General features: G+C 56.6%; 1 protein-coding gene across 3 annotated transcripts; it reads right to left on the reverse strand.

The window, feature by feature from the left end:
• Positions 1 to 16260: 16260 nt before the first annotated feature.
• Positions 16261 to 48692, reverse strand: KCNH2 (potassium voltage-gated channel subfamily H member 2). Of its 3 annotated transcripts, none has more exons than XM_057304459.1 (15): positions 48561 to 48692; positions 45562 to 45792; positions 30917 to 31081; positions 29393 to 29833; positions 28577 to 28788; positions 23539 to 23967; positions 22655 to 23042; positions 22164 to 22363; positions 21480 to 21732; positions 20088 to 20281; positions 19719 to 19818; positions 18864 to 19136; positions 18604 to 18790; positions 18112 to 18205; positions 16261 to 16814 (listed from the first exon to the last, which is right to left on the reverse strand). In XM_057304459.1, the coding sequence occupies exons 1-15, from the start codon at positions 48634 to 48636 to the stop codon at positions 16665 to 16667; spliced, it is 3393 nt and encodes a 1130-aa protein (XP_057160442.1). In that variant the 5' UTR covers positions 48637 to 48692; the 3' UTR covers positions 16261 to 16664. The 3 variants fall into 3 exon arrangements, with proteins under 3 accessions (XP_057160442.1, XP_026334867.1, XP_044248201.1); XM_026479082.4 differs by having other exon boundaries at positions 18112 to 18289; positions 48561 to 48691; XM_044392266.3 differs by lacking the exons at positions 28577 to 28788; positions 29393 to 29833; positions 30917 to 31081; positions 45562 to 45792; positions 48561 to 48692 and adding an exon at positions 26626 to 27003 and having other exon boundaries at positions 18112 to 18289.
• Between the last annotated feature and the right edge of the window lie 11360 nt (positions 48693 to 60052).

Consider the following 60052-nt stretch of genomic DNA (forward strand, 5'->3'; position numbering starts at 1 on the left):
GAGCAGGAGGCTGTGTCTTCTAAATTTTATGAAAAGAACAGAAACAAGAACTCTAGAGTCATGACATTCCAAAAAGTGATCTCGGCCCAACCTCCTCCTCTCCAAGTACAGAAAATTCATTTTACTTAAACATGAGCAGCCGAAAGGAATCTCATTCAAATACCATGCCGAGTCGGTCTGCAAGAAAAAGAGATGAAGAGCGCTGTAACTGGCCTCTCAGCCCAGGGAGGCACCCCAGGAGGACGTGGCCAAAACACAGAGGAAAACCAGTCACTTAAGATGTTGAGATGAGCAAAAATAAATAAAATGACAGCAGCTCTGAAAGATGCACAGACTGAAGGGGAGAATGAAAAGATGGGGGAGTGTGGGGGGGCAGGGACACAATAAAAACCATCTTAGAAATGAGTCCCCGCCAGGGGAATCACAGATGCAAACACACACGATGGATGCTGGCTCCCATGAGATGAAAAATGAAAAAGGCAAATGTTTCCTTCCAAAGGAATGAATGAGAAATGAAAAATAATTCCAGAGAAAGTAACAGGAGCCAGGCAAGGATCAAACACTTATAAAACAGGAATTACCAAGAAGAAAATCCTAGCTATAAAACAAAATACTACACCAAGGGGAAGTGTGGAACATCTTTTCCTAAATTAAAAGTACTTACAGGTGCACTGAACGGGCACTCTGCATGCTGAGACTGGGCTCGTGGAGCCGTCAGGGTTTGGGAAAGAAGCCCACCTTTGTACATTGGCTAGAGAGTCCAAGTTGCTTAGAAAGGAAAGAGTATCAGGTTGCATGTAGACTTCTCAACAGCCACACTCTATGCCAGAAGACAGTGGAGTGAAATATTTAAGATACTCAAGGAAAGAACATGTGAGCAAGCCACATTGAAGGACAAAGACCATAGACAGACAGACTACTATGGACACTCAAGAGCTCAGGGACTATTGCTCTCTTGAGCCCTTCCTAAAGAATCCTCTAGAGAACAAGATTTGAATAACAAAATGACTGGAAAAACAGCACTGTATGGGCGGGCAGCAAGCTAGGTGTCAAGACTAAGAGACACTTGTAAGGGAGGCCATAGAGAAGGCCACGCCTGGGTCCAGACTCTGCAGGTGTAATACAACTATCAGAAATGGGGGGAGGGAGAAGGTGGGGAAAGGACATCAAAGCATAATCAGCTTGCAGATGGCCTCACAGGTAGAAACGGAAGGAAAAGTGTGTTACTTCAGGTTACGTGCCAGGTGAGGGGGAGGGGAGGTAGAAGAAGTTACTAGCTCATTTTAATACTTCTCCTAGTAGGAAACTCATAGGAAAAAAGGCAAAACCAGGACACTAACAGTACCATGTAACAATGAGCACAATAATTCAAACCTCCCTAAATATCGAAAGAGAACACATAAAATAGACCCCATGGAGACCTATCTGTAATTAACCAGTGTGACTGGACAGAGGCCAAGCATATCAATCATATTGATAAATGCAGTGGGGCTTAACTCCGCTATTAAAAGAAAAAAACATTCAGATTGGCTTGAATGGCAAAATCTAATACCACGCTACATATCTGGGACCCTTCTAACACAAAGAGATTCAGAAATGTTAAAAAATACATGGGTAGAAAAAAAATTAAAAGTATTTAAAAGATAGAACAGGCAAATACAAATAAAAAAGAAATCCTGAGTTGCCATCTTGATATCTAAGCAAGGTAGAATTCAGGCCAAAGAGCATTAAGTGAGCCAAAGTAGGACACTGTATGCTTTGAAGCCCAAAGCTGGCAATTCATGATGAAGATTTAACAGTAATACTGTTGCGGCAGGCAATGACTTAGCAACAACGTTCATAAAGCAGAAATTGTAGGAGATGACAGGAGAAATATACAGAAACATAATTTTTAAATACCAACAATATCTTGTATCTCAAGTACAGATCAATGAGCACATAGATGATAAACAGATGTAGTTAGAAAACAAAATCACGAAGGCAGATCTTACGGGTGGATAAGAGACAAAGGCAGGTGCTGTGACATACCAACCAATTTCCTTCAGAAATGAAAAATTTATTCCCCTACCTACTGCGAGTGCCCTCAGAAGATGGCACTAAGCTGTCAGCCCTCATGTGGGTTTGCCCCAGCAGAAGAAACTGCTTCGTCCAAGGCCACGCCTTTTTCCAAGCAGCCCACATCCTATGGTGGGTTAACTCGAAGCAAGAGGGGCCCCGCCCGTCACCCCATCCCACCTCCAGAGCTCCCAGGGTAGGGTACTCTTGAAGTTGTTCAACTTGTCCCTCTGTCTGATCCTACTCCATTCCTGTCCCTTCCACAGGGGTTCATCCAAGAATCATTCCTTAAAAAACACCTTGCCTGCTAGTCTCTATCTCAGAGCCTGCTCCCCAGGAATTCGACTTGTGACAGAAACATACAAATTTAAAATGCACTGAGAAACAATTTCTCACCTACCAAATTGGGCACGAAGCCAAAAGTGTGACAACGTACTCTGCCAGCAAGGTGAGGGATAAAAGTACTTTTACACCACTGGTGAGAAATCTACTAATATCTTACAAAATTACATACCAGTAACCACTGACCCAGAAAATTTGGGAATCTATCCCATAGACAAACCAGCAGATACTTGAAAAGATGGGTGCATGAGGCTATTTATTGTAGCACAACTTTGTAATAAAAACAAAGGACTGGAAACATAACAATGAACAAAGGACTGGGTAAGTAAACAAAGTCTGGCCACACAGTGAAGTATTATATAGCTATGAAAAGGAACCAGGAATATCTCTTTCTACTAATGTGGAGTGCTCCGCAGATAGCAAGTGGAAAAGCAAGGAATAGAAAAATGTGCCTGGAATGCTTTTATTCATCTAAAAAATAGAGAGAGAGAGAGAGAGAGAGAGAGAGGCTCCTAGGTAGTTCAGTCAGTTAAGCATTGGACTCTTGATTTCAGCTTCAGTCCTGATCTAAGGGTCGTGGGATCGAGCCCTGCATCAGGCTCCATGCTCAGCGGGGAGTCTGCTTGAGATTCTCTCTCTTCCTCTCCCTCAGCCCCTCCCCTCTTCTTCTCCCTCCCCTTTAAAATAAATAAATAAATAATAAATTTTTTTTTAAGTAGGGGAACTAGATACATACACACATTTGCTAGCTTAAAAAAAATTGGAAGGACAAAAATAGCTGAATGGTTATCAGTGAGGGAGGAAAGGATGGAACAGCGGAGACAGGGATAGAAGCTAGACTTCTCTGAATACCTTGTTTGAAATGTTCAACTTTGGAATTAAGCTTAAAAAGCAAGCCCTAAAAATGAAAAGGGAAATTATACAAATAAACCATAATTATGTAACGTAACCACCAGTTTGTAATATAACCAACCAAGGAATTATTCCCAGTGACTTAAACACAGTAATTTGACTCTATATCCCTAGTGGGATATGCTGTAAGGACAAAAAAACTTCAAAAATATCACAAGCTGTTTCCTGTAATCATGTTGTTAGCTGTGGTGGTTCGTGGTGTTACTCTGAGACTGGTGTGTGTGTGCTGGTTTGGGGATAATGCAAACGAGTGATTATGGTGGTACCATTATGAGTCAGGATTTTCAGTGTGGGGAAAAGGAGATTAAGATGTGAGATCAGTGAGGTTCAGTTAAAACTCTGTAGTTCCGCGTGTGAATAAGTAATATCAGCATGAACATGCTATATATTTTATCTCTTAAAAGCAGTACATATGGGACGCCTGGGTGGCTCAGTCAATTAAGCATCTGCCTTCGGCTCAGGTCGGGATCCCAGGGTCCTGAGATCGAGCCTCATGTCGAGCCCCATGTTGGGCTCCCCACTCAGCAGGGAGTCTGCTTCTCCCTCTCCCTCTGTCCCTCCCCCGGCTCGCGCATGCAGGCTCTCTCGCGCGCGCTCTCTCTCTCTCATGCAAATAAATAAATAAAGTCTTTAAAAAAAAAAAAGCAGTACATATTTCCTAGCTATAGCTAGGTCTGGTAGGACCTAGAGACAATGAGCAGTCTAGCAGCAAAGAACATCCCCGTCTGTGAATACATTTCCCAACAGAAAAGACCATGACCCATCAGAGAAATGGTTATTCCCAAGACCAGGACAGGCACAGACAAAATCGTTTGCTTCAGAACATCTTGTCAAATCATAAAACAAGGAAGATGCTCCGGTCAAAATAACTCAGGAGCCAACCTGAGTAAGTTCCACCAGCCAAAGACGAAAACATGCAAGCATCGATAAGGAGAGTAACTACAAAGGACTGAACACTTTTTTCCAATCTGTGAGTTTATAATGCTAATAAAGAAAACCCATTCTTCACTTTTCGGCCATGCCAAGGAACTATATTTTAAAAAACTGGCAAATAAAGGGAAAGAGTCAAGCTCTGACAGTGACTTCATTGTATGAATTGCAGTTCTGAGTAACTGAAGAGTCTCAGAGACTAAGTTTCTTATTATAAAAGAAGTCCAGCCAATAAATGGAAAAGGGGAGGTAGAATTAGATTGTCGCCATTTTGCAACCCTAATGAATGAAGGGATTTACGCAATGTCGTTGATGCCTGCTAATATGCGGAGAGAGAAGCAACCAGGTATTTATCTGCCTCCTGACGGACTAACACACCACCAGCAGGGAATGGTTCTGCCAAAAATTTAAACATGAGTCTGATAAAGACTCTAGATTTAACTACCCACTCGTGAGAAATATAAGTAATGGGAAAAAGTTTAGGGTGACTGACCATCCTGATTTGCTCAGGATTTCCCCAGTTTTGGCCCCGGGCAAATTGGTTGGTTGTCACCCTAATGTTAAGCTACATCACACAGAGGAAATTACCAAAATCCAGGTGTGGAAAACTCTAAAAGATGAACAACCTAAATCCTTTGACCAAAACCCAAAACGCAAGGAAAAAATATGGAGAAAGATACTATAGATTAAAAGATATGTAAGAGGGGCGCCTGGGTGGTACAGTCGGTTGAGTGAGTTGGTTGAGGGACTGGCTGTTGGTTTCAGCTGGGGTCCTGGTTTCGGGGTCATGAGATCAAGCCCTGTGTAGGGCTCTGTGCTCAGCACGGAGTCTGCCTGGGATTCTTCCTCCCTCTGCCCTTCCTGCTCAAAGAAATAAGTCTCTAAAAAAAAGAAAAAAAAAAGAGTCCAAGTACCAATTGCAAGGTTTGGACTTTATTTGGTTTCTGGATTTGGGGCTTAGTTGGATCACTAGCTGGGTATTTGATTATATTGAGGAATTATTAAATTTTAGGTGTGGTTATGCGATTGTGGGCTTCGTAAAAAGTCTTCATCTTTTGGAAATACTGAAATACTTACAGACGAAACTACACGGTCTCTGGGATTTGCATCCCAGATTTGCAAAATCATCTGATGTCAGGGGAGTGGATGGTATGGGTGAAACAAGATTGGACACGAATTGATAATTGTTGAAGTTAGATGATAGATTCATGAAGACAGGCAGATTATCCGAGTGGGACCATCTCCTCAAAGACAGTAGCACCTCTGGAGCGGCCTCAGCACAGCCCCGCCCCAGTCCCAGAGAAAGGCTCCCAACACAGGCTGTCTGACGAGAGTCCAGTAAGTTACCTTCATGCCCCAAGAACAGCCTGGGTTGTATGAGGGTTTGTCCTAAAGGTGGGAAGCTCATGAACTGGGCATCTGGCAAGATAGAGGGACCAGAAGCCCTGTGTGCTAGACCTGGCATTGACACTGATATCTGTGGGACGTCCAGCAAGCCCCATGTTCTCTCTGGGGCCCAGTGGCTCGGTCTCTGAATGGATGGAGCCACGCTGTCCCCCAAGTCTTCCAGCTCTGACCTTGTGGCCCCATGAGCCTATTTCCATGCCTTTCCCGGCTCCTTCTCTATCACTCGTGGAGTTTTTCCACAGCCCACTTTTCCAGCCTTGACATTTTCAATCATCCAACCAGCCTGCGCTGAGCCCAGCCCTGTGCCAGGCTCAGTGACAAGTGACAAGGACAAAAATGGACAACATGAAAATGTGGAGCTTTTGTTTCCCACACTCAGGGACGGGGGATGCAGGAGTCAGGAAGCACAGCTTCTCTCTGGTGAGAGACTTGCCCTCCCGTCCTGTCAGCTTCAATCTCAGCCCCTCTTCAAGGAGTTTATAGTCGTGTCAGGAAGACAAGATTACACAGATTTCTATTTCATTTGCCAAAGGTGAAAAATGCCACCTTCTCCACAACAGCAACCAGTAAAATGTATCCCCAAAATAACCTTGTTTATATCAGGTCTGTTTCATAATTTTTAACCCTTAACATGGGCTTTTAAATCCTGCTCTAACTATGAAAAGAACAAATCCATTTATTTATAGCTCTTTCTTCTCTGGCCAAGGAGCGCATGGCTGTCTGGTGTCCTGCTACAGCGGGTCCGTTCTGCCACGAAGTGAATGCTTGTGTCCCCTCCAAAATTCATATGTTGAAACTTAATGCTGAAGGGTGATGGTGTTAGGAGGTGGGGCCTTGGGAGGTGAGCAGGTCCTGAGGATGGGGCCCTCAGGAAGGGGGTCTGTGCCCTGATAGAAGAGACTCCGCTGTCCCTTCCGCCATGTGAGGACAGCCGTCCACGAACCAGGAAGCGGGCCCCCACCAGACACAGAAACTTCTGTGCCTTGATCGTGGGCTTGTCAGTCCCCAGGACTGTGAGAAATGAATTTCTGTTGTTTGTAAGCCACCCGATCTGTGGTATTTTTGTTACGACAGCCCATAGGGACTAAGACTCCTCCAGCACCTCATACTCCTCTGGGTGCTGGAGCCTAAACTCCTGTTGGTAGCCCCTCTCTCTGGCAGAACGCCCCCCTCCCAGAGCCACAGCTCCTAGCGGCCCCTCACGACTGTGCGGGTCGCTATCATGTGTGAGTATGTGATTTACTTTGCGTTGTCATCAGACAAGCCCATCTGAGGAGCGGGGGCACAAATGGGACCTACCAAATTCAGATGCCATATTTGTGGACTCCTCCCCTAAGTGGGAAAGGTTTCAGAGAATGATGGGGCGTTGCTGTGACTACAGAAGCCCCTTCTCAAGCTCCCCTCTACAGGAAAGAGAATACCGTGTCAGCCCAGAAAACCCCTGCCCCAGCCATTTCTTTCTGAGCGAGAAATGCAAGTTCAGCCCTTGCTAGAGTCATCTGGGGCCCACCACCTGGGAGTGGGAGCGTGGCCACAGGTGAGATCAGATCTCAGGTAAGCAGGTGGCACACAGGTGGCTCTGAGCAGAAATGGCTTCTAACTCGAGTTTACCTGGGTCCCAAGCTGTCATTCGCGTGGACCCCTGGTCCGGCAGGGGGCAGCTTCCAGCTTTCTTGTAGGGAGAAAGGATGACAAGGACTGGAAGCAGACACATCACAGTCAGAGGGAGCCTCCGTTACTGGAGACTGAGCACTCCCCCCACATTACAAGCTGTCCTTGACCAACACAGAGATGGACAAGGGGCAAGGTGCTGACACGCCTCCCCAGGAGTCAGGAGACGTCCTGCACTCAGGGGAAAACCCAGAATTGAGAAAACTGGGAAGTGGTCACAGGGCAGATAGGCTAAATGAGGGGCGCCAGCTCTTTCTTGCCACATTCTAGACAGTTCAGCCCCGTCCCCTCCCTGGAAACCCCACAGGGAGCCCCTCTATGCAGTAGAGCTGAAAGGACGTGCCTGTCGTCAGCCAGGAAGTCTCAGAATGGACATGTCATTAGCGAGGAGAGCATCTCCATCCACACTAGAGAGCTGTTCCTCTAAATTCCAGCTCGGCTTGGCCAACACAGTTCTCACAACCAAGAGCTGGCCCAGGACAGAGGAGCATGGAGTGTCACAGAAATGTCACAGAGGGTCACTGGCAAGTCTTCGTGGGGAAGGCCACCGGCGAGGCCAATCTTGGAGGACAGGAGGACTCGACTCTCGGTAAAAGAAGTTCTGCGGCCCCTCACAGGAGTGGGGGCTTGCTTACCCCTCACGTTTCCCTCCCGTGTTTGCAGCTGGACCAGGAGAGGCTGAAGCGCATGGTTGGGGCTCACGCTACCATCCTTGCGTCCAACACGGCTCCTGGCCTGCGGGGGGGCTAGCCCTTAACACGCGGGTCTTTGGCAACTTCGGGCCCCATTCTCCTCCACTGAAACTTGAGGGGGATAAACTCTGTTCTCTGCGGGCCTATCCTGGCTCTCTGCCATTCCAGGTGGAGCTCGAGAAAAATGCTTGAATTGAAAACTATTGTGCTCTTGGTCGAGCTGTAAAGTCAAGACAGGGGAGCCTGGACTGGCGACTGCTGCAGACAGTCCAGTCTGCTCGGCCCAGAGTGAGACGGAAGGGCAGGCAGTCCAGTAGCACTGGCCCCGGCTGCCGGGGCTACACCAGGGTGTGGAGCCGGGGAGATGCTGTCCTGTGAGGTTGGTGTGCAGAGAGGGAAGTGCTGGTCCCACTGGCATCGGTTACTTCCAAGCCACCAAGCACTGAGTCAGACGAGCTGCCTCTCTACCAAAGCTACTTGCAACTTTTCCGCATTTTATTCATTTCCAAACCACTAATTTGACAGTGACCCAGACCATTCAACGTTTGCCAGTCAGCTGGCAAAAAGCTAGCAGGGAAACCATGAGTCCATCCCCGGCAAGCAAGGCTTTGCCCCCAGCCCTGCCTCAGGACCAGGTCTGATGCGACCTGGGTCTCTAATCAGCAGTGGCACTTACAGTCCCTCCCAGACCCAGTTCCCTCACCAAACACGGGAGGTCCCAGGAGAGTGACCTCGGCTGGAGCTGTACTTTGTGCCTTTGCAAGAGGGAAGCTAACTGGCTCATGAACAAACTTTCCTAAGACCTGGACTGAATAGCCTGGACTAAAATCAAGCACTATCTTCATGTCCTTCAGGACTGCCTGTGTGGGCGGAGCCGAGACAGCCTCAGATCCGGACCACGCTCTGTTCTCTTGGGCTCTTTGCCTCCCGTTCTGCCGTGCATGCTCTTCGCCATCTAAGTGCCCAACTCTAGAGCTCAGTGCCTCATTAGGAATCACTAAGTGTTGTGGGAAAACTACTCTCTAACCAGGAAGGAGGGAGGGCAGGGATGAAAGGAGGAAGGGGGAAGGAGAAAGGAGGAAGGAAGGAAAGGGGGGAGGGAGGAAGGAAAGAAGGAAGGCAGGCAGGCTTTACTGCAGCCACCTCTCCTTTCTAGGACCATGGTTAGTTCATCTCTGGGTCCCTCCGATGTATATCTGGATAGCGTCCCAGGAGCTTGGAAGGGTCTCTTGGAAGGAGAAGTTTAGAGCCTTGGGCAACGTCTGCTGAGAGGAGCCTGGAGAGACATGAATGTATCTGCCCAGACCGTTGAGGGGAAATCTGAGTGTCTGGGAGCAAGCCAGGGAAGTGGGAAAAATAAGAGGCAGAGAAGTGTCTTCAGAAAAATGGGAACCAACCAAGAGGGTCTTGGAAGAACTAGGAAGGAGGTCAGCCAGTGAGAAAGGCACTGGGAAGGAGGCAGCCAAGAATTTAGAACTGGAATGTCTGAGATCATCTTTTCGGTTGTTTTCCGGGCTGTGCAGTGAGATGACTCCCCCCAGCACCCACGGCAACCCCACCGCCTCAGTGATCATCTGCTACACACGACAGCCTTCGTAGTGGTGCTTGGGGACAATGAAGCGGGTCGGGGGATGTGTCCGGCTTGAGTCAGGGTGGCATGGGGGAGACTGGCAGCAGACATTGGGGTCCACAGCATGCTTACAAGTCAGGTGCCTACAGAGACACGCATCACAGGGGGATTAACCCAGAGCAGAAGCCTCGCCCCTCGGACCTCCACAGAAACATGGGGAGACACTGGGCTTACCCTTCTCTCCACGGGATGGGGCATGACCCATTTCTCATCATTTTAAGGGAAGCGCTCCCCGAGAGCTGGCCGACAGAGGACAGCTGAGTCAGGTCACTGATGGCTTCTCAACCAATCCTCATTTCCCCACGCTCTTCGCACCAGCCCTGAGAATAACTCTTCTTTATGGTCACTCGGTGCCCCACATAAAACCAACTTCCCTGCAGGACAGTCACAATTCCAAGACGCCCAGGGCAGTCTGACATTAAAATGAAGCACTCTGCGGTCATTTTCCCATCTGCTAAGAGTTTTATTCCACTCCGGCTGCTTAAGACCGCGAGAACAGCCTCATTTGACCTTCCTAGTGTCCCTAATCATCAAGTTCCCTCTGATTCTCTGGCTGTCAGCTTCTGGTAGAGCAGGAAGGGGAAGCAAAGCCGTTACACGCGGTGGCTTGCTGTGCGAGCCCTCTCCAGTCTGTTTCCCTAATGACTGATTTTCTTGCCAGTTAGCATCTAAGTCTTTTGCAGCCAGACCTTATGCTAGTGCTAATTTTAAAATAATGGTAAGACAGTTGTGCTAAATTCTTCTGCTCTGGTTTCTTAGCAATGGCTCTTCCAGACTTCCGACTCACTTACAAGGTGTGATTATAAAATAATGAAGCCGATTAGTTAAACAAATGTCTGAGAATATATCCTCCTTTAATTTGGAAGACAGAAGTTAACAAAAAAAAAATCAAACTGTACTTGGACTTTTAGAAAATAGGGTAATAGGAATCACTTTATTGAAAATGCTCCTGCATTGATACGTCAAGAAAAATTGAGCTTTTGTAGGGTTTAATATCGCGCACGCATGCAGCTTTAAGAGAACTGTTACTATACAATCTTTTACTAAATCATCTTTAACTTTCACACCAGCCACTCTTTTATGACATATAATTATCTAAAAGTGTCTCAAAATAATCACCTTAGAAGACTCTGTGCTTCAAATTTGTTTCAGTATTTTTGAGGACTTGAGATAGACTGACCCCCTGCGTGTCCTTCGTACGGTCCCCATGCGGTGAGGCCAGCAAGACGCCAGTGAGGAAGACGCCTCTTACCAGAAGCAGGTAAGGTCTCACCTGAGCAGCGTTTGAGTTCTTTACAGTTCCCACTGGACTGTCTGCCACCTGGGAGAAATATGTGTCCCACGGACCAGAAGTTGGAACTGAAAAGCCCTAGGAGGCATCTCCCTCAGCCTTGACCATCAGAGGACTAATGGGCAGCCACATGGAGAGCAGTAGTGGGAGCCTGGAAGTAGTGGGAGGTCAGCCGGAAACTGGACACACTGGGAGCAAGACATGCTGGCAAAGTCTCTCCAGGGCCACGACGAAGGCGTCTTGGAGGAGATGTAAAGATGACAATATTCAGCCCGTCCCCTTTTGGAAAATAGACAAAACAACAGGTGGGGTGTGGTGGGGGCTGTAACAAGGTCTGAGGCCAGAGCTATAAGGAAGCTTAGGTCCACAGAGAAGCCCAGAGAAATGTCCTGCAGGAGGCAACATCTGAGCGAGGACTTGAAGGATGGATGGATTTCCCTAGACCAGGAAAGACAGAGTCTGCATTCCAAGAAGAGGGAAGGATGGAGCAAACGCAGGGGGGACCCGAGCACAGTTAACAGGACATGATTTCATGTGGCTGGAGTGTCAGGCACAGGGCAGGGGAAGTATAAGGGCAGGCAAGTCTGGAAAGGACAAAGGGCCCTGTGTCATCTCTCCCTTCAGGGCCTGAGCACAGTCTGGTCCATGTGCTCACGCAGCGTGGGCAGGTGAGTGGCAGAAAGGGCCTGACATCAGACCTCCTTCCCTGACCCTGCAGAGAACAGACCCTAGAAAAATCAGCCAGGCTGTAGGGCTGCCTCTGAAGGTTTGGCCAGATTCGGGTCACGGCACCCGAGAGGGTAGTGCTGAGAAGCAGAGCAGGGGCTCCCCAAAGCTCAGGATAGCAGTGGCCATCACGGGATGTCCAGATGTGCCCTGAGATGCCCACCAGCAGGGATTCCAGCCCCAGAGGGCACCAGACAAGGTCCCTAATTGTAACGCAGAGCAGGGACCCAACCCCAAGTATTGAGCTGAGCCAAGCGAACAGGGTGGAAGACGCAAAGAACGTGGACGCTTAGGCGCCACCTCCTGGGTACCAGATCCATGTCTGCTCGTAGCTGGAGAGACTCAGGGAGTGCCAGAAACCCCGAGCTGCTTGCTCAGCCCTCGTGCCCCAAGCCTAGAAGACACAAACCCCTAAAGTCAAGCATGCAGGCCCTTTTGACGTTAAGGATGTTATTGCTAACCGCTACCCAAATCCAGAAATGTTCCTTTAGGAAATTGCTCAGTGTCTGTTCTGGGGAAGCCGCTGTGCTTGGTGCTGGGCGGAAACAGAGACACAGTGTAGCCAGAGACAATAAGCCCCCCCCCCATCTGGCAGTCCAGTGTAGGGAGGGGAGAATGGGGAGAGGGGAGGGTGCTGCAGTAGCACAGAGGGGCCCCCAGCCCCAGGGAGGAGGTGATCCAAGTGTTTCTTCCAAGAATCACCTAAGGACCATCAGGAATTCACCAAACAAAGGGCCCTCCAGACAAAGAAGCAGAAGGTACAAAAGTCTGCAAGGGAGAGAAGGTTCTCGAAATCCCAGACCCTTGCAAAGACACCGCCCTTAGAGCAAGGGCTGCAGTGCGCCCAAGAGTTAAACCAGCAGGTAGAGCCTTGGCCCCCCAGGTCCACACTCCACTCCACTCTAGAGCTGAGGATGTCTGGCAAGTGACTTCAGCCTCTTGGGCTTTGGTTGGAGGCAGTAGGAATAATTCTCACCACAAAGCATGCTCAAGGCTCATTGATCACTCTTATTTGTTCATGAAGTGTGAGGGCTGCCCCTGTCTGGGCTGAGCAGGGGCGAGAGTCCAGAGAAGGCCAGGTAGGGGGCAAGCTTGCATCTGGACCCTGAGCAGTGGCTGGATTCCCAGGCAAGGACACACCAGCAGGGCCTCACTCGGCTCCTGGACCGTCAGCTGCAGAGGCAGAGGTGGGGGGAGGCAGCCTGGTCCCATCCCGTCGTCAGGTCCTATCCCCAGCCCTGACCACATTCCAGCTCCAAGCTCTGCTACCTGCCTTCCTGCCCAGATCATTTTCCAGCCTCTTCCGCCCCAACCCCACCCTTCTGGCCCTCTTGGTTTGGAAGGACCCTCAGCTCTGGACCACAAATCCCCAACACCCGGGTGCCCAGCTCTGCAGGAGAGGAGGGGACTTTACTCTCACCTTTGCCTCTCCCTCCGCCAAAGTCCAGGTGACAGGGGAAGCCAGGGAGCGGGTCTGGGGCAGTGAGCAGTTGCCACAGAGCTGTGTCGAGCAGACGTGAGGACTGGCATGGGGGAGAACTTGGTGACGGGGTGGGGGGGATGGGGAGACACAAGGTGAGAGGAGAGCCCTGGGAAGATGCCTTCCTTCTGCTTCTGCCAGCCATGTGAGACCTCCCCCGGGCCTCTGCCTGTCCAACCCAAGGGTCTCTGTCCCAGAGAGGGCGGCAGTGTTTGCATCTGTCCGTCCGTCCATCCATCCATCCATCCATCCATTCAGGAAACACTGAGCACATCCCCATGCCAGGCATTGTTCTAGGCCCTGCAGAACGAACAGGCCCCACCTCCATGGAGCCGCTGCTCTCTATCTACTGTCTCAGGCTAGAGTGGAACAGCCTAGCGTGTAGAGGGCTGTGCAGCACTCCCAATGCCTCCTTCCTTTCTCTCTTTCTGGGCTCCAGGAGTGATATTCCTTAAGCACCCCTTCTACCAGGCTCCCAGGCTACTGGCTTCTGATGGCCCTTCATCTCCCTTCCAAAGCATTTATACTGAGGGTTTCTACAAAAAATAAAATAATAAAACAAAAGGAAAGGAAAGGAAATAAAAGAACAAATAAGATGAGGTGGGCATTGAAAGAGTGGGCGATGCACAGAGAGCAAGGGTGGCCCAGGAGGGATGCAGCCTGCCGTTAGGCTGTACTCCCAGCTGGAACACAGGAGCTAGAGCTCCACCCACCCCTCTCCAACACACCTGAGAACCCTCAGGTCTCAGGGACGCAACAAGGACCCCATAAGGTGCAGCCAGCTTGGCGCCAGGGCCCCACTCTGGGTGGCCATGGCCGCCTCTGCTTTGGGCGGACCCTGCCCCAAAACTCGACTTTCCTCAGCCCAGCAGAGAGCTCCAGGGCTGCAGGCACAGCAGTGGCTTATGGCACTACTCATGTGCGCTGGGCAGAACAGACCCGGGCTGGCAGGAGGAGACGGGACGGCCAGAGCAGGCCGGGAGCAGGAGCTGGGGGCATCTGCATGCAAGACTCCCAAACTGGGCTGCACTCCCAGTCACAGCACCCCCGCCTGCCTTTCAGGCCCCACTAGGCCCAGGTTTGAGCCTGCGCCCTGTGGGTAGCGAGTGTCAGCCCCGCGCTGTGGCCGGAGGGTTGCTGTCCCTCCTCCCACGCAGTCTGAAACTGTGCACTGTCACCCGTCAGCAGTGGGAGCACCTGCCAGGCACTGACCATGCTGAACCTTCATCTTCCCACTTGGTACCCGTACACCTAAGGGTTAAATGACACACACCCCAAGCACCTAGCTGCATCTGGATGGGTAGAATGATCCAGTAAATGTCCTCCACCCACCATCGAACCTCAGCAGTAGCTCCCAGCAGGGGCCTGGCACGGAGCATCCTAACCACACTGGCAGCTCCCCCATACAGACTGAACCAATTGACCCCTGGGACGTCCATGTGCTTTCATCGCAGACAAGCGCCAAAGCCTACACAGGGCCAGTGGCTGACTGCGGGGGCTGGCATCGTGCTCCCTCCCCACCAGGTGCTCACCAGCACCAGTCCTGACTCACTGGGACGGCCCCCAGCCCCTCCCCAGGCTCCCCCAGCCTCCACCCCTGCACGGGGGCAGAGTGGTATGAACCGTAGCTGAGTTCCAGGACAAGGATACTCTAAGGCCAAGGGCAGACGGTAACAAGGATGGAGCCAGCAGCAGAGTGCACTCTTGGCCCAGCTCGTAAGGACCCAGTGAGCCAGGTGCACTGAGCTGTCTGGACATTACTTCTCACCAGTAGCTGCACGGTCACCTCTGCCTGGCTCTGTCTCTGCCCCGTACTGAGGGGGTCTACTCACCACCCCCACCCCCACCCCCACCCCCAACATTGCATACATCAACCCACCAGGAAGCCCTGTGTGTGAACTCCCAAGGGATGAGCAGGTGCGGCAGATCCCGGGAGGGGAGCCAGGGCCCTGGGGCAGAGTCACCTGGACAGGGGGAGATTCTCTCCCTTCTCCCCTCCCTGCCCTGAGCACAGCAAGAACCCTCCAGGTTGCTCACAGACCAGGGTCTCTGCTCCCAACACCCACCCCACCCCAGGCACAGACAGAACAGCCACATTTGATTTTAAAGCAAGGTTAACAAACCCACTTCAAAGGGTCAGGGGTTGTGGGGATTAAGTGGGAAACTGCTCCGTGGGCTCCAGAGGCCTGAGGCAGCACTGTTGCCTACAAGCAGAGCTGGCCACTGCCCATCGGCTCCTCCTGCTGGCCAGCAGGTGCCTGCCACGGTCACGGCCAGCCACTGCTCCAGGAGGCTGTGTGTCTTCGCAAGACCAGCAGGGTGTGTGTGTGTGCGTGTGTGTGCACGCACAACCCTTCCCTGGCCCCAGGATGTATGTTCTGACTTGTTTCCCCAGTAAGGCAATGAGCCACCCAAAAAGTTCCACCCTCTCTAGGCAGCAACTCTGTGATCAAGGGTCACAGGCGCTCAGGAGATCATAGTGACCAAGTGAGGCCCATGTGTCAGACACCCGGAGCTCTGGCCGGGGCTGAGAAAAGCAGTGTGCCCACACTTGGAGTGCTGTGGGGGCCCAACTATACAGGGTCTGCGTGAGTCTGGGTTAAGGTCAAGATAAGGCCAAGTCAGGGGACAGGGGGATATGGACCAGAATGAAGCAATACAGCCCCAGGTTAGGGTCAGCGTGGGCTGGGATTGTGAAGTGTGTAAGGCGACAAGCCAGTGTGCGGCTGCGTTACCAGCCCGTGGGGCCAGCTTTGGGAGCCAGTATGCCACCCAGCAAAACACGACCCTGAGGGGCTGGACCCAGGACTGCATCCCATTAGGACGACCTCTCTATTCAAAGCAATCCAGGCGGTTCTTTGCTATCCTGAATCCAGGGCCGCAAGGAAGCAGGGCCCCACAGAGGCAGGAATCCCCGGAGGTGACCCTCGGCAGCTCCCAGGGAGCACCCCTGTATGCACACTCCACACCCAAGTATCCTGGCAGCCCCTGCAGGCCCCGTACACGCAGACGCACCCGATCCCCAGAGACCCCGGTGCACGTGTGCACACGTGTGTGAGTGTGAACACAGGATACAGCCTATGCCGACGGCCCCACCCTCCCAGCACCGCTGGAGTCTCCTCAGGATAATTATTTATTATTCATGGTCATCAGCATCTTCATTAATTATTCATATGATCCTTAATTATTATCCTTAACAGTAAGAGCAGTAAATAGCAGAAAAGTCCTTGAGGTGCCTAAGGCCCAGGGCCGGGTGCCTCCGGGCAGTTAGACCAGCTAATGCCCCCAGGGCAGTGGGGAGACCACAGACCCCCGTCCACTGCCCGGCCCTGTCCCTGCCCCTGCCGCTCCCATAGCGGCCCAGGGGACTGCAGGAGGAGATGGTCCCAAGGGCTGGGGGAGGGGCTGTGCCTTCATGTTCCTCTCCCCTTTCTCGGCCAGGGCCTCCTGGGCAGGGCCTCTGAGGGGAGGGGCCCAGGCAGTGCGCTGAACCCTGGGTGAGCCACGTGTCCACACCGGGCAGCCCCACTAACTGCCGGGGTCTGAGCCATGTCTGTGCAGGGGCTGGGAGGTGAGGGCCCCCAGCTGGCCCGGCAGGGAGAGGCGTCGAGGGGGGCCATCTTGGGGGAGCTCCGGGGCCCCCGGGGGGAGCTCCTCAAACGCCATGAACTGGGAAACCTGCAGAGAAGACAGTGTGAGCAGATGAGGAAGACTGTGGAAGGGGAGGGAGGGGAGAGAGGGGGCTGTCAGGGGAATAAAGAGGAGGGTCAGAGGACAGAGAAGGTCAGGAGAATTTTGTGACAGAGGACTGGAGGACAGTAGAGGGTCGGAGGTGACAAGAAGAGCCGAGGCACACAGAGCAGCACTTGGGGTACGAAGGGGAGGCGCTGAGGTTGCAAGCAGAGAAGTGCACTCTCCATGGGCAAGAGCCAAACCGGGCAGCCAGGAGCCCTGGGAGCTGCCCCTGACGTAGCGGAGAACTCCAGGCTACAGCCACTCCCTTCCCCGGGGAATATGGCAGATGAATCCAAACCCAACCCAGAAAAAGGGGCCCTGAGTTGGGGCAGAAAGAGAAACGAGGCTCCTTCCTCCAATCTAGAAAGAACTCGGGGACCTAGAAACAGAGGCAGGCTGGCGGCCAGGCCTCGGAAGGCCAGGGAGAGTGCCAGGGCAGGCGGGAGGGGTTTGTGGATGCTGACGAGTGTGCTGTGAGATCTCCGCGGGGGAGGCCGTGAAGGGAGACTGGCACATTTGCTGACGTGGGCCCTGGTGTCTGCAAACAGGAGCAGGCAGCATATGGGAGGGGGAGCAGATGCCAGAGGAAGGAGGGGAGCAGATCCCAGGCCACCTCTGGGAGCCAGAAGAGCCCCCTTCCTGGGGCCCAGGCACAGCTGTCTTGTCAGAAAGCTGGGAACACACATGTCCACTCAGGAGAGGACAGAGTGCAACGGCAGCCCACTCCAGCAGAAGAGCAGAGATGCAGGCCAGAAGTGCTACCCTGGGGCTTCGCCAAAGCCCTCCAGACAGCCCGGCAAGGCAGCCAGTGCGAGCGCCATCGGCTGGCAGTGGAGCAGGGGCTGAGCAGCGCCAGTCACGGCAGGGAGCCAGGACCCTGTCGCAAAGGTGTGCTGGCACGCAGGCCCCACCACCGGGCCCCAGGCTCACCCAGTCCCCTCCTCGAGAGACCCCTCATGGCCATGACACAGACACCTTGGTGGGTCTGGTCATTTAGGTGACACCTCTCAGCCTGCTGTCTTCCTTGGCCCAGCTTTTGGGGGGCTTTGGTTTGGGGGCCTGCAGCTCCTGAAGAAGTGTTCCTCCAGGAGTTCGGTCCAGGACGAGGGCAGAGACGGGGGTGGGAGGAAGCTGAGGCCCAGCGCCGAGCGAAAGGACAGCAAAGCAGGTTTGGGGTGGAACCGGGTCAGAGAAGGCAGGGCCAGGGTGCCTTGGGCAGGGAGGGGGCTTTGGAACTTACCTGAGAAAGCGAGTCCAGGGTGAGGGTGGGAATGGGGCCGACAGGCAGCAGAGAGGAGGCGGAGGTGGGACCAGGCCCTGGGGTGGTCACAGCACTGTAGGCGGGTGGGACCAGAGTCATCTGCCTCTGCAGCAGCTGCAGGACAGTGGCCATGTCCGCACTCAGCCGGGTCTCCAGCCTGGGGCAAGAAGGAGGAGGGTGCTCTGGCTCTCGGGGACGTGGGGACACCAGTCACTGGGACCTCGGGACCACCTTACGGACCAGCCAGCTGGTCAACCCCAGGCTCCCTCTTCACTCTAGGGGTGCGGCCCGGGTCTCGGCACTGAATGGAAGGAGGAGGTCAAGGTGCGGCGCACACAGACAGGCCCACACAGAATACACCCCCCCCTTCTCCAAAACACGGCCACAAACCCGCGGATCACATACCCCCTGCCACGCTCACCCCCTCGACCATGGCTGGGGGCACAGCACGATCCCAGGAGCCGCCCTCACCTGTTGAGCTGCCTCTGAAGGGCATCCAGCCTGCTCTCCACGTCACCCCGGGGCCTCCGGCACGGGCTGGACAGAGGGATGTTCAGGAGGCTGGGGGTGGGGGCAGGGCAGCGAGGCAGCTCCTGGTACTGGCGGCCCCGACTGTCCCCCCAGAAGCTGAAGATGTTGGACACTCCTGAGAAGGCCCCTGGAGCCAGAGAGCTGGGTTGAGGCCTCGTCAGATGCCACACCCCACCCACCTGCGATGGCCCTTACCCTACCTGACAGCGGGTTACAAGTGTCACTGCTCTTCTCACCATCCTCCGTCAGGGGCTCCCCACCCGGCGGCTCTCCGGGGGGCCTGGGGCTGGAGAAGGGCACCAGGCGGAGGGGGCTGGAGCTGCGGCCTGGGCCCTCATCCTCACTGCTCTCAGGGCTGGAGGGGCCACTGGATGGGCTCTCCCCCCACGGCCCCCCTGGCCGGACCCGGCTACTCGGCCCTGCCCCCGCCCGGCCCGGCCCCAAGGCCGACACCTCCCCTGGCTGTTCCGGGTCTGTGGGAAACAGAGAAGGGCCTCAGAGAAGGAAGGAGGCGCAGAAGGGGAGGGGAGGGGACTGAGCAGGCCTGGGACAGGGCTGTTTCTTCTGCTCTTTTCCCCATGCTCAAGAGGACTGAGAGCAACCAGGAGCGGGGCCAGGTCTTCTCCGGCTGCTGACTGAGAAGCACGGGCAGTGGCACTAATGGGCGGGGCTCTCTGGGACCCCCGTCGTCGCTGCTCCCCTCGCCCTCCTCTGTGCTGTCTCTTCGCCCCATATCAGTTCAAGACAGCGCCAGAAACACCAGCCGCTTGGGGCCCAAAGAGGCCGGCACTCTCCCGCCCAGGAGGGTGGAAGGGGGCCTCCCGGAGGAGGTGCCAGTTCAAGTGGGGATTGGAGAATGGACAGCATTTTACGCAGGTGGGGTGAGACAGTGGGGATCACTGAAGGTAGGGGCGCGAAAATCTGCAGAGCCCAGGCGCAGCTGACACCGCCACACCTGCGCTCTGGCCCCCACCCCACCTCACCTGGACCCCACCCACCTCGCCCCGCCCCACCCCACCCCGCCCCCGCCTCACCCCACCCCGCCCCCGCCTCACCCTTGTCGGTGCGCCGGCGGAAGGACAGCTTGCGCTTGCGCTGTCTGTTGAAGCCGCTCTCCAACTCCGCGCTGCCCGGAGACCCGGGGATCATGTTCGTCTAGAACCAAAAGCGGTGTCAGGGCCCTTCTGCGCCCACCTGCCCGGCCCGGGTCAGCCCACACCCCCTCATTAACATAGAGAGAAAGTGGGGCCCAGAGCATCCGCTGTGAGGAAGCGCTCCCGCACAGATGTCACCCCTGCCCAAGGGGGAGGGCTGAGTGCGGCTGGGACTTTGACACCATTTGACAGGCAGGGAAATAGGCCCAGAGAGGTCGCACAGCTGGGGGCAGCCACCAGGGCGAGGCCTGCTCAGGGCAGCGCACTCACGTCCCGCAGGTTGAAGGTGATCTCCAGGCTTGACCAGAAGTGGTCGGAGAACTCAGGGTACATGTCCAGCACCTCCAGCAGGTCATCCCGGTGGATCTTGTGCAGGTCGCAGTAGGTGAGGGCCCGCACGTCCCCGTTGGATTTGCCAGGCCGAGCGTACAGGTTTAAAGGCTCTCCAAAGATGTCATTCTTCCCTGGAGGCCACCAAGAGTGGAGGTTCAGCCCCTGGGCAGCAGCACAGGCAAAAGGCACCTGTCTTCTGGGCCTTCTCACCCTGGGCTGGGGGCCAGGGGCCTCCCCTCAGTGGGATCACCCACCCACCAGCCCCAGCCCCCAGAGCCAGGGAAGCCTCAGCCAGCCCCATCTCCCCCCTGCGCCCAAAGGCAGGACCTGTGAGGCCTGGTCTCAGTGCCCTGGGGTAGATGGGGGTAGAGGGCTTGGACCTCCCTGCCTTCTGACAACTGGAAACAGCCAGCAGGACCAGCCTGGATACCCCCTCTCTGCCCATGATCCTGGCTTCCTTGGGTTCTGAGTCCACTTTTACCCCCCTCCAAACCCCATGTCCCAAACACCCTCCTGGCCAATCACTGCGCCCTCGGTGTTCTTCGAGCTTAGATCATAACACAGTAGGGAAACGAGACCGGCGTTTTGTTTGCCAAAAAAAAATAGGCTAACATAACTGATCACAGCGCAGGACAGATAACACCAGAATGTATCACACATAGTAAAGTTAAGTGTTGTGTGGTGAACCTTTGGTTTTACTTGTGTTTGGGATGTCTGTGGAGTGAGTATAGGTATTTGTGCTGAACTGAGAAATAAAAATCGAAAGTGGCCCATTGTGACACATTTGCACTAAGGTGCAGCTGTGCAGGGGCAAGGGGAGGACAGGCAGAGGGCAGGAAGGCCCTTGCCAGGCACCCCTGCTCTGTGGACAGGTAGGATGGAAAGTTAGGATGGGAGGAGAAGAGGGGCAAGGCTCCCTTGCTTTGGAGATGGTGCAGGCTGGGCTGGGCTGTGTCCCGTGAGGCTGCAGGGGCTTAGTAAACTTCCTTAGCAAAATCATATGCATAACGTCCCTCCACTGCCCACCTTGGAATATCCGGTTTGGTCCTGCTTTAAAAGGAAGCAAGAGTGTCACTGCCTGAGGGGGAGCAGAATCCAAGAACCCCCCCCCCCCCGAGTTCAGCAGCCCCACCCCATCTAGGGCTCCTCTCCACTGTCCCCCCCCTTGGAGGGCCTAAGCTTAGGTGATTAAAGGAACTCAAGGTCCCCTGCAGGCACTCCTGGGTCCACAGCCCCAACGACTGTGTCCTCGGAGAGCTCAGACCTCTCTCCAGGCCTCGGCAGGCACTTCCAGCCCAGCACCCGGTCCCCCCTGACCCAGCCCCGTACCCAGGATGGCCACGACGACGTCCCCCCGCAGGATTTCAATGGAGCCCCGGGAGATGAAGTAGAGGGCGGTGAGCAGGTCCCCAGCATGCACCAGTGTGTCCCCTGGCGGTGCATGGGTCGTCTTGAACTTCATGGCCAGGGCCCTCAGGCAGCCCTTGGTGGCCCCTCGGAAAGGCTTGCAGTGCTGCAGCAGTGAGCGGTTCAGATGCAGACAGATGTCCGCCTGCAGGCACTCGGGGAAGCCTTTCAGCACCTGGGGGTGGTGGGCGGGCTCAGCACCCTGTCTTCAGGCCCCCGGCCCTGAGACCCTGGGAGGAGCATCAGAGGGTCCACCCCTTCTAGCCGTGCGCTCACGGGCATGATGACGCCTTGCTGCTCTCGGCTTCATTTTCTTGGGTACAGTGTAGAGACCGATCCCTGTCTGGGGCTGTTGGAAGGTTTCCATGCTTCGCCTACGTGAAAGGGCCTGCTTTGGCCTGCCTCGTGGTGTGAGTTCTCCCGGTAAATGAGCTCCATTATCAAAAGGAGGAGCACACCTCTCTCAGGGGCCTTCTGAGCACTAACTCGACCACCTGAACCACAGAGTGTGACACTGTCAAGGGTGCTCCCTGCATCCAGAGAAATCTCTGTGACCTTGCTCCCTCCAGCCCGCCACCAGCCCTCCTCGAAGTCCAGGGGCCTCACCGCGTTCATATCGATGCCGTTGGTGTAGGACCAGGCGTGCTGGAAATACTCCTCCAGGCGCTGGCGCAAGGGGTTGGGGATCTGGTGGAAGCGGATGAACTCGCGCACCCGAAGCATCTGCGTGTGGTAGCGGGCGGTGCCCGAGTACAGCCTCTGGATGATGGCGGACACGTTGCCGAAGATGCTGGCGTACATGAGAGCTGGGGGCGGGGGTGCGCAGCCCGTCAGCGCGCGAGGGACCCCGCCCGCCCCGGCGCCGGGTCAGTGACACACGCAGGCACACCTCCGCATAAGCACACGCGAGAGACGCACAGACACAGAAGCCCAGGTCCACGTGCCCTGGTGTCCCAGTTCCCAGACGTGTCCCGATGGTAGTCCCGGGAGCCTCCACGTCCCGGGGCCCCACTCTGGCCCATGTGGCATCCTCCCTCTCCTCCATCACGGGCTCCTCCCAGACTCTAGCCGCCGCCCGCCCCCAGGGACACACTCACAGCCGATGAGCATGACACAGATGGAGAAGATCTTCTCAGAGTTGGTGTTGGGGGAGACGTTGCCGAAGCCCACGCTGGTGAGGCTGCTGAAGGTGAAGTAGAGGGCCGTGACGTACTTGTCCTTGATGGAGGGGCCGCCCAGGCCGCTGCTGTTGTAGGGCTTGCCGATCTGGTCGCCCAGGTTGTGCAGCCAGCCGATGCGGGAGTCCATGTGCGGCTGCTCCATGTTGCCGATGGCGTACCAGATGCAGGCCAGCCAGTGCGCGATGAGTGCGAAGGTGCACATGAGCAGGAAGAGCACGGCCGCGCCGTACTCCGAGTAGCGGTCCAGCTTCCTGGCCACGCGCACCAGCCGCAGCAGCCGCGCCGTCTTCAGCAGCCCGATCAGCTGGGGGTGGGGGGGCGTTCAGTGTGGGGGCTAATGAAGAGTCGTGGGGCAGTGCAGCCCTCGGGGTCACTGAAGTAAAATCCCCAAAGACTTCCCCCAGAACCTCCCAGTGATCGAAGCCCCTCCCATTCCCTAAGCCCAGCACGGAGTCCCATTCATCTCTGTGCTAGCTCTGGGACAAAGGGCTCACGGGGTCCCCTGCTGAGACCGGGACTCAGAAGGGCACAAAACCCACCCTAAGGGACCTGGCCAGAACTCCCACTGGTTCCCAGGCCACTTCTACGTGCTTAGAACATGGCGGCCTCGTTCAATAGACAAACAGAAGAAGGCGGCCCCTCCGGACCCCTACCTGGCGAGCGGCTCATGTGGACAGGGCGGCGGCCATGGGCTAGCTGGGGCACCTGCCATGCCCCCTTTCTCTCCCTACCCCCTGGGCCCCACCACCTCCTCTCCTTTTCCAGGTGCCCTCCCAGCCTCTGCCTCCCTGCCGACTTACCTCCTCGGAGCCAGAGCCGAAGATGAGCAAGTCGAAGGGGATGGCGGCCACCATGTCGATGAGGAACCAGCCCTTGAAGTAGTGGACGGCGATGCGGCCGGGATGGCTGACCACCTCTTCGTTGGCGTTGACGTAAGTGGTGCGGAAGTTGATGAGGATGTCCACGATGAACATGATGTCCACGATGAAGTCCACCACGGCCAGGGGCTGGCAGGCGTAGCCACAGTCGGGGGCCGCGGGGCCCTCTTCTGTCTCCTTGAGCAGGAAGGCAGCCGAGTAGGGCGTGAAGACGGCCGTGTAGATGACGAGCAGCAGGATGAGCCAGTCCCACACGGCCTTGAACGGGCTGTAGTGCAGGATGGTCCAGCGGTGAATGCGCGGCGCCTGCAGCTTGTACTCCGGCAGCACGTCGGCGCCCAGGGACAGGACCTGGACGGGCGGGGGGGGCGGAGGCGATGGAATGATGGCGCCCTGGAGTCCGGGGCCGGGGAGGGCAGGCCACGGGCTCTCCAGGGTGGGAGCAGGCGTCATCTCTGGGGGGGGCCTCCGGAGAAGAGACCGAGCAAGTAAGGGAGAAGCTAACAAGAGTCCATCCGGATGCCCATCCCTCAGCCAGAGGCCACAGCCCCTGCCCGCCGGGGCAGCCAGGCACTCCTCTTCCCCAGGCAGCACGCGGACCTGCTGTCTGGCTACCTGAGCTCAGGGCACCAGGCAGTGACATCCAGAAGGACGGCTCCCCACCAGCCACGTGCACCCGTACCTCTGGTTATAACTCCACCACACGACCCTGCCCACAGCGCCCCCCAAACACCACACAGACACCACACACACACACTCACACACCATGATTCCAGTAGAGAAAATGCTCCAAGGGCTTAGACTCCAAGCCTGGGTGATAACCCCTGGAGCCATAGCTTCGACACATAAAACGGTGGTGGTCCCTGCCATTCCCATAGCAGTGCCATTCCTGGTGGCCCAGGGACTGAGAGCCTAAAGGTCCATTTGCCACTGGTGCAAGGGTACCAGCCACCCAGACTCAGGCCCCTTGGCCTCCCTTGGGAAGTGACCAAGACACACACCCCCGCCACTCCCCAGGCCCCCTGTCCCCAGACCTCAAACTTTGCCCTCCCACACTCCTACAAAGGCCCACAGAAAACCTAAGCCAGCCACAGATGTACCCACATGCACACAGACGGACGTGCACGCAGGCGAATGTGCAGAAGTGTCCTACCCAGCCCTGCACAGGCTCAACGGTCAGGCAGAGGCAGGCCTGCCATCCACAGCAAACAGCAGCAGCCGTGCCATTCTCCTCCCAAGCCAAACTAGGAAGAACTGAGGCCAGCTTCCCCGTGCTGGGCCAGGAGCCTGGCTGTTCTCCGTTGCCTCCCCCTGCCCCCTAGAATCCTCCCTCACAGACATCTGACTCAACCCCAGACTCTGTCCCTAGGCCCTCCAGGCCTGGCGCTGCCATCCCCAGGCAGCCAAACCCAAAGCCTCACCCACACCGAGAACCAAGGTTCCTGGCCTCACTCCAGAAGCACTGAGTGCCAGGGCCCCACATCCTCAGGTCTCTGGGCTGGGAGAGAGTCGGGGTGGGTGGAACCCCCAAAGATTCCCATTCATACTCAAGCCAGGGATCCCCTGGACCCACCATCCCCAGATGGACTGTTTGGAGAGCATCCCCTTAGAGGAAGTAACTGGAAGTTAACGCGGGCCATGGTTAGGGGTTTGGCCACCCTCAGGGAGTCATGGAAGCTCCAGACACATCTGATGGCTGGGGGAGCGGCTGGGGCCTGGGGGAGGGGAGGGAGCATGGGGGCTTCCAGGCCCCCACTTCTGCCCTGCCTTCAGCCCAAGCTGCTTGCTTCTTAAGGCAGACAGCATGAGGCAATGGACTTTCAGGGGTCAAGTGAGGACTCCAAAAAGAATGGACCAAGGCTCCCACAGACAACTGCCCCTGGATGGGGCTCCTCCCCGAGCCCTGGGGGCTGTGTGGGACCACACCCACAGCATGACCCTGCCCCTCCTCGAGTCTGCACCAGCAAGACCAGCACGGTGCCAGTGCACAAACACACACTCGTGGGACAAACCCGGGACTCAAGGCCTGGATCCACAGACCTCAGCTTACAGGAGCCAGGCCCTGCTCTGCGACCAGCTGCTTACCGTATGGCCTTGGCCCAGGTTTGTAACCCCCCCTTGACTTCCTGTGCCAGAGAATACTGAAGCTTATTTAAGCCAAATCCTGGGTCCTCACCTGTGGGTGGGATTCTCCCCCGCGCACACACACACACACACACACACACACACACACCTGTTCCCCAACTAGGAGGAGCGCAGGGAGTTCAGGGGGATTCTCAGACACACTCCCAAACCACCTCCAACTGCCCTGAGCTGCTCCCCACTACAGAAGCCCCTGGGGGCAGAGAGGTGACTCCCAGGAGGAGCCTGCAGAATAACCAGCGGGGGGGGGGGGGGGGGCTATGCAGCCACCAGCACCTCACACCCCAGGGAAGCGGTGATCCAGGTGGCTGAGCTCCACCTGCCCTCATCGCCATCCGGTGGCCCCTGAACTCACACTCTCCTCGGCCTCAGTCTCCAAATCTGGACCCCGGAAGCAGCCCAAGCCTCCCTCCCCCCACACGGTGTCCACGCCAGCCCACGGCAAGGAGCATTAGGGTCCCAGAGCTTTTCTGGCAGGCCTCTCACTTTCCCACCATGTTCCTCTCCTCCCCGTTCACTCACCGTCATCCTCTCTGGGCACCCATTTCATCCCTGTTCTCCCTCTCCTCCTTTTGTATTTAGAGCCAGGACTGTGGGCCACGGAAGCCTTGGGAGAGGGGAAGCCCTGGCAAGAAAAACACTGTCCACCCAGGCCCAGCAGGCCTGGAGGAGAGCGAGCAGGGGCCAGCAGTGGGATGAGCAGAGCTGCGGACCCCACGGCTCCCCAACCCGTCCTGCTTCTCAGAAGCCCTCTCCCGGCCCGGCCTAGGAGCCAGGGTCCTCCAAGCCGCACCCAACTTGCCAGCGCCTGTCTCAGTGCCCCAGCCCAGGAAGGGAAAGGGAGTGGCTGGGGGGGTGGTCACCTACCTCCTGGGCCACCAGGCTGGAGATGCGCACGGCCCGCCTCACCCGGCCTTTCTGGGCCCTGGGCTGCAGAGCCCCTGTCCTGCTCGCCTTCCCTGCTGGGGCCGCCATGGAGGACTTGGCTCCCCCCAGCCTGACTGCCCTGGAGCCCGAGGGCCCGGCCAGCGCCTCACCTGCACCCCAGCAGCAGTCCCAGCCCAGGCTGCGCCCCAGAGGCTGGCGGCCTGGCTTCCAGGGCAGCCCCTGGCATGAAGCCAGGGTTGCTGGGGCTGGGCCCTGGGGCCGGGGTCACCCTGGCAGTGAGTGTGGACAGCAGCCCACCTGGCTCGGGCTGCCCATGGCCCCCTGGTGCGGGCCCCGCTGCCAGGGTGCTGCGCTCTGCCCGCCGCCAGCCCAGCAGCAGCGCCGCGGTCGGAACCTCAGCTCCTCAGCCGGCCCCTCCTCCCAGGTCCCCACCCCCACCCTGCCACACTGGGCTCCCCCGCCCCGCCCGTGCTGGCCAGCGGCCCCCTCCCCCGCGGCCCGATCAGGGCTCCTGCTGCAGCCGCTCCTGCAGCCCGCGCCCCTCCCCCTCCCCCCGGCAGCCAGGCCTGTCACCGCAGATTAATGGTCTCCCCGACACCCCCGCCCCGCCGGTCCAGTGCCCAGCCAGCCAGAGTCAGACAGACACCCAGAGATGGAGAGACCGCCTGGTGACAGGCAAAGCCAGGAACACACACGCACGCCGCTACATACAGACCACGCACAGACCACACCACGACAGGCACACGCTGCGGGCCCCAGTAGCAGGGCAGACACCCGGGCTCCAGGTGGAAAGAGAGGCAGAGGCAGGAGGGGGAGAGGGGTAGGCAGGCAGATACGGGGCTTGGGGTGAGGGGGAACATTCTGGAGTCAAGGCCAAGGGGCTGGAGACCTGGCAGGAGCCCAGAGAGCCAGAGGCAGCGGGAGCAGGGCCAGGAGGAGGGCCGAGGAGGCTGGCAGCGACAACAGCGAGCGAAAGGGGGCAGCTCCCTCACCCGGGCCAACTCAGGGAGCTACTGTGCAAGGGGCAGGAGGGAGCCACGGAGACTGAGGCTCAGCAGGTGTGGGACAGTGGCCCCCACTGTCTCAAGCTCCTCACCTACTGCAGGGATCCCCACTCCTGACCCTCTCCCCTGACCCCACCCCGAAAGCCAGGACATGAAGAAGGAGTTGGACCGGGCCGCAGGGGTGGTGTCAGCAATCTTGCTGCCTGGAGGGGCCAGGAGACCAGGCCCCAGACAGCATTGGGCAATGCCCCCAAAGGCTGGCGGTCTTCTCTGGCCCTGGATTTGGGGACCTCAACCCTCTGTATCTGTGCGCCCACCATCATACGCTCCCCTCCTGACATGGGAAGACAACTCCCCTGTCCCATGGTTTGGGGACAGGGATGGGCACCTCCAAGCCATTCTGGCCCTAGCATAGGATCCCCACCCTCCACCTAGCTTATCACGTTGGCCTAGAAGAACTGGGGGCCCTGACCTTGACCTCCGTGGCCCCTTCTAATTTGAAGTCTCCCATAGGTCTGCCCCTACTCTGCCCCATACCTCCTTCACCACACCCTGTGAGCAGACCCCATCACACCCCTGTGACTGTCTTCTCCAGCCCACCCTGCCTCAACTGCCCTGTCCTCCCTGTGCCCCATCAACCTGTTCTCTGTATCTGTCCTGTCCCAAGTTCCCTTCCCTTCCTCTCTTTCCTTCCCCTCCCCTCCCCTCTTCTCCCCTGTAGTCTCCCTTTCTCAGGACCTCTCAGACTTGTTCTCTCTCACCCCAGTTCTGGAACTCCCACCCCCACCTCCAGCCAATGGGTCTGCCCACCCTCAAGAGGCCATTACTGACTGGAGCCCTCCACCACCCTCCTTTGACCACAGCCCACTCCCACCCCCTCTAAGCTCCTCCAAGGTGAGAGGAGAGGCAGGGAGCCAAGCACCTACCTGGGTGACCTTCTCAGTGACATTGTGGGTCCGCTCCTTTATCTTGGGTGCTATGATCTCCCGGTCACTGGTGGGCGAAGCCAGGAAAGGGTCCCCCTTGAGGTCCACAAAGTTGAGGGTGATTTGGGGAATCTTGCTAATGGTACGGTAGCGCACGAGGTCGGAATCTGACGTGGAGTTAAGCAGGCCGCCGCGCAGGGGGTGCATGGCCCCTGGAGTGGTGGGGAAAGTCGGGTCAGGGGGGCAGGCAGGGGGTGTATAGCCCAGGGGTGGAGGGGAGAGTCGGGTCAGGGGGGCAGGCTGAGACAGAGACCAGGCCCTGTGTGAACCAGACCACAGGATACCGTGAGTCAATGAGGTCAACTCAGGAGACAGGCCGTCACTGAGAAATAAGGCCAGAGTCCTGCCCACTGGAAGGAAGCATGCCATGGTGCAGCTAGGAGAGGACGGAGGGAGAAGACCCTCCACAGGATCTGTTCAGTGGGCACTGGGCGCCGGCCAGAGGGCCCGGTGGTACCCGGGGCCCCAGAGGCCTCTCCTGCCCTTCACACTCCCCATGGCCATCCCTGCTCCAGGCCATCCTGGGAGAGCAGCTCCACCAGCCAGCAAAGGCTCTGTGAGTGGAAGAATGTAATGGGATGAATGGACATTTAATGGAGTAAAAGGCCACTTAATGGGATTAAGTAAGTGCTTAATGGGATTTCCATCTCCCAGGCACACAGGCCGGGGCTGAGAGGGGGAAAGCTGAGGGCCCCGAACGGGGCAGGCCTGGCGGGTGGGGAAGCGTCGGGGCAGCTCCCGCAGGCTCAGGCTCACCGGTGCTGGCGTGGCGCGGTGGCGGGGGCAGCCCCGCGCGCATGGCTTCGATGTCGTCCGCGGACGAGGCGCGGCGCACGCTGGCGCAGCTTTCCCGGGAGCGCGTCCGGGCCAAGCTGCAGCTAGAGCCCGAGGCGTCGGGGTTGAGGCTGTGCGCCCGGGGTGACGGGTGCGTCTCGGGCGCGCTGGCAGGCGGGGAGCCGGAGCCCACCAGCGCGCGCCGCTCCTCCGCGGGCCCGAGCCCTGCCACGTGGTTGTCCATGGCCGGCACCTCATCCAGGGCCAGCGACTCACGGCTGGGCGCCGCAGGCGTCAGGTCCACGTCCACCACCACGGCCCCCGGGGCGCCCGCACTGCCCGCACCGCCTGGCCGCACCGAGGACTCCCGGGCGGTCAAGGCCAGCAGCGCAGGCAGCTTCAGGCGGAAGGTCTTGGCTCGGCCTGCGGGGAGAGGAGAGGCACGTGGCCACGGGACCGCCAGGAGAACAGCCTAGAGCAAGGAAGCCTGGGAGCTGGAGCCCCCGCCACGAGGGGAGGGAGGTGGGGAAGCGGGAGCCCTGGCAGCTGGCACCCCTTCACCCCAACTCCCACTGCACAGAACTCAAGCTTCAAAAAACCTCTGGAACACAATCTCATCTAAGGCCCGGACAGCAATAAACTACCATTTCTTGAGCCTCACAGGTCATGGTGGGCTCTCCATAAACCATGCGTGACTCACAACTGTGCTGGTGGGTATCATTCTCCCCAGTTTAGACTCAAGCTGTGTTGCGAGCTAGAGGCCACACAGTAAGTGGCAGGGCCTGCATCTGCATGGAGGAATAATGCTGTGGCCTTCCGGCCATAGCCTGCCATACCCCGCCGCCTTGTGACCGGTCCCTGGAGAGCAGGTAAGGCCGGTGTTGTTAACATGGCCTTCCTGGAGCTTGAGCAACCAAGAGGTGAAATCTTTCGTCAAGACTCTGACGGAAAAATCAAAATTAAACCCAAAAAGGATGTCATGGGGGAGGAGAGAGCCTTTGTATTATGGGAGAATGAGATGAGGCCTCCGTGTCTCCAGCCATGGTGAGCATTCCCCTCAAATCCTTTTCCCAATCAGCCAAGGCCAGAGCAGAACAAGGCCCAGGGGCCAGAAGCAACACAGGGAGGGAGCTGAGTCCCTGAGAGCCAGAACCTTCTGATGAGCAGGGGAGCCACTCCGAGGTGGCCGGGGCCATGTGGGAAGGCTAAATGCCCTGCTCCTGGGACTTGACACAGGACTGCTCCAGGAGATGCTGTGGTAAGAACCCAAGCAGGTAAGGCCGGGAAACCAGGGGCATTCCTGTCCCAAGGACCTGTGAATCTGGGCTCAGTCCGTCACTCCACTCCTGTCTGTCCATCCTGAGCCAGACAGGACTAGGCCATATCCTTGGTGTTCTCTTCCCAACCTCTGAAAGGAGCACCCCCCAACATCCTTTCCTGCAGAGCACTGGCCTTGGGGAGCCTCGAGGCCTCAGGAAAGGGACCTGAGAGCACGGCTGCACTTACCTGGGGCCAACCAGCTGCTGGTGGGGCCACGGTGATTGGTGTCATGGGCCGGGGACCCCACCATGTCCTTTTCCATCACCACCTCAAAGTTGAGGATAAACATGATGACAGCTCCATCTTCATTCTTCACGGGCACCACGTCCACCAGGCACAGGAAGCAGCTCCCTGCAGAGCAGAGGACGTGGCCACTGTGGCACCAGGGCCCCTCAGGTGGGCAGAGCAGAACCTGATGGCGCCGAGCCACGCCTGCCCCACGGCCCCCGTACCCATTTCCTGGCCCCTCCTCCGCAGTGTCTCCTGCCCGGACCCCTCCTCTGGCCATGTGCCTGCCACTCTGAGCTCCTTCCCTCCATCTGTCCACTCCAGCGTGCTGCTCCTTGTGAGGGCCTCTCCGCTTGTCCCTCCCTAGCCTCTCGATCTTTCCTTGCTGTCCCTTGTACCAGGCAGTCTAGCCCCACAGGGAAGCCCACAGACTTCAGGCCCAGAACCTTGAGGCTCCCATTCCAGCTCTGCTGCTTCATCACTTATGCTTTTTTTTCTCCCTTAATTATTTATCCTCCCTGTGCCTCATCTTCCCTCTGAAATGAGAATGATAATCGCTCGTTTTTCACGCGTTGTAAAGATGAAACAAGTCAGTACAGACCAAGTGCCTAGGGCAATGCCTGGTGTGGCCTGGACACGGTAGAGGGGTTAGCAGTCCCTCTGTCTCCGACTCTGCTCTCCCCACGTTAGCACCGCGTGCTACGCCCGTCCACGGTAAGGTGAGTTCAGAAGTTGAGGGCAAGAGTCTCAAAACCATGACCGCAGTTTGGTATTGGCGCACTATCCAAGCGTGGGACTTTGTGTTTCACAAAAGGACTGGTCTGTGACATAGAGAAATAAAGTGATCTTTCAACAAAGAGTTGAGGAGCACTACTTCTAGAACTTTCATTTCGGTTTCTCATTTTTCTCTCTTGTTCCTTGACTTTTTTCTTCCCCTCCCATTCTCTCTCTCTCTCTCTCTCTCTCTCTGGCCACCAGAGCCCCTATTCCAGGTGAGGTCCGTCTCCCAGGCAACTGCACCCAGTCCACCTCTGCTCCTTGTCTAGAACACCACCCCCTCACCCCTCTCTCTGTCGCTTTCTGAAAGTGACCCTGGCAGTCTCAGCCTCTGCCTAAGGCCCAGTCCAGAACCTCCACAGGAAGCCCTCCTAAATGAAACATCCTGTCCCTTCTTTATGGACCCTACTGGGACCACACATGTTCCTCATGTCCCTCTCTCTCTGGGGCAGAGACTTCTTTCCTTGCCTTGGCTCACCCGTGCTCATCTGTCTTCTCTGAACTGTAGGGGCCTAACTCCCCAGTGTCTGCATACCCTCTGAAGGGCCTAGCACCTAGAACAATGCACCAGGAGCAGGCCCTGGCAGCAGGTGTAAGGGATGGGGTACTGCTGACAGTGGGGGAGGGGTCAAGAAGGAGAAGCGTGGAGAGCAAGTGTGGGTGGTGAACTGAGTCAAGGAAGAGGCCAACAAACTTGGAGCTGGCAGCCTCGGACTCAGGCTAGTGCTTGATGCCTGCCAACGAGGCGCTGGGGGCTGAGCCTCAGCTGAGCAGGCCAGGTGCAAAGGGCCTGAGTCCTGAGAGATGCTCCCTGGCTTGGGGAGGACTAGCTGGGGACAAGGCCAGGAGAGGCAGGCAGATCGGCACGTCTAAGGGCTGTGGGATCAAGCTAGCAGAAGGAGATCCTCTGACACCAACTGGAAAAGGACAGTACTAGGTTGAGGGGGGCTGGGCCAGGGGAGGGGCTGGCCAGGAATTCTCCGCCCCACCCCGAAGCCCTTCCACTCACCGCATCCTGGACCTCGCGGCTTGGCCTGTGGGACCTGAACTGGGGGCTCTGTCTGGGTCTCCCTGCAGCAGCTGTCCCCTGACCTCCGGCCTCTGACATGGCCTGGCTGAAGCCAGGCTGTGGTGTTGGGCGCCGCAGGGGGCCGGGCCCAGCTGGAGACCGTTTGGCACCCAGACAGCCCGCCTAGAGTTTATGCCCTAATATGGTGATGGCCGGCAGCGGCCTGAACAGGGACTGGCCCTCATCAGGACTAAGGAGAGGCCAGAGACCAGGAAACCTGAACCCTGGAGACCCCCAACACCCACCCCTGGCCCCCCAGTGATCCAGGCTCCTGATTCTCATTCCTCGCGAGGAAACTCATCTCAGAGAAGTCCACGAGTCTGGAACCCAGATGAGCCCAACCCTTCAGGATGGCCTGGGGATTCTGCCCCCAACACAGAGCCCCAGGAGTCTGAACCCCGGCCTTAATTGCCCAAGCCCGCTCCACTTAGGCTTCTCTGCATTCTGCATCTCAGGCAGCCCGGGACCCTGGCATCCCAAACTGCCACCCCACCGCCTGCCGGGGCTGCAGAAACTCCAGCCGTGAGCCCCCTCGCGGTACAGACCAGCTCCCACTCCAGACATACACTCACACAAAAAGCCCCCTTGGCCCTCTCCCTTTGTCGACATTCAAGGAATTTTTCCTTTCAAATAACCCTGTCAAAGCCCTGGTTATTCCAAAAATGTGAACTGGAGCCCTGCCTGAGGGCTGAGGGGATGAGAGTGGGGAGGTAGGCTCCAGCTGCTGTTTTCAAGGGGACATGGACGGAAGGAGAGCCGGTGGCTCCAAGTCAGCCAGGGCTCTCTGGGGCCCCACCTCCCACCACCCTGCCGGGTGGGCTGGGTCCTCCACGGACTGCCCCATCACCCATCCCCAGCTCTTCGGCCATCCCGTCACTGGCTGGCATTGGGGGGGGGGGGCATCGCTGAGGACAGCTGAAGGGCAGACAGGACCGGAGTGAGGCACAGAGACGGCCAGAGCTGGGTATCAGCACAGAGCAGACTGCAGCTATGGGTCGTGGGGCTCTGACCTTCACACAACTTCACGGCAGAGAAGAAACGTCCAGAGTCCGCGGCTCAGCTGCCTCCAGGGGAGCCCGGGGCTGGCACTGCGCACACACAGGATGGTACCTCACCCTCCCCTAGCCCCGCGCCTACCTACCCCTGGGCCCTGCCCATCGCTCTGCTCCTCTTCCGACCTTGGTCTGCCCCCAGGGCAGGCAGCTCCCCCTGGAGCTGAGGCGGACAGGGCCCAGAGCTGGGCCGGCTGCAGTTCCGCCTAGAGCCACTCTGTGGCAGGCACGGCCCACTCTCCCGAGGCCGCCGGCACCAGAAGCACGCCAGGAAGGGACAGACTGGAGGGGAGCAGCAGGAACCCCACACCGCCCACAGAAGGGCCAGGAGGCTCCCCGACACAAAGGGAGAGCGCAGGCTGTGCAGTCAGGTGGCCTCGGCTCATTGCTTCAGAATGACCTTGGGCAAGTCACCTGCCCTCCGGGAGCCTCTGGTGCTCCTCGGTGACACGGGAAGATCACGCCCACCCCACAGGGCTGGAGGGATGAATGGCATAATATATGTGAAGCAGGAGCTGGGCCCAAGGGAGGACTTGATAAACGGGAGAAGGAGGAAAGGGAGAGGCCCCTGGGCCAGCCTGGGTTCACGTGGTTGATGCCGAAGAATACCCCTCTCACATCCTCCCCAACCCCCAGCCCCAGCTGAAGGCTCCTGAAGGCTGGACATCCAGCCTTCGCCCGCCTCCTGGAGCTCGGGGCACCCTGGGCCCTGTGAGGATGGACACGAGGAACAGGGAGGTCATCAGTGATTGATTGCCATCCTCTGGCAGGCTCCTCTGTGCCTCGGATCCTAATGGCCCATGGAGGTCACGCAGCACCCCACGAATACTAAGGAGGGGAGAAGGGATGGGGGGGCACATTCCAAGCACAGCAGGGACAGCTCCTCCTGACCCCCCCCCCCCCCAGTCATCCACCAGCACACAGCACTGGCCGGCTTCGCTGGCGCCGCCCCACACCCAGGAGGGCGCCCAGGGAGGACTTAATAAATGTCCTCCATGCTCCCTGCCATGCTCCCAACCCATCCAGGGGTCTGGGACCCCACCCACAGTCCCAAACCCCATTTCCCACTTCTGGGCACCCCCAGCCTTGGCGCAGCTCCAGGCTTGGCTTCAACAGGGGCAGGCCTTTTCTTCTAGGGCAGCACAGGGAAAGGGAGGACTGCAGGTGACCCTGAGTGTCCTTGGACAGACTCCTCAGGTCAGAGGCTCTGCTTGTTTATCTATAAACTAGATGTCGGGGTGCCTGGGTGGCTCAGTCGTTAAGTGTCTGCCTTCAGCTCAGGGTGTGATCCCAGGGTGCTGGGATCGAGCCCCACATCGGGCTCCCAGCAGGGAGCCTGCTTCTTCCTCTCCCACTCCCCCTTCTTGTGTTCCCTCTCTCGCTGGCTGTCTCTCTCTCTGTCAAATAAATAAATAAATAAATCTTTTTAAAAATAAATAAATAAAAAATAAACTAGATGTCATCCCTGCTCCTTGGAGCGTGACTCTTCGTTCCCCACACACGTTCCCCGAACATATGCATGTGAGCATTTAGGGCGTCATGAACAAGACAGGCCTGGCACCTGCCCTCACTGAGTCAAGGAGTCAGAAGGACCCCAATTCAGAGCCCAGCATGAGATGGGGGAAGAGAGAGTCACTCAAAGGGAGGAGCCCACAGAGCCGAGCTGATCTGCCCCAGCCAGCAGCTGGGGAGACCCGGGCAACTGCTGTGTGACTGTGGGCAGGTCATCCACCTCTCTGAGCTTCAGTCTCCCTGTGTGTGCTGCAGGGACAAGTGATTCCTGCCCTGGGTGCCAGACAAAATGACAGATGGCCTTGTGGAAGCATCTAGAGCTGTAACGAGGCAGGGTGCTGGGTCCCTGCAGGGAAGGTGACCTCGGGGAGGCGGTCATCCTCACCCTGGTCGCCTCCCTGCCTGGCTCCCGGCAGGAGGAGCTGGGCCCAAAGTCACACTGAGGGCAGGAGGCTGGGGCTCCAGTCCTCCCTGTCCGCCCCCAGGCAGAGAGGCTGTCTCCGGCGGCCCAGGGCTGTGCAGTGTCAGGTTATATTTAGCCTGGTGGCGGCGACAGGAAGATGCAGCAGGAGCTGCTCCTGGCCAGGGGCCACCGTGTCGCTCACGCCGCTCTCAGGGGCAGCTGGGGGCCTAGGGAAGGCCAGGGACAGTGCAGGCCCAGGGGACAGAGTAGGGAAGCCTGAGAGGCCAACCAGTGAGTGTATGTGTGTGTGTGACAGAGACAGAGACAGAGAGTCCTCTGCCCCTGAGCCCAGGAGCTGAGCAATGCAGAATGCCCACTGCAGGGCAAGAACTGGGGAGCCATGACATAGACCCCTCCACTGGCCCTTCCAGCTTGACATCTTCCCAGGGATTTATAGGGTCATAGAAAGGGCCTCAGGGGCCTCTGCGCAGTGGTCCAGACCACCCCCCCCCCACAAACCCACTGTATGTGGTCTGCCTGGGCCGCTTTCCCCAGGGACACTGGAGCAGCCTCAAGAAAGGAAGAGTCCTTTCTAGACAAGCTCTGGGTCCCAGCCCCGTCGACCTCCTGGGACACAGCCACATGTCTATAAACTGGGAGCCATGACCTTGCCCTGCCCCCAGAAGCCTTAGGAAGGTGAAACAAGGCCATGTTCACGTGGGGAAGGCTGCTCTCCAATTCCATTCTCTTTCCCCTCCTCCAAGCTTTCCCTTCCCCCCCCTTACTTCCTGGGGTCTGCCCCTCCACCTCCACCCCCACCGGAACCCTTCAGAATCCCCCTGATCCCAACCATGTCAGACCTTTCAGCCCGCCCTCCCGTCCCTGCTGGGGCCCCCGTGCTCCCTCGGAGCCCCTTCAGTGCACCCCATCTGGCACTCCCACTCCCCAGAGTCCCCAGTCTGCTCCCCTCCAGCTCCTGCCATCCTGCCAGGACCCGCAGGACTCCCCTCTACAAAGATGTTACTGACTGCTCCATCTGGCCCCCATGATGTTTCTCTTTGAGAATTTCTAAACTATATCCCTAATTTAGGAGATAACTGTATACTGGCATCTGGGGTGAGCTTCCTTCTTCCCAGCACCCCCACCCAAGATGGAGCCCTGAGGCCAGGGCTGGGCTGGCTTCACAGGAGGTACCGGGTAAGCAGGTGTTCAAGGACTGGTCGTCGGGGTGGTGACCTGCACTTAGGTGGGTGTGCACAGGGCAATCTCCCCACCCTCCAAGCTCCGTTTCAGACCCAGGGAGACTAACTGGCTTTTCACAACAGAATCTGCCCATTTCAAACCCATCCTGAGTCTTGACTATAGTTGGAACCACTGTGATAATCACGTCTTTTGTGGATATGCTATTAAATCTTATCAACACAATGGAGGGGCGCCTGGGTGGCTCAGTCGGTTAAGTGTCTGCCTTTGGATCAGGCCATGATCTCAGGGTTCCAAGATCGAGCCCCATGTTGGGCTCCCTGTTCAGCCAGGAGTCTGTTTCTCTCTGTCCCTCTGCCCCTACCCCTGGTTGTGCTCTCTTTCTAGCCCAATCTCTCTCTCTCTCAAATAAATAAATAAAATCTTAAAAAAAAAAAAAAAAGACCAGAATAGAACAGGAAGGCTGGTGGCCCAGGAGCCAGGACAGGGGACCAGAGCAGAAGCCTCAAAGGCATGGTGTTTCTGAACCTCAGACCCTACTGGCACTCTTCACTGTGACTCCCACAGAGCCTGCCACTGGGCAGTAAGGGCACACAGCCGAGGTCCAACACGAACAACCTGGGGTTCCTGCCCGCCTCCAGGGCTCTGCAATGCAAGCTTCTAGAACTCTGCACCTACCTGGGCTCCCAGCGTACCCCAGAGAGCCAGGGGATGCCTTGAGAACACCCATCCCAATTCCAGCTCTCCTGTCAGTCACCCAGGCAGCCACCACTTCTCAGTCATCGCTGGGAGAGCTGTAATCCCTCCAGGACTCCCCCAGCTCCCAGGATGCTGGGACACTCCAAAGAACAAATGCAAGTGCGTGTGGAATGTTCTGAGAAGTCATATGCAACGTTCCACCAGCAAGCCACACAGCAACGACCCACACATAGAGAAAACCGGCATCATCTGCAAATGATAGGACCATCTCCCCAGAGAATCAACAAAATCAACAGATAAACAATTAGAACAAATAAGAGAACTCAGTGAGGCTGCCAGATGCAAGGTCAGCCACAAAACACACAGCATTTCTCTCCACAGGCACAAAGCTATTAGAATAGGTGGTCAAAAATAAGGTCTCTTTCGTAATAGCATCAGAAACTGTAAAGTAACTAGAATTGACCAAGAATGCACTAAGCCTCAGGGCGGGGTGAGGGGGTGCTTTAAACTAATAAAGCATACTGAAATGATCTGATAAATGGAGAGACAGTCCAGGCTCTTGGTCGGGACAAATATTATATAGATGTCAATTCTCCCCAAATTAATCTATACAAATAACCTAATTCCAATCAAGATTCTAGTGGGGGTTTTCTTTCCAGGAACTCCAGAAACTTTCTCTAAACTTCATAAAGAAGAAGAGAAGTCCGCAAATACCTAAGTCAATCTTTTTTTTTTTTTTAAGATTTTATTTATTTATGTGACAGAGAGCCCGCGAGAGAGGGAACACAGCAGGGGAGTGGGAGAGGAAGAAGCAGACTCCCAGCGGAGGAGCCTGATGTGGGGCTCGATCCCAGAACGCCGGGATCAGACCCTGAGCCAGAGGCAGACGCTTAACGACTGTGCTCCCTAGGCGCCCCCCCAAGTCAATCTTTAAAAAGCAGAAGAAAGAGGGAAGATTTGCCTTTCAGATTAAGATATACTAAATGCCATAGTTGTTGTTCTAGTGTGGTTTTGATGCAAGAGCAGACAAATAAATGTTTGGAACAGAACAGAGAGCTCAAAGACAGACCCATGGATAGATGGGCAATTAGCTTACGATAAAGGTGGCCCCACAAATCGCTGGAAAAGAACAGGCTATTTACTAGGTGTGTTGGGAAAATTGGCTCACTACGTGGAAAAAAATACAACTTGATCCCCACTTGACACCACAGACAGAGGGAGGCTCAGGATGGATGAAAGCCGACCGAGAAAGGTAAAACAATTAAATTACTAGAAGAAAATGGACCCCTCTGCAACCTCGGGATAGTGAAGTATTTCTTAAACAAAACTTCCAAAGCCCAAACAAAGCTAAAAATCAATTAATTTGTATCACTATGAAGTGTCTTTGTTGGATAAGTTTAACAGATGACAGAATGGGAGAAGATATTTGCAATATCTCGTTTCAACAGGAATTAATATCTAGAATCCATATATTGAATATTTAACTGTAAGCATTTCTTTTTCTGGAATACAAAAGCAACTCCTGCAAATCACCGAGAACAAGAGACAGCAGCTTCACTAGAAAAGTGAGCAAGCATACAAGCAGGCAACTCACAGGGAAGTCAACCAGAAAGGCGATCAAGCTGTAGATGCCGGGACTCACACAATATCAAAGAAATGCAAATTAAAGCAGCAAATTATCCCTCTCACCTCTTAGATTGGCAAAAATTAGAAAAGTGGATAACGCCATGTGTGGCAGGGCTACGGCGGAGGGGGTGGGGGGCCGGGAAGGACTAGGAACCTGGTGCTCCATTTAGGAAAGTGGTGATGGGGGGCGCCATGCTGGTGCCCCATCTGACAGTGCTTAGTTGAATCAAGTGTCCACGTACTCCGCGATCCAGCAGTTTCACCCCTGGGGGTGCATCCCAAAGACCTCCTCACATGAGTCCAAAAGGAGCCACGGCTGAGGATGTTCACTGTAACATTTTTATGGAGGAAATCTGGAGATGGCTGCCCAGGAGAGCGGGCAGGTAAACTGAGGTGGGTACACATCATAGAGTACGAAGCTACGGGGAAGCCTGGGTGGCTCAGTCGGTTGAGCGTCTGACTTCGGCTCAGGCCACAATCTCAGGGTCCTGGGATCAAACCCCACGTGGGCTCCCTGCTCAGCGGGGAGTCCACTTCTCCCACCCCGGCTGCCCCTCCCCCCACTCGTCCTCTCTCTCAAATAAATAAATAAAATCTTAAAAAAAAAAAAAAAAGACTATGAAGCCACAGACTAGGTGCCAAGTAACAACCTGGATAGACTCAAAGGCTTACTCCCGTGTAAGAACAGGGAACAGCAGAATATAATATATAGCACATATCATTTACATAAGTTACACCTATATGTATCCAGACGAAATACACATTTTGTGAGAACATAGGCAAACAACACATTCACAGTAAGTTCATCTGAATGGTTGCCGAAGGGAAGGGTAAATGGACCGGGGAGCAAGATAAAAAGAAAAGTGAAATGAAAGAGAAAGAACAAGAACAGGAACACAAACACGGCTTCGGTGATGTGAGGCAGAGGCAGGAGCTGGGGCCAGCAGTAGCCTGGGGAAGGGTGGGGAAAGGCAAGCACGGGTCTCAAGCAGGGGGCAGGGCACGGAGGGGAGCACTGCAGGGAACACAGATGCTGGCCAGGACCTGGGGACACACGGCTGATGGCCAAGCAGGTGCAAGTCTGGAACCAAGCCAGACACTGTTCCAAGTCACTGACTCCTAGTACAGGGCTTCTGCAATACAGCACACTGCTCACCTCGTCCATTCCATTCGTTTGTTCGTTCGTTTGTTCATTCGTTCATTCATTCAGCTAGTATGGTACGGAGCTCCGGGGAGCACTAGACCCGGATACAACAGAGAACAAAACACGACTGCTCTCTGCCCTCATGGAGCTTATACTGTAGTGGGGGGAAGTCAGACATGCCCCCTCATCCAGAACTTGAGTGAGGGACAATATGGGCCAAGGAGGAGACACTTCCTGGCCCTCAGGGTGCTTCTTGTCCAGCAGACATGTGACCCAAATGGAGAGGGGTCTGTTCGAGGCAAACCACAGTTCACAGCATGGATATTTTCATGGGCCCCTAGACTAAGGACAGGAAGGGACTTGGGGTGACAGCAGCTCATCCAGAGCCTCTCCCATTCTTGTCACCTGTCCCAGGTGAGCCACCAAGCCCCCTCTTCAGGCCCTCCTCCCCAGGTCAGGGAGGGAAGTTTCTCTGAAAGTCCCTCACACTAAACAGCTGATTTCCACATTCCTCCCTGCATACAAGGGAGGGTGATGAGAGAGAACATGTTTTTCAAGAACAAGGCTCATTCTCCACCCAAGCCAAAGGTTCGTTCCCCTAATGGAGGCATTTTGGGCACCAAGGGAGATGTTTAAGTGCAAAAGGGCTTTCTTGGAAACCTTCAAGTCACACTGTCCTGGAAGGCACTTCTGGGCAGCAAAGAGGCTGAGTCTCACCCCATCTCACACCCCCACGCTGGCCCTCCCGATGCCCACAGCCCCCCTCCCCAGAGCCCAAGGCCACCGTCAAACTCTGCTCTCACTGCAGATGACGACGCTTTGCACAAATATTTACATAGCTCCTCTCCGGGGGCTACAGCAGACACAACACGGAGGAGCCGCCCTCCCAACACTCTCCAGACCCCAGAGCGGGCCAGAAGTGGTGGACACCCTCCGTCCTGGCAGACTATCTCACCCCTGGGCTGGGGCTGGGACAGGAAGCTCCCAAGCAGGCCAGGACACCCTAGTCCAGCTCAGGAACCCTTCCCTGGAGCCCTTGGAGAGAAAGTACTATCTGGGGACAGCAGGGCCCCTCAGGCCCCTGTGCCCGGCTCCTGGCGGCCATGCAGGGGCAGGGGCTCTCGCTGGTCCCATATCCAAGCCACCCAGGCCCTGAATGGAAGGCCCAAGGCAGAGGGAGCCCCCCTGAGAAGGATGCTACCTGTGTCCACCCTCATTCGCCAGGTATCACTCTGCTCTGCTCCCATCGCAAGGATGCAGGACACACCTAGGCCCCCACCTCTGTCTAACCTGCCTAGGCACCCAATCTATCCAGGGGCTCCTTCACCAGCAACCCAGCTGATGGGGGTCTAGGGCCTGAGGATCATGACCCGGCAGGGCAGAGGGGATGGGTGTCTGAGCCTGGGAAGGGGTCAGCCATGATGGAGTAGGGAGGAGTGGGGGAGTATCACAGCGAGGAGTCTGATTTCAGAGGACAGGGAGGAAACAGAGAAATGGCCTGGGGTATGTGGAGGGTGGCTGGTGCCAGAAGTGTCTGCCCATGCCCCTGGGAAGCTGAGGTCTGAGTCTGGGGACCACAGACCAGTGGGTGGGGTGCCACCATTGGGGCTCTGGCTCCCCACGGGCACTAGGGACACTGGGGAGCAGGCTGGCCCCATGGTCTCCACCCCTCCCCCAGCCCACAGCTCAGCTGTTGCAGTGGGGGCCCTCTGACCCTGTTACCACGGCAACTGGCCTGCAGCTGGAGTGGAGAAGCCGACAGACTCTTCTCTAGAGACACCCCCATCCCCACCCACGCACAGGCTCCTGGGGACACAGGGACATGGAGACCAGGCCAGAACACACAGAGGTACGGGGAGCCAGAGAGAGATTTCCAGCTACAGCCCAGAGGGGCAAAGGAAGATCGGCAAGAGGAAGGCTCAGGGGTGCTGAAGGGAGGGAAGAAGAGAGACAGGTGCAAGGAGAAGGAGGTAAAGACCAAGGGGGCAGGAGTCCACAGGGAGGCCAACACTGGGAGAGGAAGAAGGGCAGAGACCAGGAGCGCAGGCAGACCGGCTGAGCGCAGTCAGAGGCTGAACTCGGTGGGAGGCGGGGCACAGAGAGATGAAAACAAAGAGCAGAGAGAACAAAAGAGACCAAGAGCAGGGCACCTCCCCGATGCCCGGCAGAGGAGGGGAGCAAGGGAAGAGGAGCCATGCTCCAAGGGACCCCCAGCTCCCCACTCCAGCCATGTAGGAACACAGGTATGCAGCCGTAGCACCGCTACCTGGACCTGGCCCCGGGGCCCCGCAGGGGTGCAACCGCCTGCCAGCCCCATGCTGCTGGCCCTAGTCCCAGATGCACCTTACTCCTGGGCCTGATGCTAAGGGGCACAGATACAGGGCCAGTGAGTCTTTCCCTCTGGCTCATATCCCCCCCCCCCCAGTCCGGCCTCCCCACCTCCCAGCAGTCCCAGCACCTAAATAATGGGGCTGTCTGGCTCCAGGCCCTGATACTGCACAGAGCTCGGCTAGAGGCACCGACACAGCACAGCTGTCTGCAGTGGCGCCTGCCAGCAAGAGGCCTCGCCTCCTTCCCAGCCACCCACCTCCTTGGGGCGGAAGCCCAGGGACCCACTCTCCTGTGGTTGGCCCAGGAAGAGACCCAGAAAAAGGCCTGGACAGAAACAAGGGTGGCACAGGCATTGCTCACCTCTGCCTCCCTGTCCGGCCCATGCACGCAGGTGTGAGCTCCCGTGCACACGCATACATAGCGCAGGCCACAGGGATGCACCCAGGGGACGAAGCATTTCAAGGCAGAGGGAAGGGAGGCAGAGGAAACTTGTCTGCATCCTAGACCTCAAGTGCCAGGACAAACGGGGACCCACGTGACCTGAGGGTCAAGGCCAGCCTGTGGGCCAACAGGAGAAGCTAGGGGAGAGCAGACAAGAGGGCAGGCAGAGATGACTGGCATCTGACTTTCTGGGCGGCAGCCCCATTTGGAGGAGTAACTGGAGGGAGGAAACAATCTGAACTTGGGCAGGGGGCCTGGGTTCTAGTCCTACTTCATCCACTGATTAACTGGTAACCGGACCTCTGCTTCTCAGTTTCTCCATCTGTAACTCAAGTGGGCTGGATTAAGTGACCCACAAGGTCACCAAGATCCCATGACAGCACTCTGCAGCAGGGGTCTCACGGCTATCTTCTCCCAAAGGAGCCAGCCTCGGGCAAGAGGGAGGGCCTGCTCCCCAGACACTATGTGGAAGACAGAAGCACCCAGGCCCCTGCGGCCGAGGAGTAGAAACAGGCTCACAGCAGTAACCAAGCTCCCAGATGACACACTTTCTGCTGTTGGACCTGCACCCTGGACCTATGTCTCTGCATTCTTTCCATTATACCAATAGCTTGCAAACTTTCAAAATAAAATTGCACATAAAGTATGTGCAGTATATAGATGCCCCTGTAACTACTTGGGGTCACTTCTGATAGGTGACTGCAGAGCGAGAACGTGTACGGCTCTGCTCAGACAGACATGGTGCCTCCCCCAGCTCTGCCACTTTCTAGCGATGTGACTTTGGGGAAGTTTCTTAATTTCCCTGAAGTTCAGTTTCCTCATCCATAAAATGGAGATAAAAATAGTATCTACTTCCCAGGGTTGTTGTGAAGATTCCACGAGATAACGTAAGTGAAATATTTAGCCCGGCGTCCAGTACACAGGAGCCGCCCAGCCATGTTAGCGAGCACTCGATGGCCCAGCAGATATCGGCAGATATAAAGACAGATCTGCTCTGATTACGGCTCTGGGGAGACTGTACTGAAAAAACGGACAGAAGGCCCTGCCCTCAGAGTTTGCATCTAGTCTCCCGGGCCCCTGCCTCCCAGCCAGAACCCCAATTTTCTATAAGGACACTCTCCTCCACAGGGCCCCAGTGATAGTGCCCCCTCTAATGCTGTCCAGGGATGTCACAGGCCGTGTATGCCTGCGAAAACAGGGCCAGGGAGAGAAGCAAGCCTTTTACAGGGCAGCGCGAGCCAACTCTGAGTGTACAGGGGCTATTCCAGGGACAGGGACAGGTGCATACAAGGACGGCCGGCTCACTTTGCCTGCCCCCAGGTGAAGGCAGAGAGTGACCTGTACGGCAAGTAAGCTCCCTTCGGGCAATAACCACATCTGGCTAGTTCACTGCTCTATCTACAAGACCCTAGCACTGCCCCTGGCTCACAGGGGTTCAGTAAACGCTTGTCAGACACACACCAGTGAGTAGCAGAGTTTGGGCATCCGTGGACCTCCGATGGCACTTCTGGAGCCCACCTCCCCAGCCCTCTGATACCTGCAAGGCTCCCAAAGCCTTTTCACTACCCTCTTTGAGCAGAGCCCACCCCACCCAGGGCAGGCATAGTGCGGGGAGCAGCCCCGCCCAGGGCTCTGTTTATCCACTGTCCGGAAGCCCAGAGCAGCTGGGCTGGGAGGTGGTGGCTGAGCAGAGACACCTGGTGCAGGAGTGGGTGGTGGGCGGGCACTCATTAGATGAGACAAAGGCAACTGAGGTTGTGGGGAGAGCCACACACCTCCCACCAGGTGCAGTTTAAGTAAAGAAGAGAGAGGGGCCTGAGAAGGGCAGCCGAGAGCCAGCAGAGTCCTGCATGTCCCCCTTGGCTCGCCCTCAGTGACATCTCTCAGGCCAATCACCTGGCAGGGGCTGCCCTAGAGTAGCTAGAGGCCCTTAGCCAGTCGGAGGTGAGTGCCCAGCCACCAACCTGGCCTTCTAGCCTGACTCCGTCCGCGCACCTGCCATCCCGACCCCGTCAAACTCCAGCCCACCTACCTCAACCTGCCCACGTTTGTCCAGGGAGGGAGAAACCAAAGGCGCCAGACCCACAGCCAAATAGACCCTTGGCCACCCCGAAAATCATCCCGCCAGAGTGCGTGAGGCGAAGAGACCCACGCCAGTGCCCAGCCCGCGCCTGCCACCTGACCCACAGCGCTCGCCCGAGTTGGGGTCACGCCCCCAGGGGACTCGCCGGGACTCCCCCCACCCTTCTACCTCCCGGATCCCGGTGTCTCTTCCCCCATGCTGGTCCCTCGCAGCCCCGCCCCCTCTCCGCGGCCCCGCCCCCTCGTCGCGGCCCCGCCCCTGCCTACCATCCTTCCGGTAGAAGGCGATCTCCACTTTGCGCTCCTCCGCGCCCAGCAGGGCCTGCGCGATCTGCGCGGCCGCACGGCGCTGCGTGCGCGGCCCGTGCAGGAAGTCGCAGGTGCAGGGCCGCTGCATCACCTCAGCCCGCGAGTAGCCGCACAGCTCGCAGAAGCCGTCGTTGCAGTAGATGACGGCGCAGTTCTCCACCCGAGCGTTGGCGATGATGAACTTGCGGCCTGGGGGGCGGGGATGAGCAGGCACGTGAGCAGGGACCCCTACTTCGGGGGCTCCCAGCCCTTTCCCTGCATTTTCTTGTCACACACAGCCACCCGCCTGGGGACTCCCCGCCCCAGGGAGCATAGCGGGGACTGGGGTCCCCAGCAGGGGGCGGACGCAGCTGTGCCCCTGACACAGGTGCCTTGGCCGACCCGGCGACGCGCCCCCTCCCCCGCCCGGCCTGCGGGCTGGCTGCGTGGCTTCCCCCGGGCAGCCTGCCAGCGGCCCCCCGCCCCCTCCGCGCCCGGGCCGAGGCCAGCCTGGGCGGGTGTCAGCAACGCGTGTCAGCAGCCGCGGCGGAGGGATAAACACTGGGCCTGGAGAGGCAGCCTGGGAAGGGCCAGAGATGGCGACTAGCTTCCTTTTGCATCAGGTCCTCCGGCTTCTCTTCCTGACCTCTGCTCTCTAGACATGGGGGGGGGGGGGGGCGCTCACTGGGCACTCCTCACCCCCGGGATCCTTAGGAAATCACTCCCCCAAGTCTCTGCGGACCCAGCAGGTCAGTAGTTCCCGGGACTTACGCGCCCCTCCAAGGGCAGTCAGGGGCTGGAGAGTGGGCTCTCTAAAGGGGACAAGGGAAGTACCACGCGAGCAACTGCGATGCTTTTTCTCATTTACTACTCCGACAACCCCATAAGGTAATCATTATCTTTTTTCTTAGATGAAGAAACTGAGGCTCAAAGTAAGTTCAGAGCCATGCCCACATCTTGCAGCTTGTAAAAGAGCCAGCTTTTGAAGCTAGGTCTGGCAGGAGAAGAAATACACTGAGGGTCATAGGCAAAAGCCCAAGGTCATAGGGAGCAAGGAAAGGGACCTGCTACTCCAATCCCTGGAAATACGGGAGCCTGGGATGGACCTGAGACAGTGGCCGACTTGTAAGAAGACAGATCCAGGAAAGGGACCTGTGCCAGGGAAGTGAGGCCCCATCAAGGAGAGGTGCCCCATTAGACCCATTTCAGCTAGACTAGACGTGGCTCACCCCCTCCACACCTGCCCCAAGATCCAGGCTGGCAGGTGAGCCACAGACAGGCAGCAGACCCAGCTGGTGCCAGGGAAGATGCTCTGGGATAAGAGCTTTTTATAAACACAGAAGTTTCCGGCCACATTAATGCTGGGGCTTTGGGTGGCAGTTGGAACTCTGCCCTCTCCCTTTCCAGTGGACACAGCCCTTGGCTGCAGCCCTGGGCAATCCCATGGGCAAGGGTTGCAGCTGCAGCAACCCCCCCACCCCACCCCAGGGAAGGCTGCTTTCCTAAGCCCTCCCTTACCCTGGCTCCAGAAAGTTACTTTTTGAAGTTGGGTCATCTTTAGGTCAGTTTGCCAGGCCCCCAAAATTCCCAGGCAGCTAACAACCTCAGGAGTCAGGGTTCTCTGTCACATGAAAAGACCCCTGACTTGGCCTCCATCTCCACCCGAGCCCAAGGCAGTCCAGACTACCAGCCACACACACCAGCTTTGGAGAAGAGAAACCAGCTCCCAGGCCCGGAGAGAGAAGAGCGAGTTTCTTCGAAGGCAGGCCCTACCCCCACCCCTTCCCTGAGCTCCTGGAATACCCCCACAGAAGGGATCTGAAAAGCTCCTTGGGCCACCCCCGCCTTTCCAGATGTGGAAACTGAGATTCCGACAAGGAAGAGAGTCACTCAAGGTCACATGGCAGTCAGTGGCAGAGGTGGGGCCAGAAGCCGAGCCCCCAGATCCTAGCCCAGATTCTTTCCATGCCTAGCTCCTTGGCCTTCTGGAGCTGGCGAGAAGGAAAGACCCCACCTTGTGGCCCTCCACCGTGTCCGTCTCCTCCCCCTCAGGATCATCGTGTTCCTCTGCTTCAGACAATGCTGCCCATCCAACTGATCCCCCCTCCCCCCACCACAGTTACAAGCACACGTTGTCCTGTGCTCACAGGGTCATGGGCAAGGAATGTCACCCGCTCCCTGCTCCCAGGGCCCTTGGCAGTCACACCCACCATGGCACATGCAGCCTTGGAGACAGACACACGCATGCTGGGAGGATCAAACACCCACGCCAGAACATTCACCTAGCCTGGGACACTTCTGGAAGCCTCCCCTACTGGGTCAGCCTAAGGGGTGTTGTATTCCCCCTAAAGGGACTCAGGACAGGAAAATCGGCACTATGGGGGCACTACATCAGGCCTGTTAGACCCTTAAAGCCCAGCGTCAGGCCGTGACACCCTCTCACCTGGGAGTCCACACTTTGTAGCTCTGTCAAAGATTCCTCCCCACTGCCCATGCAGGACCGAACTCATGGGTAACACGTACACAGCCGAACAGCATGTTCGGCACTCACTCTAAGCTCCTGGCTCTCAGTCTCTCAAAAACACAATCAAGACGGCTCAGACACAGTACTTAAGGTCTCACAGTTCGGACCATATATACCTTCTCCTGTCCCTGCCCCCACACGGCCCCATCCACATCCAGGCACCCAGAGTTAGGGATACCTGCACACTTGAGATGTCACACACACTCCCGGATCCCGTAAGCCTGAGCTGAACCTCCCGCCCTGCGCCCCAGTACAGTCCCCTCGGCCCCAAACCCACGGTCCCAGGCACGAAGCCTTGCCCTCACGACCCCTGGCCCGCGGCTTGAGGCCAACAGCCCCCACTGACTCGCACTAGCCCGATGCACAGGGCCTCGGGCACGCCCCTCCATTCACACTCGGGAGAGCTCGGCCCGCCCCCAGCGCCCCCTCCCCGTCGGCCCCCTCCCCCACTCACTCTGGCCCTCAAACTTGCGGATGATGGTGTCCAGGAAGGTGTTCTGCGGCGCGACATGGCCCCTCCGCACCGGCATCCTGAGCCCATGGGCGGGCCGGGCGGGCCCCCACCCACCCCGGCCCGGCCCGGCCCAACACAGGCTTCGGGTGGCCCGGCCCGGCCGTGATCCCCGCACCCCGCGGCCAAGCAGAGCACGGGCGGGGCCGGGGCTAGGTTGCGGGCGCGGGGTCCCCGCTCGGCTCCCGGCTCCTGACCGCGGGCCGGGCCTGGAGCCGCCTGAGCTCGGGCCGCCCGGCCGCCCGCACACCTGTCTGCCGGCCCCCGCCGAGCCACGGGCCCCGCTCCGCCGCGTCCCCGCGCTGCGCTCCGCCCGCCCGAGCGCCGGGCTCCCGGCTCCCGCCCGCCGCGCCGACAGCCGCTCCGGCGCCCGCGGCTCCGGCTGCGCCTGCGGCTCGGCCCGGCGGCGGAAGGGTTAACGCGGCGCGCGCCCCTCGGGCTCCGGCCCCCGCCTCCCGGCCCCCTCCCGCCCGCCGCGCGCCCGCAGCACCGCCCTCTCCCCCCCCCCCCCACACCCCGCGCGCCCGCCCTTCCCATTGGCTGAGCGGCGCCAAGGGCTCCCCCACCCCAGCCCCTCGCTCAGCCCTGGAGCCCCCGGGACTGGCGCGCTCCTAAGAGGGGGAAGGGCCCCTAGGTAGGGGAACAGTGAGGACAGGTGCCACGACTGGCCTTGAGACGGCCAGGGAGGGGACTGGGGGTTCCACCCCCACCCCCAACTGGAAGGGCTGAGGAACCTGACTTGGAGTGGTCTGGTCCCTTAATGCCCTGGTCTCCCACCACGCTAAGCACCGGCTGGGTACACACAACATGCGCTCAAAGCCTGCTGTAGGTGAACCGGGCGAGACCTGGGTCCTAGGAGGATGAGCCCAGGGTCTGGGGAGAACCGTGAAATGTGAAGGGCAAGATCATCTGGAGGCCCCGGGTGGGGTGCGATTTGAAATAAGGATGGGTGAGACTTAGGAGGGGCATGCACCCTGAGCCGGGGCGACCTCCCAACACACACACACACACACACACACACACACACACACACACACCCCTCTCCGGGGTTATTCGGGGGCCCTCCTGCATAGAGAGGTAACATCCTGACACGAGCTGCGGCCTCCTAGCTGCGGGATCAAAGATAGGCCCCTGAGCGCGAGGTTCCAGCCTGGGGATCCCCTTGTGCGAGTGGCCCTCCCTCCCTCCCTCTGCAGCGCGGGCCAGCCTTACAGGCCCAATCCGCGGCGGGCTCGGGGCCCTGCGGCGCTGCGGCGCCCAGCCCCTCGGAAAACCCTGGCCTAGCCGCAGGCCCCTCCCCCCCGGCCAGCTGGCTCGCTCCAGCTGCAGCTCCCTTATTTAGGCAAGGAGGCCTGAGGATGCTCAAGGGCAGGCAGGGTGTCTGCCCGCCGCCTGCCCACCGCCTGCCTGGGTCTGAGTGAGGGTCTCTGGGGCGCGGTGTCCCCGGCCTGAGCAGCCAGGCCGGGCCCTGCGAAGGCCAGGGCAGGGAGGCGGAGTGTTGACAGCTGAGCTGACCGGTGGGGAGGCGTTGGCAGCTGATCGGCCAGCCGTAGGTCCCCTCCCCTGCAGCCCAGATCTGAGACCCTTCTAGATGGATGGGGCCATGTGGGGGCCCCTGAGGGCTTGCAGCTGCCTCTGTCCTTGGAGCAAGGGGGTGGGTCTTGTCACCGGGGAGAACCATCATGGGAAGTAGGGGGAGGGGAGGAACAAAGGGCAAAGAAGGAAGCAGAGTCTGGAAGGAGAAAGGCCCAGAGGAAGAGGTCTTGGTGAGACCACCCTACCCAGACTCTCACCTTCCACCCAGGAACAAAAAGATGCAAACATTGGGGCCAGATGGGGCCATTGGCCAGCAGATGACACCTCTTTTTTATTTGCTGGTGGGTGGGCAGTGACTCAGGGAGGCAGCCAGTGGGAGAGAAGGAGGTGGCTCTAGCAGCTGATGCTAAAAAAGACCAGAGGCTCTTGCCTGTACAGTCATCCCCTCGGCCCTCTCCACCTCCCTCCGGCAGCTTCCTCACTCCCAGATGCCCCGGGCCTTCCGTAGCAGGACTCCCCTTCTTTAGTGACCTGGTATCAGGCACATCAACCCATCTGGGTCCTGCCCAGCCCCTCCCCACCCCATGACCACTCCTGCATGCTGGTTGCCTGCCCTAAGTCCAGGCTGATTTCAGTTTGAGTTGGGTGTCTTCCCCTTCAGGCTGGGGGTTAGAGAGAGCGGGGCAGGGCCTGCAGCACAGACAGGCACAAGGAGACAGGACATGGAGGGGGGACATCTGCAGCATTCCCTTCTCTCCAGAATAAGGCCAAAGGGAAGGGAGCTGGTCATCTGGCCTGGCCAGCTGTCCACGCTGTGGTACCATGTTCCCAGGACAGGCCTCTGCTCTTATCCCATGGTAGGATGAAGAAATCAGAGGGACCCTAGATCCTCCCAAAAGAGAAGAGACCAGACACAGAGTAGCCCTCCTCCTGTGTATAGAGGCAGGTGAGAAGAGAGCTGTTCCCTCAGGCTAAGGAGAGGCAAATCTCTCTCTCTCTCTCTTTCTCTCTCTCTCTCTCTCTCTCTCTCACACACACACACACATACACACACACACTCACTCAGAAGTCAAGCCGAATGCAGGTTTCTGACTTCCTGGAGGTTGAGAGGAGGGTCTGAAGGCAGTCCCACTGAGCCACCCCACAGCCAAGGATGGGGATGAGGAAGAGAGGCTGTGACATGGGGGTGAGGTATCTCCAAAGACATCCTTCTTGGGGCCACAGGTACCAGGGACCAAGAGGAAAAGGGCAACAGAGAAGCTGATGGAGAGCAGCTCCCCCACCCCGTTAACCATCTTCCCACCTCCATTACCCCCAGATCAAAGAGCAAGAGGAAAGTGCCCAACCTTAAAACCTAAAGCAACCAGAATCCACCCACCCCACTTCAAGCTCACAGAGCCATTTGCAAGGACATTTCAGGGAAGAGCTCTCTCCCCCAGCCTGTCTGTGACTGAGGGAAGGGAGAGGCTGTATTGACAGCAAGACAAGTAGGCTCCTCCCAGCTCCCAGAAAGAGACAGTTTAGGGAGAAAAGTCTGCGGGGAAAACATCCTGCCCACCCCACTCTCTGCTCCTGCTCAGTTTGAGGGAGTCAAGCCAGAACATCCTGGAAGGAAATGAGAAATTGAAGCCTGTGCTTGCTTGGTGGACCCCCAAGGAGCAGGCCAGGCAAGACACAGCCAAAATAGGGCCCAGGAGAGCAAGTGACAATCACAGGGGACTGGGAAACTGTTCCAGTCAGATGGGTGCAGAAAAGACATCTTATGGCAGAATGGTTCCTCAGAACCCCCGGGGAGGTAGAACACGGTACAGCCCTTGCCATGTAAGGGGAAGCTTAGGCTGCACGGGGTGGGGCTTACTTTTCTGTGCAACTGAGTCCTGAGAAGGGGGATGTTTTCAGATATGAACTGGGGTTGGAGGAAAGTAAGATCAAAACAGCAGCATGTTGTGCCCCCAGAAGCAGGGACTCAGGGCTTGCTGAAAGCAAGGAAGGCAGGGAAGGGAGGGACAGAGCAGGGAGGGCAACCCCCTCAGACCTCTAGCCCAGAGCCAGAGCTCCCTGCAGTCACTGCCATCTGCAGGCCCCCCAGCAGCAAAATCCTGTCAACCCCCAGCCCATAATCAAGGTCTCTGGCAACTTGCTACCCACTGTTGGTGGGACTTCTTCCCTGCCGTGTTGATAGCAAAAGAAGGAAGTAAGATGCTGGACACCAGAATTCAAGAGCCCTGACTTCTAATTCCGGTTCTTCTACCAGTCATATCAACACACATTTACTGGGGGCTTCCTGTGCGCCGGTCTCTGTGTGCCAGACCCCATGGGGGGTGAGGACAGAAAGGATAAGCCAGGATCCCTCCTCCAGGGATCCACAGTCTAATGAGGCTTGAGAAAGGTGGAGGACAGGAAGAAATGGTGTAGTCTGCATTAAGTGCTGTGAGATTATTACCAGGAGGTGTCATTTACTTTCAACTGGAAGAGTCTGGGAGGGACCTGCAAGGGGAGATTCCAGAGCAGGTCTCTGAAGGTCGAAATGGGACGGGGCAGAAGCACGGCAGGCAGAAGGGGGACAACAATGAGCAAAGGCATCGAGATTGCAGAATGAAGATCAGGTCTGGGGACCCAACAGTTTAGTGCCACTGGAGCGATAAGCTAGAGCCCTTAGTAGACGACAGTGGAGTATGGATTTTATTGTGTGTGCAGAGAAACAGTGGTGGCAGCTGAAACATACTGTCCACAAATACAGAAATCATATTTGTTTTTGCATAGATCCTAGCAGAGAGTCAGTATCTAGTAAAGGTCTGTTGAATGAATGAAATGTGCATAATAGTTTGGAGAAACTGAGGCAAAAATTAGGTGTTTTGATTACTTATGGCTTCATGAGAGCCATCCCAACCCCCAGTGACTTAAGTCAATGATAGTATTTATTTTGGCCATGTCCCTGTCATTTGGGCAAGTTCAGCCAGGACCATTTGTGTCTATGCCACTCATCTCAGTACTGAAAAGTTCATTCACTCCCGTCTGGTGGTTGATGCTGGCTGTCAGCTTGGACTGGGGCCAGAACACCAACAAGCCTTTTCTTGCAGCTGCCCTAGCTTCCTCCTAGCATGGTGGCTGGGTTGAAGGGCAAATGTCCCAAGAGAGGTCCAGGCAACAGCTGTGCCACCTTTAATAGCATAGCCTCAAAAGTCACAGAAAATAATGTCTGCCATAATCATGGCCCATCAGATTCAAAGAGAGGAACAAAGACCTTCACTTCTCAATGGAGGAGTGTCACTGACTTAAGATTAAGACAAGTGTGATGGTATCTACTGGCACAATAGATATCTATTGGCATCTTGGAAAAATATAATCTGCCCCAGCAAGATGTGCAGTAGTCCAGGAGAGGGATGTCAAAGACTTGAACCAGGTCAAAAAAAAAAAAAAAAAAAAAAAGACTCGAACGAGGTCAGAGGTGATGGAAAGGGGCCTGTTTGTTGTGTAACTTTAGGAGGATCACTAAATCTCACTTTCCTTACCTGTAAAATGAGGAGACCAAACAAGCGGATCTCTGAGATCCCTTTCAGCCCCAATAGTGAATGATTCCCTTAATTCTACACAACCACATTCCCCACCCATTCATTTTCCCTCAGTACCCATCTCCACCTCCTTCTCCAGCTCCTGCCTCTGCCCTCTGGTCCAGGTGACCTTGAGGATGATGATGACTCCACAGATAGCACCCTGGTCCATCCTACATATTTATTTCAGACCAAAAATAAGTGGAGTGGGCGACCCAGAAGTGTAGGTGAGAACACCCTCAGACCCATCAGTCTCCCACTGCAGCCTGCTGTGTGCTCATCACCGTAGGGTCTCCTGAAAGCAAACAGACATATGGCACAGACTCCACCTGCAAGGGGTTCATAATTTAACTGGGGAGAACTAATGAGCATGAATGTCATGAAAACAATCTGGGGTGCCCCTGTGCTGGTGATAATAGGTTGGGGGAGTTCAGAGGAGGGAGGGCTCTGAGTGGGTTAGGGCAGCCAGGAGGGCTTCCTGGGAAGGCTGGGTCCTCCTGGACAGGCAGGGCTTTCTTGGACACAGAAGGAGGGAGTGAACATTTTCATTAAGCAAAGTCCCAACAAGAGTCAGATGTGGAGTCCTCCCACTGATCTATTGACCCCAAACCACAAACAAGGGAGGTCAGTTTAAATTTCCTCTGCCTGAGAACTTAACAGCCATCTGTCCATATGGATGATTTAAGGATGAAGCTCAGCCTCCTCAGACACAAGCAGGGGCTTCAGCGAGGCTCCAGAACTTAGCGAATAGTAGAAGTTCCAGAATTATGATATAAGAGGCACTGATGGGGAGAGAGAACCTGATTGTAAAGGGAGGACCAGAGCACTTGTCTAGAGGCTGAATTTGCATATGTTCCTTAGAATAAGTATTTACTAAGCACCTACTACATACCTGACACTGGTCTAGGATATAGTTGTTGCTGCTGCTGTTGTTGTTTTTTTAAAATAATGCCCTCAGGGTTTGCAGAACAAGTGCACTGTTTGACATAGACTGGGGGGTTATTTTTGGGTGTTCTGAAGGACTAAAAAAATATTAAGGAGCAAATCACGCTTTGATGCCACCCTGCCAGGGAAGCTGGCCTGGCAGGAGATCCCAAGCTCTCTTGGCTGCTCAGGTCCAGCAGGGCCAGAGCGCTGTCTCTGTCCAAGGTGCTGAAAGCCTTCCATGCCTGGCTCGGCAAGAAACCAGGGAGGGCAGCTCAGGTGAGGAAGAGAGGGGCCATCCTCCCAGCACAGTGAATTATACAGTCACCCCCAAATATGAAAATGCATCTGTAACTGGACAGTAGCTCCAGAAGGCAGCATATGGTGAAGCAAGAGCTGACTTTGCCAATTGGTGCTACGAAGCCTCAGGTCTCACTTCCATATGCCCAGAAAGTGCCTTCCTCCCTCACTCCCACCCAAGTCATCAAGGAAAAGATATGAATCCTCCCCTGAACTTTATATTTGAAATTCCTTGGCTTTTCCTTGAGGGTTTGTGTTGCTTTATGAAATATTAGAGCCAGAAGGGAACACTTTCATATTTTAGATGAGAAAACAGATTCAGAGCAGTGCAGATCCTTCCTCAAGTTTGTGCCAGAGGTTGGAAACAGAGCTGTACAAGAGGCAGCTCTCCTCATTCTTAGTTAAGTGATTTCCCACCCCACACACCAGACCAGACCAGGGATTATATACCACATATAACAAGAGCTGAAAGAAATCAGGAATTAGGGGCGCCTGGGTGGCTCAGTCTGTTAAGTATCTGCCTTCAGCTTAGGTCATGATCTCAGGGTCCTGGGATCGAGCCCCATGTTGGGCTCCCTGCTCAGAGCCTGCTTCTCCCTCTTGCTCTGCCTCTCCCCTCTGCTTGTTCTCTCTCAAAGAAAGAAAGAAAGAAAGAAAGAAAGAAAGAAAGAAAGAAATCAGGATTTCAAGGTGTGTGTGAGAGTGAGAGAAGATACAAGACCCAGAGAATTCTAGACACAGAGGTGGCTATGTCAGCTCTCCAGAACTATTCCCTGTTCATTCTGCTAAACTCATCAGGCAGAATTCAGAGCCTCCCCCAGTTTGGGAGGGAGAATGAGCATGGGAACGCTAACCCCAAACTAGCTCCACATCCTAAAGGGTAGCTATCCCATCCCATGAATCATCAACCAACATGAAGGACCAGAAAAGAGAACTCAGGTCCAACCAGGTCTTCCACTCCATCATCTTCCCAATCTACTCAAGAATAATTATCCATCACTCTTGATGGGCCCCATGCTGTAAGAGAGCCTCAGAGAAATACAGGACATACAATCCAGCCTCTGGACCTTGAAAAGTTTGCACTTAGTTGGGAAGAAAAAATGCTCAAATGTGAATAGATAATATATTGCAGGGGCTAAATAAAATGAAAGGCAGCCAACAAGAGATGTCACATGGTCCTAGATCCCAAGTGGCAAGAAGTGGTGCAAACCACAAATGCTTTGACTTCAGAGTAGGAAAAGATTGTTTTAAGGCTGGAAAGGGAAGGGAAGGCTTTACAACGCAGGGTTTAAGGAAAATTTGGCTGAGTGGTCAGGACACTTCATCTCTGTCCCTCCGGATAATAGCAGTCCAGAGTGGGGCCTTCTTGTACAAAAATAGAGCTGGTGAAGGTGTGAAGGTGATAGCAGAAGCCGATTATGTGCAGGGGCTCAGAACGTCCAAGAAGAGAGGATTCAGTTTTTCTCCCCTAAAAAAGAAAGAGCTCAGGCGCTCCCTCTTCTGGATGCGCGAGGCAGAACAGCATCTAAATCTGGCTCCTCCAGGCACTGAGGTTGGCCAGTTCCTACAGCAGCCTCGGCTGGAATTTAGGAAACCAGAGACCAGAATGGGAACCCCAAGAAAGGCCTGCATCATCATCAACAGCAAATATACCAGGATTTGCTGGTCACTGGGAGTCAAAGGGCTTATAATCCAATTGGGAAGGCAGGAAGACAACACAATGACTAAAGGTCTGTCGGGATTTGGGATCAGGGTCTCTGTATTTCACAAATCAATCTATAGGATCTATAGGCTTCTCCTCTCACCCTGGGTTGGAGAGAGGGTCTGGTCCCTCCCCAGGGCACCTGAGAGGCAGGTGGAAGAGGTCCTGCCCAGCCAGTCCTCATGATGGTTGCTAGGCTGGGCACACTTGATGCTCAAAGCCCCAGTTCCCAAGAGACCCAGCACCACAGCAACCACACCAGGAAACTGGGTCAGGCTGAAGGACTGGAAGAAAGAAGAGGGGAGGCAGGAGGGGGCAAGGGGGCAGGCCTGTCAGACTGATCCCTGACAACTATGGCCTTCTATGAGGAGCCCCCATGGCCTGAGTCAGGGGCCCCCATGATCATCATTTGGGAGACCTCAGCTTGACCCTAAAAACTCCCCATTTTCACTCTGGATCCCAGGAACAAAGGGCAATTTCAAGTCCCCGTGGATGAGAAAACATTCATATCCATCCTGATGTTCTTAGTCCAAATTAGCTTTGAAGGGACAGGAACCGGAAGAGGAGGCAGGTCAAGGAGGGAGCTCCAGGAAACGCTGCCCAAGGGCACATGCATATGCACATGTACACATACGTATTCACTCATATCTACACACACTCACACACATCCACACACACGTGCTCCTACTTATAAACACAGACACGCACACGCACACAGGCATGGGCACAAAATCTGCTCAGGGCTGTGGCTCAGCAGAAAGAGTCTAAACCTCCAGGAGAATCAAGGCCTGGAGATACCCAGGTCTCTCTCGGGAAGTTAGTGCGAACTCCCCAGGAGCCCCCAAAGGCTGACGGTCACTGGTCACTCAGGGCAAGGTCTCAGGATTCTCAGAGGTCTCTCTGCCCCCTGACTTTCCTACCAGTCTGAAAGCCAGGGGACACAAGAGTAGCCACAGCAGGGTCAACATGCCCTAGGGAGCCCCCCTGTGGGACAGGGGCGGCAGCTACAAGCTCTAGAGTGAGGCCCCTACTCTCCTTCCCACAACTCCCCAGCAGCTGCTGCCACTACCTCCTCCCTCAGGAGCCACGCCACCTGATCTCACGCCTCTGGCTGTGCTGCACATGGCTCCCAGTGCCTTCGAGTCACCCTACCTGGTATGGACTGTGCAGAAGCAGGGGGGTTTCCCCAGAGAACATACCCTGTTCTCCTGGAGTGGGCTGGTCCCAGAATCATCATCAGCACCTTCAGGCTTATGCAAATGAACCACTTCAGGGTCCCAGAGGATTAATGTGGACCCCCAGCCCAGCTGGGCCCAGAGGCACGTGCCACTGGGCCCTTGCTCTTTCTGGGTATCATTGTCTAGGGACGCCTGAGCCCGGCCTTTGCTCCAACTTCTTCTCTTTAGCTCTCTGCTGCCCTCATGTGGCTTTCTCAAGAAGGGTTGGGGCTGCATGATGGCTCCCCGGTGCCAGCTCAGGAGCCCCTTTTAGAAAGGCAACATCTCCCACTGCCTGAGTCCTAAATACCCCAGACCCTGCACAAAGCCTTTCCCAAAATATCCAGCTCCACCTTGCAATCGGGAAGCTGAGCAAACCTCTCTGCTCCCAACCCAACCTTCCAGCACAGCATGAGTTACATCAGACGAAGGCTCCTAAACTAAAGAAGGGCTGCTCCCCTCCCTCCGCTGGCTTCCCCCCCTTCCCTTGCCTCCTTTCCCCTCAGCTCCCCACCCAGGCCTTGCCAGCAGGCAGGAAGGAAGCTGCTCATAGTGGGGAGGGTGGGGCACTTCCAGCTCACACTGAACAACTCCGGGTTGGGCTATAAAGAGTCAGGGCCTTCCGCTCCCGTCACCCGCCACCCGTCACCCTCCACAGCCCCCACAGCCCCACACACCCCCTTCAAGGCCAGAGCCTTCCCTCCCCCAAGATCAGGGCGTCCCACCTCAAGCCCTGCCCAGGGCTCTGCTCTGCAGGGAAGGCAGGAACAAGATCTGCCTCCTAGAGGAGGAGCCATGGGCCTGGCTACTTACCCGCAGAAGGGCCTGTCACCTGCACTGACCAGGGTAGGTGGGGATGGGGTCTGGACCAGCCTTCCCAACGGCAGAGAACACAGCCACTGCCAGAGACCCAGGAGCTGGGCTCCCAAACAGATTCTCTCCAAAGAACTTCCAGCTTGAAATCCCACAATTCAAAACTAAAATTGCTTTCCTCTCAGTGGAACTTCAAGTCTGCGGGTCTTGAAAATTTTGTCTTTTCAGAAATGACTGTTCAAAGTGAGGTCGCTAATAAGAGCAGTGGGCCACTGAACCGCATAAACCTAAACGCCCTAGTAGGGATGACTGACAAAGAGCAAAGTGGAGAGAGACAAGCCTGGGCAGGGCCTTGCCGAGGAAAGAGAAAGGCCCCATCTCCCCACCTGAAAGATTCGGGAAGGCCAGAGTCCCTCAGTGGAAGTTAGGACACCCGGGCCAATGCTGGCCACAGCCCCAGGAAAAGTAGGAGAAGAAAAGCTTCCGGTGGTGAAAGCCAAGCCTTTCTCTGTCTCTCCTTTGACTCTTTCTCCTCTTCCTAAACCCTCTGCCATGCCTCCCTCAACATCCATAGAGCCACCAGTGCCACTGTGTTGAACTGTCCCCAGTCTCCTTGTGGCCAGAAAATGTCCCATCTTGGACACCTCACCCTTCACCAGACTGACCCTCTAGTTCTGCTCACCCAAAGCTGTGCAGCCTCTCAGCTGACTCCTTTCTCAGGGGCCCCTCTCCACTGCCTCCAGAACACAGCTTCCAGCCCTAGGTGGCTGCCCACATTTGAGCGAAACAAGTTCACGAAGCACGTACCTGGTGCCGCGCACTCAGGCCCAGCAGGGTCCCGAATGAGAGGAAGCTGGTCTGCATCTCCCAGAGCACACACACTCACTTGGGACATAAATCAAAGGCACAGACAAGCTGCCCAAGAACCAGCCCTGAGAGGAACCCGAGCAAGTGATATTGCCAGGGCCTGGTGGCCCGGGGACAAAGCACGGCCCGGAGAGCCAGAGCAGGTCTCACAGAGGAAACACACTGGAGCTGTGTGTTGGTCAGGTCCTCCAGGAAGCACACCAAGAAGGAGCTGGAAGCATAAGAGACTGATTGGGGGTAGTGTCTGTGAAAGACAATGGGGGGGCAGGGGAAGGCTCCAGAACAGGAGGCAGGTCTGTTAGCTATGGAAAGAAAGAAGGAAGAAGAATCAGACCACAGCAAGCTCTGAGAAGCTCTCTGCCAGGCCAACAGGGGCTCCGCATCAAGACTGGCCACAGAGGAGTGCAAGCTGGGCAGAAATGGCGAGCCCACGGACCTCCCACAGCTCAGACTCTAAAGCTTCCAGGGAAGCACATGGCCTTGAACCCTGGGCAAATTCCAAAGGCAGGCAGTTCCTGCAGCAGG

This window comes from Ursus arctos, unplaced genomic scaffold, assembly GCF_023065955.2.
Source record: "Ursus arctos isolate Adak ecotype North America unplaced genomic scaffold, UrsArc2.0 scaffold_3, whole genome shotgun sequence".
In the NCBI taxonomy this organism is placed as follows: Eukaryota; Metazoa; Chordata; class Mammalia; order Carnivora; family Ursidae; genus Ursus; species Ursus arctos.

Bases quoted from the DNA above. Each gene is read 5' to 3' on its own strand.
- KCNH2 (XM_026479082.4), bottom strand. From the start codon at position 48,636: ATGCCGGTGCGGAGGGGCCATGTCGCGCCGCAGAACACCTTCCTGGAC. The intron at 20,282-21,479 runs GTACGGGGCTGG...GGTGGCCTCCAG, and splicing joins CGTCGTCGTGGCCATCCTGG to GGAAGAATGACATCTTTGGA. The intron at 18,791-18,863 runs GTAGGGTAAGGG...CTCTGGCTCCAG, and splicing joins CACTTGTAACCCGCTGTCAG to GGGCCTTCTCAGGAGTGTCC.